General features: G+C 33.7%; 1 long non-coding RNA gene across 3 annotated transcripts; it reads right to left on the bottom strand.

Annotated features, from left to right (window-relative positions):
* Positions 1-21,229: 21,229 nt before the first annotated feature.
* LOC143224078 (uncharacterized) lies at positions 21,230-69,043 on the bottom strand. 3 transcript variants are annotated; one of them, XR_013013192.1, is made up of 4 exons: positions 68,985-69,043; positions 29,003-29,053; positions 28,568-28,601; positions 21,230-21,776 (listed from the first exon to the last, which is right to left on the bottom strand). It is a non-coding gene; the product is annotated as an uncharacterized LOC143224078 (long non-coding RNA). The 3 variants fall into 3 exon arrangements; XR_013013194.1 differs by lacking the exon at positions 68,985-69,043 and adding an exon at positions 29,841-29,920; XR_013013193.1 differs by lacking the exon at positions 68,985-69,043 and adding an exon at positions 29,824-29,910.
* Positions 69,044-72,089: the final 3,046 nt, after the last annotated feature.

Genomic DNA, 72,089 nt, shown 5'->3' with positions numbered 1-72,089 from the left:
GTTCCTCCACCTTCTTGGCCGTCAAGACTTGGGCAGAGCGTTCACTTATTTCCTTTCGAACTGACTGTCTTTTTTACTATAATTGTCCCTTTACAGTGGTGGAACTGAAAATGGCCCTTCATCGGTCTGGCAGTACATCTGTTGGACCTCATGATGTACACTATGCCATGCTGCACCATCTATCTCCTACTTCTCTTGATGTCCTTCTAATTGTCTTTAACCGGATCTGGCAGGAGAATGTTTTTTTCTGATGCCTGGCGCCATGCTATTATTTTACCCTTCTCTAAGCCAGGGAAATATCCCAAGATTCCTTCAAACTACCGTCTAATTGCTTTGACGGTCTGTAAGACCTCAGAAAGGATGGTTAATGCTCGTCTTGTTTGGCTCCTTGAATCAAAAAACCTCCTCTCGCCCACCCAGTGTGGGTTCCAACAACAGCACTCCACCACAGACCACCTAATTCGACTTGAAACATCAATCAGAGAAGCCTTTCTCAAATGCCAACATCTTGCGTCAATATTCTTCAACATTGAGAAGGCTTATGACACAACATGGAGGTATGGCGTTTTGCGACACCTCCATACATATGGGTTACGTGGCCATTTACCCATGTTTATTAAAAATTTTTAATGGACTGGAGATTCCAAGTTCGTGTGGGTTCGACACTTGCCCGTTCTTTTGAACAGGAACTTGGAGTCCCTCAGAGCTGTGGTTTGAGTGTCACACTTTTCAGTATAAAGATAAATGCCATGACTGAACAACTCCCTCTCACTGTTGCAAATGGGCTGTATGTCGACGACTTTCACATCTCGTGTCAGTCGTCGAACATGAGATATATTGAGCGGCAACTACAAACTGCCCTCAATCGTGTACTAAAGTGGACTATGGCGAACGGCTTTAATTTTTCTCTCTAAAACCGTTTGCATGCACTTTTGCCGCAAACGAGATATTCACCCTGATCCTGAACTTCATATTGGTGAGGTTTTGCTGCCAGTGGTCCCTGAGACCAAGTTCTTGGGGCTTATCTTTGACCGTAAGCTGACCTTTATACCACACTTAAAGCAGCTACGGGTCAAATGCACAAGAGCACTGAACATCCTCCGTGTCCTCTCTACTGCCAGTTGGGGAGCAGATCGATGTTCTATGTTAAAGGTATATCGTGCTCTTATTCGATCAAAACTCGACTATAGATCAATGGTCTATGGCTCTGCCAGACCCTCGGCCTTAAAGGTGCTGGACCCCATTCATCACCAAGGACTTCGACTCTGCACTGGGGCTTTCCGTACCTCTCCAGTTCAAAGCTTATACGTTGAATCTCATGAACCTTCTCTGCACCTTCGCCGTTTGCAACTGTCTTTACTATATTCTTTGAAATTTCGTTCCTTACTAAAGCATCCCTCCTGGGGATGTGTTTTCCTTCCTCAGTGGGCCGTACTTTTTTAAAACAGACGATTTTCCATTGCTCCTTTTGGTCTTTGAATCCAGGCGCAGTTGGATGAATTGGGTCTGTTCTTCGATAACATTGCAGAATCCACAGGTCAGCCCATCCCGCCATGGCTTATTACAGCCCCCAAATGTGACCTTTCTTACAGTCATCTGAAAAAGGCAGATACTCCAAATTGGAAGTACCGTCTTTCATTTAATGAACATTTTTCAAACAATCATTCCGTTCCAATTTATACAGATGGTTTCAAATCAGGTAATTCAGTGGGCTCTGCCATGGTTTGCTGCGGTTTGGTGGTTGCGCGCAGAATCCCCTCTACAGCTTCTGTGTTCACTGCTAAACTGTACGCCATATCTCTTGCCCTGGATCATATTGAAGCTGAGCAGTACTCCAACTGCACTATTTATACTGACTCGCTTATTTCTCTACTGGCCTTGGAATCGCTACACGTTGGCTCACACCGTTCTCACTGATATTCAAAACTGACTGGCCCATTTCTCATTAACATCTACTTCTATCCAGTTTTTATGGATACCAGGCCACGTTGGTATTCGCGGGGACGAGCTTGCAGACACGGCAGCTAAATCTATCTTCTCTGGCTCTATCACTACTGTGCCTATTCCGTACATGGACTATGGTCCTGTATTCAAGGCTCGGCTTCATGCCTGCTGGCATTCCACTTGGAGTGAGCAACGCGACAACAAGCTTTTCCAAATAAAACCCTTTATTGGGCTTAGTCATCTAGCTTCCGTAAGGTTCGGAAGGAGGAAGTTGTTCTAACTTGACTACACATTTGTCACAGTTTTTTAACTCATCGTTTTCTTTTATCTGGAACTGTTGCACCAGTGTATAGTTTGTGTAACACTCAAATCACTGTAAACCACATTTTATTTTCTTGCCATCGTTACGACTCTCAACGACGGCACTATTTTAAACATGTTTTTCCCAATGTTTATCTGTCACATTGTACAGTGTTATTGGTGATGGTGACACTGTCCACCTTGATGAAGTTTTTAGTTTTTTAATGACCATTAATCTTTTTAATCTTATTTAAGTGTTGGATATTTATTCATTACACCTTTTTAATTGTGGTTCCCTTTTCAAAGTTTCAATTTCTCTAGTTCAATTCGAAATTGGAAAATGGCCAGAACGTTAAATAACTCGACACCAGTACTGGAAAGGCCAACTTCAGGTGACTGACGCTGCTCTTTGAACTATTCGTTTAAACAACCCGTTAGTCGTCCTGGCGAGTTGGTATTCCAATTTTGCTGCATGTCTTTTAAACTTTTATTACTTTACCCTTTGGTACTGGCCATAATGACACAACCCGGAACCAGGACTGGAAAGACCAACTTCAAGTGACTGACGGTGGTTCTAGTACTTGTCTGTTAGTCTTCCTGGTGGGTTGTGATCGTTACCATTCTGCTACAGAAGTTCTTTACAACTTTATAGACTGGATGTCAACATTGGTTTTATGCAATTTTCTGTTTTTAATTGCTGGTTTATTTTTACCTTCGTTTACTTTTATAAATTTTACTACATTTACTTTACTTTTACCTTTTTACTGGACATTTGGCTACTCATTATTACGATTTTGCTATATGTCTTTTAAAACTTTTACTATTTCATAATGGCTGCTATGACACATAACCCGGAACCGGGACTGGAAAGGCCAACTTCAGGTGACTGACTGTGGTTCTTGAACTTACCTGTTAATCTTCCTGGCGGGTTATGATTATTACCATTTTGCTAGAGTAAGTACTTTACAACTTCTTTTACTCTGCTTTCTCTCAACATTGTAAACTAGGTGTCAACATTGGTTTTATGCTTTTTCTGTTTTTCAATGATGTTTTGTTTTACCTTCATTTCCTTTTCTGTATTTTACTACATTTAATTTTTTACCTTTTTACCGGACGTTTGGCGCAGATAGCCAAGCTGCTTTGTACTATAAAAACACTAAATAAATCAATCAATCTGTACTCTGCCTACCACGAGTATCGAAACCCAGTTTCTAGCGTTTTATGTCTGCAGACATATCGCTGTGTCACTGGGGATCTTTTTTCAGTGAAATATTCTAATTTTCTCTTTAGTTTCTGCATGTAGTTTATCACATACATGTTGATTAGACGTTCAATGTCATAAATGCGTAAAAACGTTTGAAACTTGAATTTTGTTTGTTTGTTTGTTTTACTTTAAGCACAAAACTGAACAATGGGTTATCTGTGTCATGTGTCATGCCCACCACGGGTATCGGAAACCATTTTGTTGGTTTGTAAGTTCCGCAGACATTTCGTTGTGCCATTAGGAAAAAACAAACTGAAAGGACTACATACATCTTTGAAACATTTTTCACACACATATCTGTTTATAAAAATTACTTCTACAATATCTTCTCTGGTTTTCATCTCTCTCTTTCTCTCATGGTTTCTCAATTTCCTTGTTTTTTTCCTTTGGCTTTCGGTTTTTTCATTTGATCATGTCCTAAAACTCATAATCCAGACAGTAGAAATACAGAATAGAAGACAACCAATAACTTATTTCATCACACACATTTATTCTCAACTAAATATCGATACTAGTTTTAATGAGTTCCGTCAGAAATAAAAATTGTTGATATAAATCTGATGGTAAAATTCTGATAGTGTACAAAATTCCAATTAGGTCAAATTTAATACCAATTAAACATAGCTTATTACACAAGCCTGTTTATTTGAAATACACGTAAATATACTCGAGAGCTATCTGCGTCAGCAGTGATACATTAAACACAAGGCAGTTAGTCAAAATCACCCAAAACTTTGTTTTGGACTACTCTTTACCAACCACTCGTGGCACTGATCGTCATATTATAAATATTTGTTACAAAAATTGGGACCATGTTCTGTGACTGGAAACCAAACATGAGAAACGTTCTTTAGAAGGCGATCGCCGTAACCATGCGTGTGTCTTTGTTTTCTTACTGCAAAGCCACATCGGGCTATCTGCTGAGCCCACCGAGGGAAATCAAACCCCTGATTTTAGTGTTGTAAGTAGACACACCGCTGTATTAGCAGGGGGCGCCGCCGTAACCATGAAATCGTGTGTAGTGGAAAATATCTGATCTATGTTGTTAAAAATCATCAAATGAAATAACTTCTATATTTTTCTAAAAACAAACTGTAAGTAAAATGTGTTACTAGTATCCGTAAATAAACTGAGTATCTATATAACGAGATGTGTATAAGCTGCTGTTTGTAAACCAGGGGCGTAGATCCTGGAGGAATGGGGGATATACATACCCCCTTCATTTTTGGTGGGTGGTATGGTACATACAATCATCCCCTCTACAGTTTGGTCTGCTGAATTGTTTTATTGCGTCACAGGCCTACAAATTATGTGTAAAGGTTTTTGTGAATCTCATGTTCTTACCAATCGAATTATATAATTAGGTCTATATATAGGCTTTTTTCGGCAGCCGAAATGTACATCTTTAATATAGGCATGCTTCTAAGCTTTTCGATCTAAGCGATAGTTTGTAAGTATCAGTCAGTATGCCTAAGTATACATGCAAATATCGTGGAAACAAGATTACTCTGTGACTGCATGTTTACAGCTTTCAGGTTCACGTAATCAGAGATTACCAATTTGCAAATTGAACAGTCCACATTAGTGGTTGCAAAAATCATCCCCCCATAGGGTGTAAAAAATCAACGTCCCTGATTTTAACCATTAAACCTTAGAAATACTTTTCTAAAATTTTTAGTAAGCCTAAATTATTTATAAAGTTATTTTTAACATATTAATTCACGTGATATACGAAACATTAAGCAGCTAGTAGGTACCAAAACCGATATCAACCAACTAGTGAACATTCGACTGTTTTGTTTTCTACATTGGCATTTTATATGACATTAGAAGATTATTTTATTTTGGTTTAAAAATATATATTTTAATAAGAAATAATATTTGACTCCCGTACGCAGTGAAACTTTATCAAGCTTCTGAGTTTTAAAAGAAATATTAAACATCTTAGCCTTTACTTAAGAAAGTGACAACCTTCCACTTAAATGGAGAAATGTTGATACGGAATATTGAAATCGTATCTAAAAGTTAGTTTACATTACTTTCTCAACCCATACCAGCAGTTTTTACATATATATTAGTCCCCCGCTTGTACAGCGAAGCGATAAGTCTACGGATTTACAACGCCAAAATCAGCGGTTCGATTCCCCTCGGTAGGCTCAGCAGATAGCCCGAGCCGATGTGGCTTTGCTATACAAAACACACACACACATATATTTTTCTCTATAAGTTGGTTTTCCCGTTATCACGGATAAATATAAAATCTTGTGTTTATATTGTTTATATTTCTTCTCTGTGTTTAAGGTTATATGCCACTTAATAAGTTACTAGAGTATTGGAAAACGCATATGTTTTTTTCATCCGTTTGCAGAATCATTGTTTCTGTTTTCGTTAAGTAATTATTTCAAAAACTTTACATGAACGTAAAGCTGTTGCCTCATTTAATATGTAAATATATTTTATTCTGATGCGCGTAATTTCAAATGGTTGTGGATACAATTTTATATCTATGTGATATCCAATAAAAGCATTGTTTTTTTTCAACTACAAAGGTAGCGATCTCTATAAATTGATGGATTCGGTAAAAACAGCAACCTATACATTGTGTATAAAGCGCGTGCGATATGACATCCGTAAAATCCAGAAAAAGGGATAGAGACAAAAAGCTATTCTCTAAACTAGCATAAAACTGTCTTTAAAGTCGACTAACTTTCCTTGAAGCATAGAAAACGTACTGAAAAATATCTATTGCCTTCTTCTTTTTCTCCGTCAGATGTAACATGTAAACCACAGTGTACTTACAACCATTCTGCACACCTAAACACTTTATGACATCCTGAGATCTGTCTTTTTATACGTAAGACAAGAAGTGATCCATGATAGGTTAATTCATGATAGATAAGCTGTTACAGTAGATATCTACTGTATATGTTATTATATTGGCACTAGTGTATAATGTTAAATGATAATAAGAGAAAAACACATTAAAATCGATTTTTTTTTTCAAATCTGAACTATAGATGTACAGGAATGAGTAGTGAAGATTTTCTTCCAACCCCAAATACTTTTTAGTTTCTGATCTTTTGGTAGCCAAACTATTTTAAAATTGTATGTTGTTATTAGTGAATAGAGATCTTATCTTTTAAAAACAAGTTATTTTGAGGATGTATAACTAAAGTTTAGACTAGATCAACTAATCAGCTATATTTGGAATATGTCACTCATTTATAATGAAATAAATTGAGATTAATCAATTTACCAATAAGGTTCCAAGAAACTGATATTCATCAACAGTAGTAAACGTCTCTATTTTTATTTAAAATTAACACTATTCCATGAAATGTATGATCTGTGCCCTGTAGCTTTCAAAAAACAAAACGGCCAGGTCGTGTTTATCGTAAAACTTATTTCTTTGCAGAAAATATTGTTGAATCATAGCCTGTCATCCCTTGTTACTTAAAACCTTGTGTAATGAAAATAAATAAGTTTGTTTATTTGTTTCTTTGGAATTTCGCTCAAAGCTACACAAGGGGTATCTGCGCTAACCTTCCCTAATTTAGCAGTGTAATACTAGAGGGAAGACAGCTGATCACCATCACCCACCGCCAACTCTTGGGCTACTTTTTTACCAACGAATAGTGGGATTGACCGTAATATTATAACGTCCCCACAGTTGAAAGGACGAGCATGTTTGGTGCTACGGGTATTTGAACCATCCACCCTCAGATTACGAGTCGAACGCCTTAACCCACTTGGCGATGGTGGGCCGAATAAATAAGTAAACGTCAGATTTTAACTGAACTGTACTTCACGAACTTTTATAAAGAAAAGTGGAAATTCGAATATAAAATATTAAAGTTAAATAGAAAAAAAAACAACACATCTTTATCCAACAAATGAAGTTCTGAAATAAACACTTATATGACCAAATACAAGCATCCAAAATGAATTGTTAGGTTACTAACAATTAAACATGTGAACTTTTTGGAATTTAACATTTATGTAGAATATTAATTACCTCAGTTTCACTCACCACCTACAAACAAACTAAACATGTGAAACTTTCTGAATTTTGGCAATTTCAAGCAATTTAATTTTGTTATATTTTTCTAATTGTCCGAGAGACGGTGATATAAAATAACCTTGATAATCAGATATGAACAGATCTTGCAGGCACTGATAAATATAAATTGAATTATGATTTGAATTTGAATTTATTTCGAAGTTTGTATATCATTCAGATTTCCGACACGACTCTCCAGTTTATTACGTTACATATTATAATTTATCCTGAACGAATCTCCGATTTATTGTGTTACGTACGTTATGGTCTACAACACGAATAACGAGTTTTAATCTGAATTTAGAAGTTAACTGTATACCAATATGTATTGAATTTATAACATTTAACAAAAAGATCGATACATACAATTTTCATTCTTAACACAGTTAATACTAGGCGTAAACGTAAAACATATATTTTATGTCGCAACAGGCGACACTTGCACAATACATATATAACGATAAAAGTTATATGCATTTTGAAATATGTATTAACTTGAAACAAACATTCATATTAATATAACATTACATTGGTTACTGTACGCTTGAAACGTCTTTTTCTGTTGTTATTCAAGCAAAGTACCTTACGTAATAAATAAAATTTATTAACAAATTAATTTCGTGATATATATGTCAACAACTCATATAACTTAAAAAACACAGCAGAGTATTTTGGATTTATAAACAGGTCTTGTTAAACAATATCATTCATCTTGTTTTAATTTTATAAATTGTGAAGGTATATTTCAATATTTCAAACCAAACAATTACACTTAATTCTTGTGTGTTAAAAATTCAAGTACGATTATCTCTTCCGACCAAAAAAATGTATTTTAATTACATCTCTTGTTTACAACCCATTACATTTGAAGAAATAAAAATATAATTAAATATCTACTTTACCAGTTTCTTTACCTTGCTGCCTCTTGTTGATATTACTAAACATTTAAATAAATAATAGAAATAATAAGTAAAATTTAGGCATAAAACTATTTACATAAAATAAAAACACCGAAGCTAACAATCACGCAATGTAGTCAAAGTATATTCAATTTTAATATTAGGAAAAGAAATTAAAAATTATCTTTATATTCGATATTTTGTTTGTTTGAAAAAACAGTATTAGAATGATTGTGGCTGGTGAATAAACTTTAGGTGTCTTTTATTATTGTATAATACACATTCTTACTTCAGATTAAACTTTCAGTAAGATCAAACTCGCTCGTGCACATTATAAACCAAGAATGTATAAAATATTATTTAAGATGCTTAACAATAGAGAAAGAAAAGTAATTGTAGATTTTAGTTATGAATAATGATAGTTATTTCGGTGTATTTTTTATAAACCTTAAACTTCTGAATTTCTTTTCAAAAGGAACATAAAATTTGCCATGCAAAGAAATAAACTACTAAAAGTTATTTAAAATATAATTTACAATATCAAGCTAGCTATACCACGTATCTAAACTGTTATCATCTCAGTTACGTCTTGCAATATATATATATATATACTACATGGCCAAAAGTATGTGGACACCACTTATAATTAGCGGGTTCGACTGTATTATCATGCAATCTTCGTAGACAAACAAGTTAGTTCGCCAACTTTCTGCCCTGCTAGAGCTGCCCCGGTCAGCTGTAAGTGCTGTGAAGTGGGAATGTCTAGGAGAAACAACAGCTTAGCCATGAAGCAGTAGGCCACACAAGCTCACAGAACATGACTGCTGAATGCTGAAGTGCGTAGCGTATAAACATGGTTTATCTACAGTTTCAGCACTCTCTACCGAGTTCCAAACTGCCTCTGAAAGCAACGTCAGCACAAGAAGTGTTCCTCGGGAGCTTTATGAAATGGGTTTCTATTGGCGATCAGCTGTAGACAAGCCTAAGATCATCATATGCAATACCAAGCGTCAGTTGGAGTGGTGTAAAGCACACTGCCATTGGACCTAGGAGCAGAGGAGATGCGTTCTCTGGAGTCATGGATCACGGTTCACCATCTGACAGTCTAACGGACGAATTAGGGTTTGGCGGATGCCAGGAAAACACTACCTGCCTGAATGCATAGTGCCAAGTGGAGGAAGAATAATGGTCTGGGGCTCTATTTCATGGTTTGTGCTAGGCTTTTCAGTTCCAGCGAAGGGAAGTCTTAACATTACAGCAAAAATGACATTCTAGAGAATTGTATGCCTCCAACTTTGTGGAAAGAATTTTGGTAGGCCCTTTTTGTTTCATGATAATGCCCCCATGCATAAAGCGAGTTCCATAAAGACATGGTTTCTGAGGTTGGTGTGTAAGAATTTGACTTGCCTGCACAGAGCTCTTACTTCAACCCCATCGAACACATTTGGGATGAACTGGAAAGCCGACTGCAAGCTAGGCCTTCTCACCCAACACCAATGCCCGACCTCACTAATGCTCTTGCGGCTGAATAAAAGAGAATCCCCGCAGCCATGTGCTAGAATTTAGTAAAAAGCCATCCCAGAAAAGTGTAGACAGTTATAGCATCAAAGGGGGTACCAACTCCATATTAATGCCTATGGATTTGGAATGAAATGGTCAACAAGCACATATGGATGTGATGGTCGGGTTTCCTCGTACTTTTGACTATGTAGTATGTGTGTATGTAGTAAACGTATTTTTTAAGTTCATTTTAAGTTCATGTCGCATTTATTTAGCGACGTTGTATATGTAACTTAATGTTAAATTTGACTTTTTATTGTAATTTTCTAACCTTCAAGTTATACATTGTTAAGATTTTTAAATACCTTTCACATTTATGTAAATGATACATTTCGAATTTTTGTGAAATGTGAGAAGAAATATTTATTTCTTAAAACTTTTAGATATTATATGTCATTATTTATAACGGTGTATATATATCTATATATTCTTACGTAATCAGTTTTTAATATTAAATTTTGTTAATATCATAGCACTTCACAAAATTTTGGTGTAATCCTACTCATACTATAATATTTGGTATTTGTTAGAAATCCACAAAATGTTCTCTACCTAGTCATACAATGTTTTGTTTTCCATTTTAATGCTTTGAACGAAACCTCAGTCACAGTGTGAACGTAATAAGCGGAAGTTAATAAGTTTCATTTTTTCAAAATTTCAGTATTATGGAATTGGGATGATCGTTTCTTCTTGTTATTTTTTCGCTGTACTATTAGTTTATTTAGCTAAAGACAGGATATTTATAGACATTGTGGGCTTATCTCAAGAACTACGAATATTTATTATTTTATTGCTAATCTTCTTCCAAACATGAAGTTAATCTATAAGCGAAGAACGATTCTGTTCATCTTTGTCCGTTGTTTTACTGGAGCGTTAGAAGATATGTTTCTCTATTACTCTTACACTCTTCTTTCTGTTGGTGAAGTAAATGCCATTTATTCTAGAAATTCAGTTTTTTATAATGTTTTTTTACTTCATTATTAACTTCAGTAACTTAATTGTAGGTACCTCCAGTTACGAAGTATATCGCCAGATAGTGCTAGAGTTTGGTCGATCTCAGCTATTGGGGACACAATGATGTCAATAGAGATGATGACATCATAGTTTCACGAAGTTTATTTTCAGTCTATGCTAAAGATAAACGAATTTCTGAAGCTAAAAGAATATCAGAAAGAAAAAGTCTTTAATCGATAATGGACAAGAATTTTCACCAATTATTAGAGTTCAGGGACCAGTTGGAAATGTTACGTCTAGAGTTAAATGCCATAAAAGGATCTAAGTTTCTCTTGTATCTTATAAAACAAGTATAATTAGGTGAGCTAGGGTTCTTTAATCTTATACAGTTCGAACTTAACATTGTTTAAATATTGTTGTGAGTGTAAGTATTAAATCCGTTAAAAATGTCCTCCAAAAATCAGGTCTATAACGTTAAAATCAAAACCAAACAACGTTTTTTAGATATATGCACCTTCTGTTCCAAGCATTTTGTATTCGTATTGTAAAGCCCTTTATATGGAGATAGTTGTAGTACCAGGAACGATTACAACTAAATATATGATTAAATTATTTTTTTTCTGTTTCATTAAGATCTTATTTGTATTATTTACCACACTCTACCATTTTCTTAGGTGAAAGGTCGAGTCTAATGGCTTATAATGCCAATAAATGAGCTCTGTTACGTATGGGTAACAGAACATAGGTAGCCCATTTATTTTCTGTAGCTTGACCTTAAAGAAAAATAACTTTGTTGGTTCATAATTTCTTATTCAGTTTCTGAATAAAGGATCAAAATTACTTATATTACATTATTCGTTGTTTGCTAATCCGGTTTTAAATATTTGGTTGTTTTTCTTCACATCTTTTAAATAATTGCTTAATATTAACTGATGTATGTATAAGATGTGGTTTAGGTTTGAAGTACCTATATCAATATAAATAAAACAAATGGAAATTCAAATTCTCTGTTAACACCAATACTTTCAAGTTGTTTACAAAACCTCAATAATTAATCCACTTAATGTAGTAACTTAAATTATAAACATACACTTTTCTTATGCTATAAATGGCTTAATATTAAATATTGAACGATATTGTTATGCTTGAAACTATGTATAAGTAGTTTTTATAATTACTGTGGGGTAAGCCACCAAAGAATGCCACATGCTTTTCGAGTTTGGGCATTCGAGGAAGAATTGGAAAGGATGATGTTATAGTTCCACGAAGTGTCATAAGATGAAGTGTTTTCAGGTACGCCTTGATAGGCTGCCATGACAAGTATAAATGATGTTATCAGTGTAGCACTAAAGGGCGCATTTGAAGGTAGTTTTTTTGAAGATTGATATGACGTCATAGTTCAAAGAAGTGTAATTATGATCACGATGAGATCTCCAAAAAAATTAATTTAAAACTTTAATTTAACATAAAGTTATTGTTTCATTAGATTGTCCTTATGCTGTCCAGATAACGAATAACTGGTATCATTGTTTCTATAAACGGATAAGTTATTTGTTTCTTTGGTTTTTTATTTCGCGCAAAGCTGCACGACGGTTATCCGCGCTAGCTGTCCTAATTTACTGGTGTAAGACTAAAATTAAAGCAGCTAGTCATCACCACCCACTACCGACTGTTGGACTACTTTTTTTACCAACGAATAATGAGATTAACTATAAAGTGATAACGACCCGCACGGCTGAAAGGGCAAGCATGTATAGTGTGACGGGAATTTAAACCCTACACTCTCAGATTACCAGTCGAGTGCCCTAACCACCTGGATATGCCGGGCCTTGTAAATAGAGGATGATGAGATCATTGTCTGAATGTATCAACAAAGTCTAAATAAATTACATGTAAAACTATTATTGATTTTATACAATAAAAATATTCTTAACATAATATTAGTTTTTCACATTTGTGTTTTCCCAAACCAGGTTCTGTTTTAAGTTATATAAAACAGAAATTATGTTTCTGCCTCTTTCATTTAAACTTTTTTTTCAACTGAGCATATGAACCAGTAGTTATAAATCAAATGGTTATTTAAAATATTTTCGGAACATGATTTTTTTTTCACATAAAAATTGCACAAGTCATACTACAAACCTTAACATACTATAATCATCATGCTCTTTTTTACAAATTGTGTTTATCTTAACTCGGTATGTAAGATTTTATGTTGTTTGATACCGTAGTGAACAATTTTTGTTCTTTAAAACATCAACAAAAAACTTCAGTCAGTATCCTTAGAATGTGATTGGAAATATAAAAGTCATCACGAGGACAGCCTCCTCTTAACGTGAGTTTACGCACAATAATTTAGTTAAAGATGCAAAAAAGTGGTGTTTTATAATAACTTGTATGGAATAATTTTATGTTAAACGTGTGAGATTTCATGATACAACAGATGATTATAGTGTATCTTCAAGACGGCTGGAGTGGTTATCATAACATTAATGAAGCTGAATATGGCAAAAGAAGGTCGAAACATTGTTTTGACTTTATTTTAATTAAAGTTTTAATACCCATACCAGCCGTCTTGAGAATACATTTTTACTTCATTTGGTTTTTCTTCTCGTCATCATGGAATGGTAGAGATATAGTCTGTGGGAAACAATCTATTCTTTATTTGAATTATTCAATGCCATATATTTCAAAAATCAAATTCACCGCTGGCCAAAACCTTAATGCCAATGAACATAAAGAAAAAATATGCATTTTGCGTTGTTAGACTCAACCATTTATTTGAGTAGAGCTTTGAAAGATGAAAATAAGAAAAGGGAAAATAATAATAAAAAACAACCTTTGTAGCATTTAATAGGAAAAATGTGAACACTGTGAAATTAGCCTAAATACTAGCTGGTTAAAAGTTTAAGACCATACCAAAAAAAAGTCCTAAACGGGATAGGAAATGCCAATCAAGAGGTCTCAGTAGTGAGTTGCACTGCCGTCATTGCGAATAACTTTAAACATTCGCTTTGGCATGGTCGATATAAGCGTTATTCCAACTGGTAAAGATGGTTTCACGAAGATCATGCACTGTTTGGAATTGACGTCCATTTCTATAGACTTCCCTTACCATCCACCCCCAAACATTTTCAATGGGGTTCAGTTCGGGCGAACACGCTGGATGGTCCAAAAAAATCACGTTATTCGTCATGAAAAAGTCCTGTGTCCTGCGAGCATTGTGGATTGCAGCATTGTTCTGCTGAAAAATCCAGTCATATCCACAAAAGCGAGGGCTTAATAAGAATGCTCTCTTCAACATGTCAATGTCGCCAGCTGCTGTTTGACGCCGTAGCTCTCTTGTTCCATGGAAGAAGAAATCACCCCAAATCATGATGGAACCTCCTCCACTGTGTCGTGTAGAAAATGTCTCCGATGGGATATCCTTATCGTGTCAGTAATGTTGGAAGCCATCTGGACTATCCAGGTTAAATTTCTTCTCATAACAGAACAAAACCTTCGTCCACTTTTCTACGTCACATGTTTGGTGCGTCTCAGCAAAGTTTAACCGAGCTGTTTCGTAGTGTGGAAGGATGCGTGGCCTTTAAAGACGTTTACGGTTTTTAAAGCCTTTCTCTCGTAGATGCCTTCTCATTGTTCTTGAGCTGCATTATGCGTCCGTTAGGGCCTTAATCTTGTTCGACAATTGGCTGGTGTCTTGCCGGACAACCCGTCGAATCCTCCTACTCAACGCCGACGAAAGTTTCTTGGGCCAACCACTTGAAATTCTCGTTCCGTATCCCTCAGGGTCTTTCAAAAAATTTGCAACAGCAGTTTACTACGCCCAATCTCACCAGCGTGGATCGTTGAGAGAAACATTGCTTTTGCAGCTCGACAACTCTGCCACGTTCAAACTCTGTCAACATTTTAGCTTTTGCCATGTTTTTACCCAATGTAACACAGGAGATGTCAGTGGGTGATGTTGACAACGCTAATGCTTGAACACAAATAATGTGTTTACCTATTAACGCTTCGTTTCAGTATGGTCTTAAACGTTTGACCAGCTAGTATTTAGGCTAATTTCATAGTTTTCACATTTTCCCTATTAAATGCTAAAAAAAGGTTTTTTTTCTTTTCTCATTTTTTATTTTCATCTTTTGAAGCACTACTCAAATAATTGGTTGAGTCTCACAACGCAAAATGCATATTTTTTCTTTATGTTCATTTCCCTTAAGATTTTAGCCAGCAGTGTATATTATGAACCACTATCATGTTAACACCTAAAACTTAATTCATTTTACTTGAATAACATACCTTTTGTTGCTGTTTCTGAAGCTGGATAGTGTTGAAATTACACTAACTTACTGCTGAAAAAAGTTTTTATTACAACTGATGTTTTAAAAGTATTGAAAGATGTAATATATGGTTTATAGTTTTATTCCATAACTTTTTTACATGTTCTGTTTTAAAAAGGATGATTTTTACCATACATATTTACTATATTCACATAATACATGTTTCACTATTTTTAGTATTAATTTATAGTTAATAAATTCTGAGTAAATCATTTTGTTTCATAATATCGGTGTTTAATTACCATAATAAAGTAAGAACACTTACTACTTCTTATAAATCTTTTTGACACATATATTTAAAATTTGTTTCATTGTAGAGATTAAAAAATATGTTCAAAACCACTATATCAAGTAGAAAATATAAAAATGTATATGTATGTGATTTTCCTAATGACATTGTTGACTTTGAAAACAAATGATAATAAGATCAACCTATAAAGTTACCAAATGATACTTCAGCTTTATTGACTTACAGCTTATTAAGGTGTTACTGTAACACTGGTTTAATATATATTTTATCTTTGAAAAATATGAAATAAAATAATTTATATACGAAGTTCGAGACTAGACTGCAAACTGTTTAACTGAATTTCTGTGTGTTTATGTACTTATTTTAAAATGAGGCTGGTCTCTTGATCACTATTGTAATTCCTAAGAAGATTTAAAGATTATGACTGCAGTATATTAAAGTAATAAAATTGTTCATTATTTTATATAACTGTGTAACATTTTACATCGAGTTGGAATGAACGTAAGTTATGGGGAATCTAATCCAGTAAATTTATAAGCTATGATGATTATAGTATCTGAATTTTTTATCTGTGGATTATGTAATTTCTACGTGAAAAGATAATTCATGTAGCTGAAAATCTTTGAAATAACTATTTGATATGTAACTAAAGGTCATTTCTTTCACTTGGAATACTAATAAGTTGAAATATGTATTATACAATGATTTTAAAAACTGAAAAGCTGGGACAAAAGTATTTTTGACCTCTCAAATTATTTTATTCGATAAACCACTGTCATGTAAAGTGGGATAGTTCGATAGCATTAAACTATTCATCACACACGACAGTGAAATAGCTCTGTTAGATATAAGTCCATGCTTTGGTTTCCAGTTTGCTGATGATGTTGCTCTCTTTGTCGCCAACATTCCAACCATTGTGGCGACAAATTTACAACCACGAGTAATAAAACTAGAAAATACTGTGATAATTGAATAATCAAAAACAAAAGCACGAAAAACATTTTTTTTTACTTGGAAGACTAATTAAAAAGAGTAGACACTCCCAAAGTAATACCTCAATGTCACATATGTCGCACAGAACTTGCTTTCATTTGTCATCTAGCTGGACCAAGACAATAAAATAAATATCTGGCACAGAAGACTTCTTTTAGTTACTTGGATGAAGACTGGCCATTTATCTAGAATTATACCATTAAAACACTGTAGAACATGATCGTAGATCTATATTCTCAGGCACTTATTAATGATTTATTACGCTTTTAAACAGTTTTTATTCATCTTACTACCAGAATATTTCAACTATTTTTTTATGATCCACTTAAATCTCTTTTAACCCTCTGAACACAGTCATTACTTGACTCAGTTTCATGAATTAGCAGAAATACCGCCCGACGGACGTCTGTTTGATCTAGTAATTAGTAATTTTTGTATTCTCATCTAACTGTAAGAAACTGTAAAAAAAACGAATAATTTCTTAAAAAGTATTTCTTTTGGTTTGTACTTCATAGGAAACAAGAAAGGCTCAAATTGTTCTATTTACTTGTACGCAACCCAGTGTATCAAAATGATCCAGTGTACAAAGCTCTAAATATTCATAAATTTTACTTATATAAACTGTCGTGTTTTTATACATTCAAAGTGTTACACTTTTATTAAAAAAATATTTTCAACAACTGCAGTTTCTAGTACTACATTTAAAAAATTACTTAAATGAATATTTAATCAAACTCTCACGTGCAGTCCTAATAAAAGTTGTGCTCTTGTTGTGAGGAGAGTATTTTTATTTAAAATTATGTTTTGTGATAAATAAATGGTCGTTGAACATACTACAGGTATTATTTTCTAATTGTCTCAAAATTGAATATCCAAAGTGCTACTTTTTGAAGGATTTTTCTTTGTCGTAACATTCAATAGATGGCACTATATTTTTAAGACTCAATCACCTCTATTGGCATTGACATATTGTTGAATTACAGCACATTAGATGGCATCATCATATTTATTATTTCGATCACATCCATACATTTGTAGATGACTATCATGCTGTTGCCTCGTTATAATACGGTGTTCCACAGCCAGTGATGGATTTTATAAACGTCAAGGGTATATTCAACATACAACACGTACTATATCTTTGTAAAAAAAAACTCACCAATGGAGAAATTTCTCTAAAAACTTCGGAATTCTTCCAGTTACTCCAATTACTCACTGAGCTAGTGTGCTCATCCATTTACTCTGAAGAACAATTACATGAAAGTTACAATACTTATGGTTTATATCTGTCTAGCTCCATTCAGATCTAGTGTAATATTATACTTGTTCTCTGGAGCTAGTTCTCTGAGAACTGCTTCTAACAACAGTGGACAAATTCAGAGTTTTTATTTTCTGAATTTCGCGCAAAGCTAGTCGAGGACTATCTGTGCAGCTGTCCATAATTTAGCAATGTAAGACTAGAGGGAAGGCAGCTAGTCATCACCACCCACCGCCAACTCTTAAGCTACTCTTTTAGCAACGAATAGTGGGATTGACCGTTACATTATAACGCTCTCACGGCTGAAAGGGATTTGAACCCGCGACCCTCGGATTACGAGTCGAACGCCTTAACACGCTTGGCCATGCCAAGCCAGAATTCAGTGAACTTACTTTTCTTGAAATCCAAAAGTCTCTTAGTCTATTAACTCACATCACCCAACATGTAAATCTAGTTTATCACAAACCATAACCGACTGCAAGATACAAAGATTGAATTTCGTCTCTACCATCTATAATTTATAAACTTTTATGTCGTTTGTACAGCCAGGTGGTAAGGGCGCTGGACTCAAAATTTGAGGATTGCCGGTGCGAATTCCCCCATACTAAACATGCTCGTCTTTTCATCTATGGGGGAGTCATAAGTGTGGGTCAATACTACTATTTATTTATACAAGAGTAGATTCAGATTTGGCGGTGGGTGCTGGTGACTAGCTGCCTTCCCTCTAGCCTTATAGTTCTATACACGTCCCAAGATAAACCAATACAAAAAACTCCTTTATACCTATATAATACCTATATATATATTCAAACATCTAAGCACGCCCTCTACATTCCTACACTCAATTACACAACCCCCTTCCAACATGTGGTCAGCTATTAATCAGTTACCTATTTCTTTTTTTGTATGACCAAAAACGGTCGAAACGTTGTTCGCTCCTCTACATAAAAATATTCTCAACCCAAACGAGCCCTTTTTACATATATATTTTTCTCTACAAGTGGAGTTTCTCGTCATCACTGAATAAACTAGCGTTGTTGAAAGTTCTAAAATTGGATTCGAAAAACTTAAATTAATTTGATAAGTTTTTTACCAATTTAATGTTTTTCTGATCTTAACTTAAGCATTTACCTTACTTTAAAAGAATGTCAGTATATATTTTTCGGTTCCTCATACTATCAACAAAATACGTTGTACTAAGGATGACAACTGAACGACAATGTTCCAACACAGAAGTGTAGCAGATGTTTATTTTGTGGGAACAATTTATGAGTTACGTTGATGTTGTTGAGATGGTTACATAAAAAGAGAAAAAAACCTTGAAGGCTTGAACATGCTCAAAAGAGGTTTCGTAACCGTTAACATATATATACTGGGACATGGTTGATGCAGAGATTATCATTCACCTAGTCGTAGTAAACTCAACGTTTGTGATGTGTTGTTCTGTTTTGTTAACGTAAATATCTACGAACTAGCTGTATGCCTTTTTATAGTAACTTTCATTAACTTACCATAATATTTCTCTCGCATATCTATTACATTTTGGGCTATCTTTTGAGTACGCCGCAGAATATTAAACCTCGGATTTTAAGATTCTAGGTTCGTAAACATACGACTATCACACCGAGATTCAAAGGTAGGGTACTAAAAATATATAATTCATATGACGAGTTACCTTTATAATTAAATGAATCGTTGAACTATCATCATGACGGAATCAACAGACTCTCTATGCTATGCCAACAACATGTATCGAGCCCTGGATTATTATATTACCAGCCCACTAGATTACTGCTGTACCACTGAGAAAAATTCAAGGTTTTAAAACAATATAACAACTTATAATCCTTTACAAAAAGAAATTTATTACGAGTCGCATTCATTTATTATATTTTATTATATTGCTATTTTTCTATTATTCATTTTTTATTTACGTTTTCATAGACCTTATATTCTTAAGAAGTATAATAGAATACATTTTGGTTAATGTTTACGCTATGAAGGCCAAACTCCAAGGGGAGACCAAAACCGTTATTAACTAAAGGGCCCAAGTTGGCACAACTGCATAACTTCTGACTTACATAGCTAGAAATGGAGTTTCGATAGCCGTCGTTTGCAGAGAGCAAATAACCTATAGTGTAGCTTTGTGCTTAACTAAACAACATTTCCACTACAGAAGCGAAACTGGAACCATTGTTAAATAAAATATTTCTTCTTAATCGATGGTCATAATATTTGAGATTTCTTATTTTTACGCACAAGAAAGTGTTTCATTTTCGTAATATAGTGTTTGTTTTTCCATGGGGCATGCAGGAAATTTTTCTCATAAACTCAATTTTCCCTCTACCATATGCTTGTTAAACAATTTTATACCACCAATCTTAATAAAAAGCGACTTCAATTACCTACTAAAATACTCCTCACCACCAGTAAAAAACAAACAAAAATTTTATGAAACAAAACCATGTTGTATTAAAAAGAGATAAAAAGGTTTAATTGTAGTCCATTGTGAATATTTTATGTTAAAAGAACTCATGTTTGCTCTCTGGAAACCGGGAAAGGGGAGAACACGTCCCTCATTAACCAAAACTATTAATGAAGAGGAAGTGATACACAGTAATTATTGTATAGAGAAATTTAAAACCTTTCATCTTTTTTTCACTTCATATGTTTACAAAGTCCGTCAACTCCAAGCGGACAATGATTGCAGAATTGTGAAGTAAAAAAAAGTCAGTGGTTTCAAACTAGGTATTTGTAGATCGTGATGTTTACTAGGGTCAAGGATATCAGTTTAAATTATATGTATTTCACATCTAAAATACTTTTCTGTGCCAAGTAAAGATAAGAAAGAGATGTGAGAAAGAAGTTTTTTTTCACGTGAATATATCATCATGACGGGTGTCGCTTGATAACAAACTTAATCAACATTTATATGTCAGTTTAACAGTTTATACATCAATAGCTGGTGATAAATTAGAAATAAACAATCCTGATATTTATGCTATAAACATTATTTTATACCTTTTCTATTTTGAATTCAAAACAGACAAATTAATAGGAATGGAAAGATAAAATAAAATAATTAAAAATGTTGTTTATCATCAGGTTAACAATGCTAGTACGACAAAACAGAATTCTGATGAAGAAGATTCTTTGCAGACACTAGATTTGGTGTGGAAAAGTAATGTTCTTTCAGGAAGTTTAAATCCAATAGATATATAGAGAATTAAGAATATACATGTATTAGATATATAGAGAAAAATGTTTTATTTTTTATTTGTCGGTAAACCCAAAGCTATATTCAGTATATTGTGTGTTATCTGTGGTGTACCCAGAAATATATATAAGAGATTGAATGCACACTGAATACAGAAAAATAAGTAAAACAATGTAATTACAGTTATATCTAGTATATACTTTTATTTTACTGTACACAGTTTCTTTACAACTCAAACCTTAAAGAATTATTTTGTTTATTAACACAAAATAATTTATACGTTATAATTTATTCATTACTAATTCTTCCTAAATTAAAGATAACAAGAAATACATACATAACATCATCGAAACATCAAATGTTAATAATTTAAAATTAGTAATGATTTTTTATTATAAAATAGTTTCAAGCTTTCCAATATCAGTGTTTAATAAGTTAGTCCAAGCTAATGACAATATCCTGTTGATACACGGGACTCAACTCTATATATTGTTTTGTTTGTTTGTTCTTCTTGTTCTTGTTATTCTACCAAACTTTTTAATTTAAAGGTTATTATAGTGACTTTATATATTGGTACACTCAGTACTTTTATTCATTTTAAAGTCTTTGTAGGTTCTTTTATTCTGTGTTTTCCCACAGATGTCTATCATTTGACGATGCTAGCTGTTCTTCATCTGATCGAACGTAAAGTTTCCATTGTCATCTTTTCTAGCATTCTCAGCAAAAGGGGAGTAAGTACTCTAATGTTGAAGAGACAAGTGAAAACCTCAACGTTTTATCTGTATTGTTAATTTATTCTATTAATTTTCAACCAATGATTTATTTCATTTTGTCATATACCTTGATCTTATTTTTAAAGAAATTTCGATTCATAATTATTTCTTATCCCGTTTCTTCACTTCTATTTTCTGATTGTTAGTTTTGAATCAACGGTTCCTTTCATTTTATATGCAAAAACGGCTCGTTTGGGTTGTGTTTTGAATCTTGCGTTTTAAAACAATAATCAATATTTCGTCCTCTAGATGTAATTTCTTATAAAATAATTTCGTCCAATTTTTCTAGTTTACTAAAAATATTTTCTTTACCTTTTCTGATATAAAACAGTTTACCAGAGGTGTGACATTAGGTGAGTTAATTATAAAAGTACGAAGTCAGGAGAATCAAACATAACTTTAAAGTTAACAAACAAACAAGCTAGTATTCTACATTATTCAATGTTTATTGTTACGGATAACTTCTGTGTTCGTTTTCAGAGTAAAAAATTAGATTCCTTTTTTTGAGTAATAAAGTTTTGTACTATGACTTCTGTTCCATCATTCACTGATCTCTAGATTCCTTTCTACAATTTTTTATTAATATAAGGCTGAAATTAAAGAAACTGGTTTTGAAGAAGAAATATATTTCAGTGTCATTAATTCATCCTCTTAACATATTTGATTAGGTACTTACATTAATTATATTATTGGAATATAATTTCTCTAACTTTATTCATTAATGTTGCTGTGAGTGTAATGTTCCTAGCTTAACACAAAACTGTCAAAACTGAATTAATTGTTATATTCCTGGTTCTTTTCGTGAACTATTTTATCTGTTTCGCTGTATTTCCCCACCTCCATGGTATTGCACCAGTGTATTAGAAGCGGAACAACAAGTTACTGTAAATAAAGTGTATTTGTGTAATGTTATGTGTTGTTGCTACACTGTATTACCATTAGAAACGTTACCTAGATTAATTATTGTTTGTTAACAAGGTGTTTCGCCATCTTTACTAAATCATTAGAATCAACATTATTTAAAATGATTATTATGTTCGCCTTCTTAACCTATTTTCTGTCTTGATGTAATCACGCACACTTAATGCCTTTTACTATTAATACTTGAAACTAAATTGGTTTTTATATGATGGTATCATGAAAACACCAAAGTAAATAAATTGACTGAATTGTTTATTTTGAAAATAGTATTATATTAAAAAATATATTTTCGGGCTTTCAAATGTCTTTACATATTTCATAATATTCCAGATGAACGTTTCATTTTTGGCTACAGTCATTAACTCAGAGAAATATCTAAAAGTTTCAAAGGATAATACTGCAGTAAACGTATTTGTTTAGAATTCCACGTAAAGCTGCCTATAAATTACGGGTGAGGCAGATATTCATCATCACCCATATCTCAAGCTACTGTTATGTTACCGAATATAAACACATAAATAATATTCCTATGGTATACTGTTAGACCATCAGAGACAGTTACATTTAATAAACTAATCTCTAAAACGAAAACTAATCATTCATGTGTAGCCCTTGTCATCCATACACAAAAGTATCCCATTCCAAATGCCGACTACTTTTTTAGAAAAATAAGATTGTCTAAGCTGAAGCCAACTTTTACTTTCCAAATAAAACCTGGTTGTTACATCTATCGTACCTTATGAACAGTGAACACTTAACACCTACATTAGTCTTAAGTATTGTAACCTTGTATTAAATGATAAACACTAAATATACAACGATGTGTAGTCTAACGTTAGGTTTAAGTATATAACTTTGTCTTAGCACTACTGATAGTAATAGAGCTGAGTAGTATTTTAACTCTACACGTGTGCTATTCAGATTGGTTCGACGACCCATAGGAAAGTTAATTTTTTCGATATTTCAAGAAATGCTAAAATAAATTCAACAAAACATATCATTTACACACTCGAACTACGACAGAAAAGGAGGTCTGAAAACAACCTGTACTAGTACATGCGCAAAAAATGTCATCACATCTATTTGAAATACTTTGTACGAAATTATGTATAACTTAGAAATACGGAACACTTGCACGTCTTATGATAAACAAAATGGCGTCGTTTGAAGAAGCTATTCTAAAAGTAGGGGGAGTAGTCACAACAACAGAGTTGGAATTTGAAGCATCAGCAATCTTTTCGTGCAGTATAAACTTGTAACTTTTGGCGTCAGATTATCGGAAGTGTGACGGTTTATTCTTTTTGTTAATAATCAATAAAAAACGTACAATTGCCTTACACGTTTCTAGCTGTAGTACCTGTTCTTTCGACGGATTGATTATTGGTTGATTATTTGGAATTAAACACAAAGCTACGCAATGAAATATTTGTGCTCTCTCCACCACGGATATCGAAACCCGGTTTCTAGCACTTTGAGCCTGCATGCGTACTGTTAAGCCAGTAAAGGGCATCTCTGGAGAGAAGTTATTTAAATTCGCGATTAATGAAAGGTTATTTCAGGACGTGAAAAGTTGCTTTCCTTATATGTAACTGTAAAAGAACGCTAATAAAAAACTGCAAAACACAAACTCTAAAACCGAAAATTTGCGGTTATCTCTGCATGGGCCCAAATCTGGTAAAGATCAATCTACATGTGGCGAAGTAGTGATAAAGAAATACAAAATACAAAACTAAATATTTTAAAGTACCCCAAGGGACCATCTACAACATGCAAAGGTTTTCATAGACATGCAACATATAATAATATTACTTTTATATAGATTAGATCATTTAAGTAATAATACAAATCGCAATATATTTAATATGTTAAATTGTAGGTAGAGCCGCTCTACACTCATTAGAGGAGCAACATAGTTAGGTGGTTAGGGTGATCGACTTGTAATCTGAGGGTCGTGGGTTCAAATCCAAGTCACACCAAATATGCTCGTCCATTCAGCCGTATGGGCGTTACACTATCACGATCACTCCCGATTGTCGTTGGTAAAAGAGTATCCCAAGAAGTGGCGGTGGGTTGTGATGACTAGCTGTCTTTCCTCTAGTCTTACAATGTTAAATAAGGGACGGCAAACAAACAAACACTCATTCATCGAAATTTTAAGTCAAACATACTAAACCATACATACATGAAACAATTAACAAATACTTTTTATATATTGTTAATTTCCAACGTTAGTAATTCTCAGCTATGACGTATCTCATGTCTCTCGTTACACACATTTAACTTATAATTTAAACAGTTTAGTATAATGTATCAAATTATCAGCAACTATCAATAATTTATACTCTTAAGTTCAACAGATTCTCCCTTGCACTTGTGATAACCGTTTATTTCAAAAACTTTAGTTTTTCATAGTTTAGTGCTAGTAGTAACACCTAACGAATAATGATCTGATGTTTAGACTGAGATCGTAACTTTACACTTATCTGTAGCTGCAGTAATAAAGCCTAAAAGTAACCAGTCGTAACCGATACAATAAAATATACCAAAATAGCAACTCTGGACTGTAAAAACATTTAAATAATATTTATATTCTCCAGGAGAACGCTATACATAACTTACTAGGGTTGTTGAGACCAGGATGGATATGATACACACTGACCTATGCCGTGTTTCATTGTTTAGATCTCTTTGATGAAGCCTACATCATTTTCAAAATTTGTTAAGTCTGGTATCTTGGAAATATATTTTAACATCATGCAACAACATCATGCGCGTTACCACAGTCCGTATGTTGTCGCACACTTTCCAGGTCAGACTCATGGATATGCAACAGAGATATATTTTTTTTCTTTCAGGGAAATATTTCACTTTGTATCAATTCAGAGCCTACTACTGATACCTACCATAGAGTACTACAAGAGGACACACTACAATGCCAAATAAAAAAATTGTATCAACACCAGAGCTTCATGAGCAAGATACCCAAACACCAGCATCAGAGATAATGTCCATAACACCCATTACAAACGTTGATTATTGTTAGTCAGTTGACACAAGTTAAACAGGATCATTCATTTGATCCTGAAAAGTCGCCCTTAGGCTACCCGTCTACAGGAATTTAAGGATTGCATGGGACGTTGCAATACGAAAGATACAACTCAACTACTAGGATGTATCGTAGAATGGCTGGCATGCGTATTAACACTTTTATTGATAAAGAGAGAAAAACGTTTCGACCTTCTTAGGTCACCTTTAGGTTAAGAGAGAGAGAGTTTGAAAGTGACCGTTGCCGAACACATGTCTTAGGATGACAGTATAAATGGGTACGGGATTGTAGGGATGTTGCAGGTGGATGGTAGGTTATAAATTAGTATAGGTATAAGGTGTTCTTTTGAGTTGGTTTAATTTTGGTTTTAGTTACTATATAAGAAGGGCTTCTTTGATTTTGCATTTGTTTATATTTGTTTCCCTACCTAATATCCGGGTATTTTCTATGGTAATGTTTATTTGATTTGCAGTGTTCAAATGGAAGAAGGCCTGAAGAGTAAGAAGGATGTGGAAGATTTTCCCAGTCTAGCTCTTCAGTCTTTGCAGATGTGATCCTTGCTGTATAGGCCGTTCATTATCCTGGTGTAGCACACCTTTACAATTGATCAAAGAAGTCCTTTTTTCTTTCAGTGCAATATTCAAACGGTCTAACTGTTAGCAACAGAGATTTTGTGTAGTCGTTACATTGAGTGGCAGCAACTCAAAGTGGGTCACACCAACAATATCCTTTCAAATGCTTAACAAGACTTCCCTAGGGTGGAGGTCCAATTTGGGCTGTGCTTTAGCCAGTTCACCTGTATGGAGCCATGGTCTGCGGCTCTTAATATTTTTATAATATATCCATTATTCATATCTAGTCACTAACCTGTCCAACAAACATGAGTTACGTTCACGAGAGTGGAAATGTCCACTCTTGCTCTAAGGTTGGTTTTTGTCAAATCAGGAGGACCCATTTACCAAGTTTTGACACCTTTCCAAGCTGTTGCAGGGATGGTGAACTGTTGAATGAGTTGAATTAAGCTTCTCTGCTGGTTTTGAAGCTGTTACAGCACAAGTTTCATAAAATAAAGCCAGCAACAAGTCATCATTAAACTCAACAGGACAACCTGAACGTGGCTCATCACTTATGCTGTAGTCACCTAATCTGTACTTCTGAAACCACCTTCGACATTTTCTTTTATTGAGAGACTCCGCACCATAAACAACTTGGATGTTCGTGTAGTTTTTGTTGCACTATTGCCTTTCAAACTCATAAAGCATTATATGTATAATGTGCTCCTCAGACACATCCATCTCCATGAGGATTTATTTCATTAATGATCTAAAAAAGTGGAGTTGGGTTAGTTTCTTTTATTTGTCTGAAATTATTTATTCACTTCCTATTATATATTTTAGTTATTAAAACCTTCTACAAAAATAGAAATGATGATGCACTTTGTGTATTAAATTTTCGGACATTACTTATGGGATGGTTTTCTTATGATGTATTCTACCAGAAGATAATTAATCTAAAAAGCCTCTTATATGTACCACAGAAAGCAGCATGAATGAAGAAGTTTCACACTTAAGTCACTGTTTGACTGAGATAAACCAATCCTCTACCACTCTGCCTACAGAGACCAAGTTTTAAAATAAAAAGGAAATCGACACTTAAGATAAACAACGTTGTTTGTTTATAATAGAAGGGGACACAGATAAAAGTTTCGGAATTCTAAAGATTGCATCTTAACGACTCTAACAAATTTAAAGTCCTGAAGAAAGGCTATCAAACGTAGAAAAAGAATCTAAAGATATCCGAGAGAATTTAAAAATGTATATCATATTCGAAAATTTTATTGCCTCATTGTATGCGCGAGTCTCTTCACAGATATACCTTTAAATAAAATAATTGATAATTACATATTTTCACTTTCACGTGATAATATTTTGCCAAATAACGTTGCTGAACCTTGAATGAAGACCATGTTGAAACTCACAACCAAAAATTCAAGTTTCTTATTTAACAACACCCTCTTTGAATTAATACATGCTTTAGTAGTGTGCTCATTACTGAGTCTTACATTAACTACCACTTTACCCTCATATGATCAGTGTCCCACTGATTTCTGACCTATTCACTTGAAAGGTGAAATTAATAATATACCATTTTTAGACATGGTCATTAACGATAACACTAATGGATTTTATATATAGCATACAGAAAAAGGACACACAATGTTGTCTCCTAACACAATTTGACAGATTTTCCTGTTCATGTATAAAGAAATCTGGTGAAATGCTAATGAAACAGAGTGTATAACTTGTGTTCCATGTACCTTCAATTACACTAAGACATTTCTCTCATACATGATATTCTAAAACATAACAGTTACATACAACATTTATTATAAAAACATTTCTAACTAAGGAACTCGCCAAACCACCCAGACCACCAACTGTACACAAACTTAATTTTTAATCGTGTCTTCCATAGATTTGAAAATAAAGTTTAAATTTAAGAATGCAAATTAAACTTGTAATTCAAGTTAAAATCAGATTAGTTTTCGAACCCACATTACGTTTACAAGAAATATTTTCTTATAAAGACTTTTTCCCAATTTCTCATTGTTCATGGCGTGTTTATTTATAGAAGTGTCGAGACTGTTAGGCCTCTTATATTCACAAAACCAAACGCCGCCTATTAGCTTCATCCAATGAACATATGGGAGTTTCCATGAAAACACTAAAAAGATGAATAACCCTGTTAATAATATATAGCAACATATCGATAAAGAAGGACAGAAACTTACCAAATTTCAATATCCTTTTCATCTCGACATTGATCTGGAATTATTGATTAAAGAAACTGTGTACATCAAATAGCCTTCATCCACACTGAATAACATGTAATCTTCTTATTAGTTCAGATAGCCCTCATGTAGTTTTGTTCGAAAGTAATCAACTCTTTACTTTCTACGTGTCTTATTTTAATTAAATTATATTTATTGTATCAATGTAATTTAGTCATTTACATAACTTATAAACAGATATTTCATTATAAAGATCTTTTCACAATTTTTCTTCATTCATGGCTTGTATATCATTACACGTTTGGAGACTGCGAAATTTAAAAAACAAAACAATTTTTATAAAGAAAATAAAACAAGAACCCGCTGACTTTTAACGTTTACTGAAAGAATGGTCTTCAGACGCTTTTAAAACAGGGAACATAATTGTACACTTACCTGGAGCTAGACCAACACCCAAATCTTTTGTAATCTGGGGGATACACCACACTATTGGCATAGAAGATATAAAAAATAAATTAGTTGAACTAAACATTAAACATGTTTCAGTTGAACAAATAATTTCTAACATAACCAAAAAAACCAACTAATCTAATTAAAGTAGTTACGAAAAATACCCAAGAAATGATCCAGCTAATAAATAATGGTATCAAATTATGGTATCATAAATACACAGTAGAAGAAACCAAAACACCATCTGTGGTGTAACACAGTGTTACCAATGCCAAAGGTTTGGACATGTAGCAGCAGCATGCCAAGCAACTGCGTCTGTATAGGCTGTGGAGAAAATCACCAAATATCACAGTGCACCAAACTAAACCCCAAACCTAAATGCTGTAATTGTGGGGAAGAACACACGGCTGATTACAAAGGATGCCAAAAATACAAATCTATTAAGGCACATTTATATCAACTTAAAAATCCAAACATGAACAAGCCACAAACAAACAAAATCCAAGAACAGTCAAAATCAACTACTACTCAAATATCACAAAACACAAACACACAAGCAAACTCATATGCTGCAGTAGCCAAGAAAACATCATTCAAGCAGGAAAAATCATCAAATAATGAAGATTTACCTAAAACAACTGAAGACACACACAAAACCACTACTATGAATATTGAAAACTCACTAACTAATGCCATTACTTCCACCTTTTCTGAAATATTCACAGAATACACAAATACTAATAATGAAAACAACCTAACAGATATAATCATTAAAATAGTTATGAAAAACGTCGAAAAATACCTACCACAAATGTTAACTTACATAATGAACTCTATTAAATATAGATAAATTCACAGTATTACACATCAATATCCAGAGCGCTATTGCTTCCAACATCTTTCCCCGTTAAATTTGTAATCTAATAAAATCAAATGTAAATAATATTAATTAATAAAATATGCTAAAGTACAACAGCCACCTACGTAATAGACATAAAAAAGAAAAAAAAAAGAAAAAGAAAAATATAAATGGACATTGCCCTGAAAAGGACCAGACTGATTTTAATATTAATCCATAAAATTCAGTCAATTCCAACAATGTAATGGAAGGAGGAAGAAGTCTCGGTGTTCCTGACCCTCCTGGGTATAAAAAATTGCATATATCCAAATATCAGAGAGATAGAGAAGGAAACCAATAGCGCGACATCTGTTGATAAATAGAAGCCCTATAATAAAGATTGAACGAAACATATCTTTGTATTTTCGTACCTGCAACTAATACTTCTAATGATTAACACGAATGTTTTAATTCTATTTTTAAACTAAAGGCTGAATTCAGTGAAGACGGATGATTCCTCCACTGCGATACATACACCCTGAAGCACTAAACCGACTGTACAGGAGACAGTTCCAAAACCAACGCTTTCCAAATTCACTTCTTTCTACTGCATGCGAACACAGTTGATAACCACATGCTAAGGCTAGAGAAATTAATATGAAGGATATCATACAAATCCTTGATTTTGAAGAATAATACAATTTTGAAATGTTAATGACAAAAGAAACATACGTAAAATACACAGTTACAAGGTATAGAAAAGAAGAATACTAACAATCAAATGATAAAATAGTTACAAATTACGAATGACATGAACCCAGAAAACCAATACATTAAATATCAAAAGCAATATTAGAAAATGAGATTATACGCTAGAACAAATGAGATTATACGCTAGTACAAAAGAATTCATTAAATTATAATATTAATGAGACATGATCAAGTGAAAAGTGACTACACATCTGGACGCCAACGATTATAAAATAAAAAATAATCTAGGAATTAACAGTCAGCATCCAGTCACAAATGAAGGCAAGACTTGACCAGATGCAAGACATTGAGTAAAATGTAGAGGGACCTTTTGTGTTCGTATCTATTTCATGTTAGCCAAATAATATGCTTGAAAAGAATTTAAAGGAAAAAGTGAGGTGCTTGGACACAGGTAACCGGACATGGTAAAGGATAGAAACAAGTGGAATGAATAAATACTAAATAAAGTGGAGAAAAAAGTCATCCCTAGACATAGATAAATTACAAAACCAAAATTTCCATGATCAACTCGACACGAAAATGACAGATTGGGCAGAACTCAAAGGTACTGATATCACGAATATACAAATGTTCTGGCACAGGTAAAATATGTGAAATGCGCCAGCAGTAGGCCTGCAGGTGACATTCCATGTAATATGATCCTAAAGAAGATCCTAATGGTGCTTAGTGTTATATTGCTCAATTTGATGAAAATATTGTGGACTAACAAATCATAAAAAGAACGACACTGTGAAGACATCAAAACCATTAACCTCTCTTAGACAATGACGAACAGCTGGAATACAGTGAGGAGATTCCAAACACATGGGAGACAGTGATTAAAGTGAAGAACCAAAAACCCTGAGTACCCTACCTATCAATTGACTAAAAAAGGGACAGCAGCGATAGTGATCACAGAACAGACACTTGACAGTAAACGTAATTAATAATGACAGACATGGAATCCCAAGACACCCATTATGGAAAGATGATTGTAGAGAAAGCAGGCAGAGTAGCTCTTACCATACCACAAAAAAGAAAAGACAAAACAATCAACATCACCCCAAACAAAATCAGGAGATGAAGAAACCTAACCCCAAAGTATTTTAAACCAGAGGTCGTCCACGCCAAGCAAAAACGCGTATCAGAGAAAAATGCTAGGAAACCCAAACACCTGACTTTAGGCTTGGTAAAATTCAATGGAGCTCCACTCGCCCAACAATGTGTCTTCACAACAGCCATACCAAGGAAGACAGGTCAGAAATGAAGAGGTAGACATCATAAGGATGGTAACATACTTAGCAAAAACTTTACCACGTAACTAGATACCAGAAATTGAAGAAGCATTTAATTATAAGATAGCACTCAATGGTAAAGGTATACAATGGAAGAGGCAATAGGCAATCCTAATGCACACTCTGATAAATATAGAAAGAAGGCATTAAAAAACAATTCACCAAGAACTTACTGGAAACAGTATAATATAAAGAAGGAAGTAAACAAAATTAAACAGGAGGGAACTCATACCTCTAAAAAAACGAGAAAAATTGTGGTGACACGATCAAATGATTTAAGTCCCTTATTTTTACAATATATTTCTAAGTGTTATAGACTTCCCTATCTCACTCAAACCTTCACATCGAAATATGCGGACGACATTGTCGTAAACGACACATGACCCTCGCATAACAAGAAATATCCTTACATTGTACTACAGGCCATAGTACTAAGTGCTGAAAAACCTGGTAGTTAACATTTGGTATAATAGACACAGAAGAAACACAAGCTCACCCTTTATTATATGCAACTCTAGCTCACCAGTTTTGGGCATTACTTTCAACAACAAACTTGCATGGCACACTCACTATTTTGAAATTGTTAAGAATACATATCTAAAAATAAAGTAACTAAAAAAATAGGTGGCTATGTCTAAACTATTTTAGGAAAAACATTGAAATTGCGGAACAAACACGAACCTCTGTATGACAAACAATTAAAACACTTCATAACACCTCGAAAATTTACCTCTTCTGAAGTCCTTACTTTTCCAACCAGTTATGGACGAAACTGCACGTTTTACACTTATTGTGTTCAAACTGTATTTAATGCTTTAATTTTTGTTCTTGTGATTTTTTCATTAAATAAATATTGTTTTTGTTTAATTTACCGTCATTTGTATAAATTGTAATATTTATTTGTACATTACCAACTCTGTTTATGAAATTGTTCAATTGCTAACTGTTATAAATAAAATGTATCAGCAACATTGAAGAGTGCTCGAATGGTTACTTCTTGTCCTGGAGAAAAAGGGAATTATTTAGGGTTTATGCCTTACGTTAAATTTGTGCATAAATTCATACAAACACACATATTAGTCGAAACGTTGTTCGCTCCTCTAGTGCTTTCTCTACCCATACCAGCCGTTTTAAAATATATAATGTAAATCTAAGTTTCTTGCTCATCCTGCATTAGTAGTAGATTAATGAGCTGCACTGCCTAGTTGCGAAATAACTTTAGAAATGTGAAATAGATTTACATTTAATTTGACTGTAGGTAACTAACATGATAACAGAACTTGTTTTTGTTTACATCAAATGAACACGTGTTTGTATACAGTTGTATACCTTTGTATTTATTTTATTCAAGTTTCGTTTACATTTTCACAGCTAAACACAATTTGTATTTTTGTCACTGAAGATATTTTATTCTTTTATTTATTTATAGTTTAACTTTTTGATTGAATTGAACATTTTTTGTGCTACTTTCAATTTATTACCGGTTTTCTTATTATATCGAAGAAGCTTTTTGTGTAATAAAACTTTCCTGGTCAATTACAATTCCTTTTCCAGATTCTACATATTATCAGAGGTGGAAGATTCGAATCTTGTCCAGGAATATTCTTGTCCTTTCTGTCACGTGGATATTATAATTTGACTATCAATTCAAATAATCGTTTTAAACAGTATCCCCAGATCTGGCAGTGCCTCTTCTATGTCCTGTAATTCAGTGTTAGTGAGTAGCAGAGATAGCTTAAGAGTTACTTTGCACGAAATTCAAAACAAACGAAAACAAAAAAACTTAGCGAAAACTTTCTGGACTGGTGGTTAGATGACAGTTAATTTTACAGAACTTGTTTATATTACATGGATATCATTGAGCAAAACTTTCTTATCTGAACCCGAAAGTTACGGGTAATTCGTATAAAACCTAGACTTAGTGTTTTTACTTCTTTAACAGCACAAGTGTAATGTGATAAGATGTTTTATTTGGATTCCACAAAAGTTTAAGTGTTACACATTCGAAATGATTGCGTTTCAGGTTTTATTTGCAACTAATATTATTGCCTAGTAGAGTTCAAATATTACATCTATTTAAAAAAACATTTTTAGATGTTATTAGCTCACTATAAAAAGAAATGTGTTTGTGTCCTAAAAGGTGTATACAATTTTGCATTAAATTTAGCAATCTGTCAATAATTAATAAAATCTACTATTGCACGTAATGTAGACCTAAATATCTACATGTTTTTGTTTACATTAAGAACAGGATAAAGATTGGTACATTTCCAAAAATTTCTCCATATTGTACATTGTCACTTCAAAGCAGAATCTTTAGAGCAAATTATTTATATCTACGTACAGGTTAAATCTTTTCCAGCTGTTAGTAAAATAAAATTGGAAAGCTAGTTGTTTCGTCTTGATACATATACGTAACGTGTTGGTACAATACATAGCTAACGTACATGTACAAGCTCTTATTCTACATTGTTCTTGCCTGAATATCACATCGACGTCCCCAGTCTATATGTAATAATACAAGTAAGTTGTAAAATTAATACTCAGTTGTTTCGTAATTTAAAACAAGCATTTTTGTGTTAATTTATTTTTCTAATTATTATTAAAAATTCAATAATCATAAAAACAATATCTGAACATTAATGATATTTCAAAGAGTTTGTTTGTTTCAGCGAAATCTAGGGTGAATCATTATGTTTATCTATTTATCTTTACAATCTATTTTTAAAAAGGTTGTTCATTTGTATTTGAACCTCATATTATAGGGCTTAAAGTTATGTTTTCTGTAGATATAAAACAAAACATTTAAAACTCAAGTGAGATTATAAAAACAGTTTGTGACTCACAGGCGTGAGTTGGAATATAACATTCTTAATTTGAGATAAAATCTAATAAAGTCTAAAGCCTTTAAAGCAGAAAATGTCTGAGTCCTAGATATTCTCAAACAGCATCTCACATTAAACTATAAGCGTAATCGAATATTTTTAAACTCACCCTTAACGGTGGTATAAAGAGTATATCAAAAACATGTTTTTCCATCCATATTTATAAATCAGCTGGTAATTTAATTATTGAAGTGACGATGGCTTTCAAACCTACTATTAGCTAAATATTTTGCATGCTAAATTAATTTATTTTGTCCTAAAGAATTTGTGAACTTTCTTAAACGTATTATTTTATTTAATAAATCACTTTTAAAGTGTAATGGTTAAAACACATTCCTCACAAATGGAAAAAAATAATTTTACTTTTAATAGTATACATTGTTACAGAATGATAATATAGAAAAGCCACTGCGTTCACCGAGAGAAAACGAACCTCTGATTTTAAAGATGTCAATCCATAGACTTGCCGCTGTACCAACAAAGCCATTTGTCTGCTATCAAATTAAACTTTTAACCCTACAACATCAAAGTTGCCTGTAATTGCAGCCCAGTAAACTGCCCTCTAGTGACATTTTGTGCAATTGTGAAGTAATCCTTCGTAAATTATTTTTAGGTGGTAATTTTTTTAACCATTACGTCAATTATTGTTATAGAGATAGGTCTTCCTATGGTCATTGATCAAGGGCCATGATTTGCATTAAAAATTAAATTGCGTGACTATTTTATGTAAATTTAGTATCAAATTGGAAAATATATTTCGAATTTGAGTATATGTGTGTCACATAGTATGTAGTATACTGCACTAGTTCAATTTAGATGTTTTTGTTGTCAAAATATAAAGTGAATAACTTCGTATGAACTAGGAATTCAAATTACCGATATGTACATGTTAGAATATATACTAATAACATCTTGTTTCGTTTTTTATTTGTTGAGATATCGCTCATTTACTGGATCAAACATAGTGGTCCAGCTAACCTCTTTCAATTTTTGAAAACGGTTCCTTATGTACTACACTTATATGTCACATGTAGATAACCAATCTAAAGCTCAAAATATCCTCGAAGTGTTTTTTCTCAGCTATTTTCATATATAACGTTGTGATATCTTTATTTCGAAACAAGACTTCACGGAAGTAGATTGTCATTACTCTGCGCGAAATCATGTTAGTTTTTTACTCACTTACATACTAGTGATTCAGTATTATATATCATAGTACAATTCTATTGTATCTATATACAATCATGTGAAAAAGTTGGGACACCCTATGAAAGCCTGTGTATTTTTGTAACATTTTTGGATATATAGATATTTAATCTCAATTTCAACAATACTGAGAGATTATAGGAATATAACTAAACAATTAAAACTGAAGAAACAACTTTTCAAGATCTTCTATAAATGTAATTCTACAAACATGCATATTCTAACTGAGGAAAACGTTAGTACACCCGACCCCCGAATAGCTAGAGTTAACCCCTTTGGCTGAAATAACTGCAGTGAGACGCTTCTTGTCGCCATCTATCAGTCTTTGACATCGGTCTGAAAAATGTTTGCCGAACTCCTCAATACAGAATTCTTTCAGCTGTGAGACGTTTGAAGGGTTTCTTGCATGTACAGCCCATTTCAAGTCACCCCACAGCATCTCAATGGGATTAAGATCTGGGCTTTGACTCGGTCATTTCAGGACTCTCCATTTATTAGTTTTCAGCCAGTCCTTGGTAGATTTACTGGTATGTTTTGTGTCATTGTCGTGTTACAGGGTCCAGTTCCGCTTCAGCTTTAATTTTCTTACAGATGGACTCACATGTTCCTCAAGCACCCTTTGATACACAGTAGAATTCATGGTGGATTCATGTTAGCTGTCCAGGTCCTGCTGCAGCAAAGCAGCCCCAAACCATGACACTTCCACCTGCATGCTTTACAGTTGGCATGAGGTTCGTTTCCTGGAATGCTGTATTTGGTTTACGCCAAACATGTCTTCTGTTCTAGTGTCTAAATAACTCAGTTTTGGACTCATCTGTCTAAAGAACATTATTCCAGAAGTCTTCAGTCTGGCCTTGATGTTTCTCTTAGAGAGCAAAGGTTTACTTCTTAAAAACCTCCCATGCAAGTTAAACTTGTGCAGTCTCTTTCTGATTGTAGAAGCATGCACTTTCACATCAACAGTAGCCAGAGCCTGCTGTAGGTCCCGTGATGTCATGTTAAGGTGTTTGGAGACCTCTTTTCGCATCTTGTGGTCTGCTTTCGGGATGAACTTGCTTGGACGACTAGACCTGGGCATGTTGGCAGTTGTTTTGAAAGCCCTCCAGTTGTTGACTATTTTCCGGACAGTGAAGTGGCTGATTTTAAAATCTTTTGAGATCTTTTTAAATTCCTTACCAGACTCATAAGCTGCTACCATTTTCTTTCTGAAGGCCTCAGACAGCTCTTTTGCTCTCACCATGGTGCTCACTCTCACTTCAACAGTCAGGAGCACACCAAACTAAATGTCTGAGGTTTAAATAGGGCAACCACATTCTAAATGCTGAGTAACGATCTTCTAATCACGTTCACCTGGTCTGATACACCTTTGTGTGAGTTGAGCCATTTTAAGTGGGAATAAATGTTGGGGTGTCCTAATTTTATCTCAGTTAGAATATGCATTTTTGTGGAATTACATTTACATAAGATCTTGAAATGTCTTTTCTTCAGTTTTAATTGTTTAGTTATATTCCTGTAACCTCTCAGTATTGTTAAAATTGATATTAAATATCTATATATCCAAAAATGTTACAAAAATACACAGGTTTTCATAGGGTGTCCTAACGTTTTCACATGACTGTAGGCAGAAAAGTCGTATATTTAAAACAAGCCAAAAAATAAAACGGCATTTATGCTGTCAGATATGAAAACATACTAATCAATCTTTTGGATTTCTGTGAGATCAGACAATGGAAATGGATGTTGAATTTTTCCTTAAATTGAAGTGTCGTAAATCTAACAAATTTGAAAGTCATACACTAAATGGATTTGATGATCGACTTTACATCACATTTACGAATGTTATTATACATCGTGCCTTCATGAAAACACTTCATCGCTACACTATTAATGCGGTCATGAATGGTATTACTGAAAAAAAAGGTTCATTGATTGCACATCCAATATTTAATATTAAACATTTTTGTTACTATTTATTTTTTTAAATATTTATATGCTAATAACTTGTAAAAGACTTTAAAATAAATATGAGTAAAGATAGGTTATACATCACAGAACTTGGGGAGGTTTCATTATAACAATATTTTCTTGTTTACTTCATTGTTTGCTCTTATTATCATATATAAATTGACGGTAATAATTATTGTAAACAAAAAGAGTTATAGCATTAAGTAATGTTGTCAACGTTTTTAAACAGTCAGGTCGAAATGTGTTATTACTTGATCTAATAACTGTGCAGACAACAAACTATAAATTTCAAACTTAAATTTCATTTACACAATAGAAATCTTATCGCCAAGTAACAAAATTATCTAACTACATAAAAGAAGTTCTATTTATATGGCTAACTTTAAAAAATTTTCAAACTAACGTCTGGTTCCGTCTTTGAAGTTATTATTTTATATTAATTTCAAAATTTTATAAATGTTTCGAAATTAGTTGAGACTTTTTAAAACTTACTAACATTAGTTTCAAATTAGGAAATTTATCTACAAAGTTTTAAAGAATGCAATTTATTTGACTTTTAGAATGATTTGAATCTCAACTTAACAAACCAGCTTTATGATATATTTTTTGCTCAATTTACTAGTTTAATTTTATTATAAATATTGTATATTTAAATTTTAAAAATCGAAATATTTATACTAATCCTTTTTAAAGTTATCATTATCTCGCAATCAGCAGTAACAGGTTTTTGAAAGAATATTCCTTACTTAATAATAGGAATTGCATTTCATTCTCTATATAAAATATCCGGAAATTACCTAATATTTAGCATATGTTTGATCCAATTTAAAAAATTGTAAATTTGTAAAATTTTATTCTAGTAAACTTCGAATTGTATCAGTTATTTTCTTAGCATATTTTTTCTTGAATATAAGCTGTAACAAAATTGTTGTGAAGATGATATTTTTTCTTCGTTTATTTTATTTCACGAGAAGCTAAAATCAAAGGGTACACTCACTTGAAGCCACTAACTGATAAAGTATATGCAAGGAAGCTAGTCAACATATTCTACAAATTAAAATAATCAGATGTTAAAGCTAAATTATAGTAAATAGCAACAGTAGCTTTCTCATACGTAGAAATACAGTAAGTGAAAATGCCAAATGTTTTTATATCACAACTTTAAACGTCATGTTAACTAATTTTTTGCTCCATAAATCAGTTGTTTATTGATATGTTGCTTCTATAAAAAATATTGTAGTTTTCCTTTATTCTCATTCTTAAAATGTAACAAATTCCCTTCTGTCAACAAAAAAATAAAACCACCTGATTATTAATTTTATGTTTCATGAGCTTTATTATAAACCAACCATTGATATAGCGCAATGTCTCTCAACTTACAACACGAGAAACTAGGTATTAAAACCCCTTGTGGCAGAGCACAGGTTGAATATTATGTAGCTTTGTCTTTAAGTATAAACAAACAATATCATATTTTATTACGGTGTGGCCAGGTGTTTAGAGCACTTGGCTTCTAATTTGAGAGTCGCGGGTTTGACTACCATCACAACAAAAATGTTCGCCCTTTCAGCTCAGGGGGCGTTATAATGTAATAATCAATCCGCTATTTGTTGATAAAAGAGTAACCTAGTCTTACACTTCTAAATTAGGGATGGTTAGAATTAATATACATCTTGTAGCTTCGCGCGAAATTCAAAACAAACAAACGACTAGAGATTATTTTAACTTTCATGACGTTGTCATGCTTACAGTGATCTATGATCAGAAATTATAAACATTTAGCGATAGCTTATAGTTGTTGTTTTTTTTCATCAAACAACCTGATCACCTGAGTTTAATTAATAAGTAAAATAATAATTATTATCTAAATCACTGGATATTTAATTAAACTTAAGTAGACAGCAAATTCTTCTTTCTATAGATTATTAAAACGCAGCTTGTGTGACAAGTTTAATATACATCTTTCGAGAACCGGCATGGCTAGGGGGGTTAAGGCGTGCGACTCGTAACCCGAGGGTCGCGAGTTCGCATCCCCGTTGCCCCAAACATGCTCGCCTTTTCAGCCGTGGGGGCGTTATAATGTTACAGTCAATCCCACTATTAGTTGGTAAAAGAATAGCCCAAGAGTTGGCGGTGGGTGGTGATGACTAGATGCCTTCCCTCTAGTCTTACGCTGCTAAATTAGAGACGGCTAGCGCAGATAGCCCTCGAATAACTTTGCGAGAAATTCATAAACAATATACATCTTTTGTTTCAGTTTCAATATTATGTTACTTATAGCATCAACCTGATACTATAACTTTCCTTCGACAAAGATATATAATTTATGTTGATTCTTATCAGTGTGAAATAAAATATATCAACTTAATAATGAGTATACTTACTTAAATATACTAGTGTTTCATTCTTACTTATAAGCACTAGATAGCATTGTTTCATAAGTCTGGTGTCCATGTTGTTAACAAAATTTTCGCCGTTAATATTGTGAATAAATATCTAATTTGTATAAATTCTTGGATATATTTATGTATTAATAACAAAACATTAATTTTCATTTACGACTTACTATCTTAAAATATACTCTTAAAAAAAAAAACGCAAAAGGCAAAATTTGAGACATATTGTTAACAAGTTTATTCCGGGTAGTTTTGTATGACATGTGTGAAACTTTGCACATTCACTGCTGAACATCCAAAGTCTGCAAAGGATACTCTTCAATAACGAGTATGCCCCCCGTGAGCATCAATAACTGCTTAGCATCTCCTGCCCATGGAAACGATGAGATGACGAATCACATCCTGTGGAATGGCTGTCTACTCAGCCTGCAAAGCTGCTGCAAGCTGAGGTAGAGTATGCGGTTCAGGTTGTCGCCGTCGCAGACGTCGGTCCAACTCGTCCCAAAGATGTTCGAAGGGGTTTAAATCTGGTGATATGGAGGGCCAGGAAAGAACGTTGATGTTGTGGTGTCTCAAGAAGACAGTGGTGAGTCGGGCTGTGTGAGAACGGGCGTTGTCATGTTGAAAAACGTCGTTGACGTTCACCATGATGGGTTGCACATGGGGCCAAAGAATCTCATCGACGGTTGCATACGGTCTGATCGGAAATCCTACGCAGCCCTGGTATGGTTGAGGTAGTAGAAGTCGCAGTAATGGTCCTATCCCGAAGGTGACGTAACCGGATGTAGCGATCTTGTGCGGGCGTGGTCACACGAGGTCTGCCAGATCGTGGACGATCACAAGTTGATCCATGTTGTTGGTGACGATTCCATAGCCTGTGATGGTGCTTGGGTGGACATTCACAGCTCTGGCAACATCTGATCAAGATTCGCCTGCTTCCAAGCGACCAGTGGCGTTGTTGCGTTGTGCTTCAGTCAGTCTTGGCGTAACTGTATTGCGTGTCGGTGGCTTAACACTGAGTTATGGAAACCGAGAACCCGTCACTTTTATAGGGATTTTGCACATGTTGCACTTGCAGAACATGCAGATCTCTCAAACAAATTTATTGGACACGAATGTAATGCGTTTTGGCGAAAAATCCGATGATTTCCTCCGTTTTCAAAGTGCACAACTTTTATTGTCATTTTGGTCTGACAATCAGTGCCTTAACACGTGTAACATCACATACTCTGAGCTTGTAACGTTATTACATATATTTCTCTTTAAAACAACAAAAATATCCCTTTTGCGTTTCTTTTTTTGAAGAGTATATAGTTCAATCATTCTTTTCAAATTAAAACTGTTATATTTCGGCACTTGGAATTTATTTTAAATTTAAAAAATAAATTACAAACATTGATTAGTTTTCAACGCAGAATTGTTCAATTTGAACAATATATATATATATATATACATATACATATTAACCCAAGGTTTTATAAAGATAATATAATTATATTTTATTTAAAACATGATACGTAATTTACATACATTCTTTTTAGTATTTAGACGATTTCTTAACTTTTAGATTATGATCTACATTTTATATCCTTTCTTAAGGTACCAACCAAATGAGCTGTGGACGACAATGTTATGGAATTATCTTGATAGTGTTATCATGTTTTCTCGACGCTATCACAGGAGTTTTGGTAAAATCTACCACAAACAGAACGTTTATGGACATTGTGGGCTTATCACAGATAGTTCAGATGATTCTTATTTTACCCCTGATTACCTTTAAAGATGTAAAATTCAACTTCAAATTAAGAACGAATCTGTTGATTTCTTTCCATTCTCTAATTGGTGCATTAGCAGATACTATTCTCTACTATTCCTACGCTGTTCTTCCTCTTGGAGACGTAACTGCTATATATTCTACAAATTCAGTTTTTTCTATAATATTTTCAATTTTTATATTCAGGAGATCGTTTCAGTGGTCGATTATTGTTTCTAGCTTCTTTTGTGTAATAGGAGTGATTGCCATTTGTCAACCACACTATTTACTTACAAATGATGAACAAGTTTCTATTAGTTACAAAGGAATTGCTGCTGCACTAGTGGCTTCTATTCTGGATTCATTGTATTTTAATTTGAACAATATTTTAGATAACGTTAATCATCATTTACTTACAATCTATATAACAATTAATATGATTTTCTTGTGGTTTTTTGTATTTGATATGTGAGCAACGTCTACCAGTTATAGGATTTGAAGATTGTTCTTGGACCAATTTCTACATCACTGCTCTAGGATTGGATGGTTTGTTGTGTGTGCTTGCCATAACACGTGGTTTTCAACTAGTTGAAGCTGGACCAGGCAGCATAGCAAGTTGTTCTGTAATTGTATTTGGCTATTTATTTCAACTTTTCATTGAAGATTCGCAGGTTCGAGTTAAAAGTATTGTTGGAGCTTTGCTGATCATCATGGCTATGCTTCTTTCATCTTGGAATATAATGCACAATAAAAACAATATAGAAATTCACATGACTGAAGACATTAGCCAGTCAACAAGCATTGAATTTCCACGATCTACATTTATTAATTGATAAGGGCTAACAACTACAATTCAAGGATTAATATCCTCAAGAACCAAGTTTCGGAATTTTGTAGCTAGTATTGGTTGATTTAATAGGACGGAGTCAACTCAATATATATATATTGTTATTCGAGTACAATAAACATTTTTTTCTTTATCCCTTATAAAACATTAATATTAATAAGAAATACCTTCTAAATTAATCCAAGAGTTAGAGTGTGTAATGTTCGCTGTTGAGTTAACTTCAGGTATGTTAAATCAGATAAGGTTATGTATATCAAAGTAACAAATTATTGATCGGTTTCTAATGTTTTACGGTATTATACTGTTTTTCATCAAATATTTTACTGTACGTTTTGTTCCAATAAATCGTGTTCTGTCAATGTTGTTACTAGTTCCTTTTTCTTAAATAACATTAAAGAATTTGTTTAAAATTCGTACAACAGATTTCAAGTTATATAACTTTTTATGATAAAAATTGCCATTTTGCTGGAATGCTTTAACAGTTCTCCAAAAGATTCTTTGATTTTCGATACTTATAACTTAATCCACAATACTTCTGTATTACATTTTAATTTTGAAATATTTGTCCAACCAGTACTATTTGTAGTTTAATTTCAACTCTCGTAGACATTCTGAAGAATAAAAATGTATACTCCTTACTAATTTAGAGTTTATAAAAATCAGTCATAAATTTATTTTGTGTGTAAATTAATACTTAAATAACTGATAAAATATATTCCATAAGGGGAGTGTATTAATAAAATATTCAAATATCATTTTGATGGAGAACATTTTGTAATGGTATGAATAATATGTTTCAATATCCAGTTCCAGTTTTTACAATAGATACATTAATAAAATGTAAATACACTAAACAGATGTTTATAGTTAACGTTATAATTTATGTATTAATTGTTCTAACGTTATTATCAAATAAACAATGTTTTATAATTCTCTTGATGTTTTTCAACTTGTTTGTGCATTGCTTTGTACAAAATAAAAGGCGACTGAAAGAGAGGTTTTAGCATGCTTTGGTGATATAGACGAGAGAAATCATGGAGTTGAAAGGCTTATGGGTGAATAACGAATGAGTGGATTAAGTGATAACAGTAACTATTTTATCAGTGTTTGTGCACGATATAGTTAATTCATTGGTGTGAGCATATTTAAGCACAGTAGTATACATCAATTGTGATGGATAAATATGTGTACTCTTCTCAACTTAAAGTAAAAGAGAAAGAATTTCTAAGATTTGATTCTACTAAATTACAACACGAACCTATAAGAAACGATTTTGTGATGGAGCAGCAAAATAGGTTTGTAGAATTGGAAACTGTGGATGATGACAAAGCCTTCGAAACCATTAACATAGAAGTGTTATGGAAAATACTGCGATTTTACGATTAAAGTTTTACATGTTTAACAAAGCCTAAAATGTTGGTTGATCATGTGAACGATTTGATGTACTGATGTTCTTCTTTATAGGTAAAACATATTACCTATCATAAAATAGTTAAAAACAGACGAGTATTGGAATTTGTGTTAGTAACTCATTAATGTCGAAAGCATATTGAGCGCACGATTTGGTAATAAACATATATATAGTATGAGATGAACAGAAATCAGCACACAGTAAAGAAAGTAATGTTTGAGAAAGAACTCGGTCAAATTAAAGTTAATTATTGTAGCAAGAAAAGGTATAACGATTAATATAGGCCTAACGACTTAATAAGTTAAAGAAAACTAAGAGTTGAAGAAAAACGACAAGAATAATGGTTTATTTCCTCAATAGAAGTTGCAAAATAATTAAACTAGCTTGAATGGACTTTGACAAATATACAAATAATTATCAAAAATACAAAAGAACTAAACGAAGCAGAAAAGTTTAAAATAAGAGAACACAACTGTTATAACTTAACAATAAATCAAGTGAACTATGTTTGGATAGTTTGGTGATATAATGTTTATGATATTCCTATAACACATACAATGTGAAGAATTTGTTCTTCACACCCTTAAAGTGTTCTGAATATATATTGTTTTGAAATCAAATGAAGTACGTATTGTTCATTTATCTTGAACTTATTGTCAACAAGTTACGGACACCTACTGTAGAAGAATCCTAATCCTTACAACAACACAATATATATATAATGCTACTATTAAAAAGTATAAGTAAAAATATTTTCATTCTGACTATTGAAAAAAAAATATTTGAATTTTAAAAGTCTAACAATATTCAATAATTCTTGCAGAATTTTATTCCTGCTCTCTTTGCTAATGCTGTTATCTCTCAAACATTTTTTATTGACATCAGATAAACAGCATTTATTGAGTTACGAAAGGACTGTTGTTGAAACATCTGCTTCTCTTATCATTTTAATTATTTATTATAAAATGTCAATTATTTCCTTCTTAAAATGTTTCTAACCACAGACAATTTTTTTATTATAGGTTTTTGTTTGATAATTGATCAATCTCTGCAGTAACACATTGTTTGTTTGTTGTTTGTTACTTTTTTGGAATTTCGCACAAAGCTACACGAGAGCTATCTGCGCTAGCCGTCCCTGATTTAGCAGCGTAAGACTGGAGGAAAGGCAGCTAGTCATCACCACCCACCGCCAACTCTTGGGCTACTCTTTTGCCAACGAGTAACGCCTTTACGGCTAAAAGGGCGAGCAAGTTTGGTGCAACGGGAATTCGAACCCACGACTCGATTACGAGTCCAACGCCTAACCCATCTGGCCATGCCAGTCCTATTGTTTTATGATAGCTTCAAAATGTTGTTTTCACTATGTGCTACCGTAATCCGTTAATATCCAACGAACAAGTTTAAAAATATCGCCATGCTACAAGTCTCAAAACTGCAGAATAATTTTGAACATGAACACCAAATAGAGAAAAATTGATTCAATATAACGTTCAGGATTTAGTTGTTTTCATTTTCCACGTAATTTTTAAATTATATTGTTCTATTAACCTTGAGTGGCTGACAACCTCATTGGATTTTCTACTTGTATCCATATAGGGAAATTAATCAATAATTCTAATTTACCCATCAAATAACAAACAGAACTGTGATATCAATATATGACTTTTCCAAACATAATCTTCAAGTCTTATCACATTGCAGAAGTAATTGTATCACAAACTTATATGATCTTTCACCTTCGCAAGGAATGTGAATAGACTTAGAACCAAAGTTATCATTGTCGACTTTCAATAACTCGGTAGTATCAACAAGTGGATCAAAAAGTCTCAACCCTGTGTTCCAGAAAATAATATCTTTAGACAATGAGGACGAAACTGAAATTCCTAGAATGCCTTAATGTAATTTGTTACTTAACATAACATACTTCTGTTTCGAAAACATATTCATCTGAAAAACATCGCTAAGAATTGTTCTGTTTTTCTATAGTTAAATAAAAAATAATAATTGCTTCATATTTTCCTTTAGTCATGCTAATGTGTCTAAAAATGTTCAAAATATATCTTTAATGTTTCGTATTTTAAATGGTTCGGATTAACTGTGTTTACACATATATTTTAGTATTATTTGCATATCTTTCTACAATAATTTGTCACTATTTATTTTAACTTTATTATACTGTTTTTATTGCATTGTTTATTATATAGACTGTGTTTCTATCCTGTGATGTCGAGAAAACCCACTTTTAGAAAAAAATACATACATAAAAACGGATCGTTTGGGTTGCAAAAAGCCAACACAATTTTACAAACACTTTATTCCTACCTACGTAAAACCGACTCACGCACACCACAAATATATGGCATCTCCAAACCTCATAAACCAGATTGTCCATTACGACCAATAATGTCCACATATGAATCGTTTAATTACAATCTTGGTAAATACATAGCATGGGCATTCTCCAAATATGTAACATCAGCCAGCTCATTCATCAAAGACTCTTTTAATTTCAAGTTTAATCTTAATAAACTTAATCATAAAGCCTTAATGCCCAGTTTCGATGTTATATCCCTCTTTACAGAAGTTCCAACCACTGAAGCCTGCAAGATAGCCTTAGAACTTTATATCCAAGGCCCTAACCCATCAATAAACATTCCCAACAACCAATTAGTAACTCTCATAGAATTCACCACGATAAAGACAAACTTCATGTTCAACAATCACAACTATATACAAACAAATGGCCTAAGCATGGGCAACCCAGTATCACCTGTCCTAGCCAATATTTTTATGACACAAGTTGAAACACAAGCAATTAACATAGCATTACATACACCACTAGACTGGTACAGATATGTAGGTGACACGGTTGAGGGATTTAGATCTACAGAACACAATTTTTTCAATCACATTATCTCTACACATCCCAGTGTCAACTTCACATGTGAACAGGAAGAAAGCAATCAAATATAATTTCTTAACCTCAAAATTACAAGAACCGACACACAATTCAAAACAGAAATCTACCGAAAAATCACCCATAATGGACTATACATTCCTTGGGACTCAGCACATGAAACAAACCAAAAACTCAACATACTAAGAAACCAAATAAACACAGACATAAAAGTATGCTTACCAGATAAAATTAACGATGAATTAGACAAAATAAAAAAATACTTCATCAACATCAATAAGTTTCCACCACAAACCGTTGAAAATATTATACGCACACACCTTGACAGAAAGCTAAATCAACCAACAAATGTAAATATATCTCACGAATAAAAAAATCACGAAACCATATACTGCTGCATACCATATATTCCCGACATCAGCAGACAAATAACAAACATGTGGCAAAACCTAGTAACAAAATATGACATTCCAGTTAATACCAAATTTATTCCAAAACCAGGCACAAAACTGAAGTCTATACTATGTAAAAACTACACTGACAAACACTACACCAACATTATTTATAAAATACAATGTGATAACTGCCAGGACTTCTATATTGAAGAAACAAGTAGAAAAATGGAAACCAGATTTAAAGAACATAAAAAGTCACCTTCACACGTTTTCGAACACTGGAAATCAAATAAACACAACATAACAATAGAAAACACCCAACTACTAAATAAATAAACAAACATAAGCAAACGCAAAATTAAAGAAACTTTACTTATACAACAACTTAAACCCAAAATAAACCAATACAAAGAAACACCTTTATGCCTATATCAAAAATAATATAACAAATAATAATAATAAAATAAATAATATAAAACTATGTATTCAAACATCTAAGCACGCCCTCTACATTCTGACACTCAGTTACACAACCCCTTTCAAACAAGTGGTCAGCTTTCGGTCAGTTACCTCTTTCTTTCTTTGTGGACCTGACGATGACCGAAGTAGGTCGAAACGTTGTTCGCTCTTCTACGTCAAAACTTTTTCTCAACCCAAACGAGCCGTTTCTACATATATGTGTGTTTCTATCCTATCTGTCAGCGGAAAGATTACGGACTTCTAAAAGTAAAGTTTTGTGTTTTAATATGTATGTTATGTTAATCACATATATAATTCATTATTTCTAATTAATAACTTCACACAAATTTTTTGATTAGTGTGATGGACATCAGTAATGTATCGTTCACGGTTTTCGCCATTTTCCCAATTATACAAAACTAATATTTTTTCGCGACTCTTACTGTCCACTGAAAATGTATGATTGTGTTATTGTTTAAAGTTTTATTTTCAGTATTTGTGTTTTGTATTTATTTCTGTAATTGAGGTTTTCCTTTATTTTTTGAAAAGTAAAGATATAACATGTCTGTTGAATTCACTTTAACATATAATTTCGTGCGCTTAAGGTAATTAAAGTAAAGACAAATATAATGATATATATAAAATACGCATTTCTAAGTTTCCTTTAACTTTTGTTAACTAATTATGACGTCTAAAAACAATTCATCCATATGAAGACTTTTCGTTTCATCTGGTATTTCAACATTAAGGAGAAATTATCGTTAAAGATAATGTAGTCACTCCAATTCATGATGTATGTTTTAAACATATCAAACAGTAATTTTGTTCCTTTCGTTTTGTAAATGCTTGCTACAATAGATTTCAAAATAGTTATATTTTCTGTAAATGCACAGGTAGCATATGTCATGTGTAAATAAACTGATAATCTGTGTTGTTTGTACACTTAATGAATTATAGAAAGCAAGAAGCGATTGAACGGTGAAAGTCAGTATAACAGTTTGTTTGTTTTTCTTATAGCAAAGCCACATCGGGCTATCTGCTCAGCCCACCGAGGGAATCGAACCCCTGATTTTGGCGTTGTAAATCCGGAGACATACCGCTGTACTAGAGGGGGACAGCAAACAGATATACCACAGAACCTTTCACATTGAAAGTACATTGAAGTGCTATTTTAAATATACATGGTCGTCATATTACGTATGAACAGACGTAATTAGAGGGAATGTAACAGAACATAAAATATAACTTACCAAGTCCAGTAAAAATATTCAACTTTTCGCAAACGTATAGTATCAGTTCTTTGTAGTATGAAGTTATCATTTGATTCAATTGTTCATTAGAACAGCGTATCTGAAACTTTCTCGGTTCACGACACCTTAAGGCCTCAGCAATTTTTTCGCGGCGCCCCTAGGCAAAAAGAAAAACCTAACAATTCCGTTTATTAAGTAGTTAGGTCTAAACAATTTAATACTTATTAAGTATTTATGTCCTGACAACTTAGTAGCCGTTTGAAAGAATTATTCACGTAAATTGAAAGTAAAAACAATATTTTTATTTCATTCTTAAATAACCACAATTACTAATAAGATGTGTGTGCCTTTTGAGCACTGCACAACATCTCAGATCTTGGAATCAGATTGCACATACCCACCCTCATTTCCCGTTTTACATTGATTTTCGCGCGATACTTGCTTTTTATTACAGCCACTGTCAAAAGCCCAGCTTTGCAGAGATACGACCTCGCAAATAAAATTAGGATTCGCTGAGCTCTAGCAGCTAGCAGCAGATATTCATCTTTTACTAATACCCAAAACTCAGTTAGTTCCATGCTGCCAAATTTTGTTTTTAAAGTCTTGTCACAAGACAGCTCGATAAGGTTTTATTCTTCTGCAGAGGTAAATTCAGAGGGGGGGGGGGCTTTAGTTTTGAGTAGGTCTTGAATCTATGAAAACTTCTCCAAATCTTCTGAAAAGTAATTTTCAATCTAGTTCACAGAGCTGTGTTAGTTGCTCCTCAAAAACATATTTTGGTTCGTGGGTCAAATCAACTTTATTGGATGTAACAAACCGCTGCAACAGAAGGAAACAATCTTTGTCACCATCTTCATTCATTTTTTTCCTTCATGTTATTAACTTTTCTCTGAAGGCCCGAAACTTTCTCTGCGAGTTTCAGAATATGCGTGTTGCTTCTCTGCAGGGAGAGATACAACACATTCGGTTTTACAAAATGATCACACAGGTATGCTAATTTTGACGAAAAATCAGTGTCCAAGAAGTTTTTAAGCACATTCGTGTTCTTCTTCTTCGAGACAAAATAAGAGATTCTGTCGTAATTCGAACACACGGGACAGTACAAGGGAGAGCTATCGGGAGCTACAGTAGTACAACAAAGATGTGTGTTCAGATCCCATATCCTCACAGAGTTTAAAAAAAACAAACTTGCCTTTTGTGGCCATGTTTTTATAAAGTTCACCACTTCCAACACACTTTCCAGAACTATGTTCAGTGGAGGACTTAGGTGCCAACGCACTTAGTCCAGTCTAATTTGTTTTCAAACATAAAAATGTCAAAGATCTCAAACAAGTCTTGAGCCTTTGTACGTGCAGTGATACTTTTACAAGAGAGAAGGTCTTCCACAATTTTGTCACCATCCACAAACAATATGTAGCAAATCAAATGAGTATCCTTGTCACTATTCGTCGCATCATCTAGCTGTAACCCGAATTCCTTCTCCTTCATTTTTCAATTAGTTGATCGTTGAACTATTTGGTCATATACTGGATTCTACGACTGATAGTATTGTCGGATAAAGGCACCTTTGAAAGCAATTTTCCCTCAGATTTAATAACTACAATGTTCACCATATTCACTGCAGCCGGTAAGATTAGTTCTTCTGCGATGGTGTGAGGTTTTTCTACATTTCGCTATTCTATATGCCACCTATGTAGGATGCTAGCAAAGTATTATTTGATATTGATGTTTGTTTCAAAAATCTATATTTTTATTATTTCAATTCTTTTACATTATCACGAGATTTAGGATGACTGGTCTCTAAGTGGCGTTTTAGTTTACTTGGAAGCATGCACTCTAGAGCCAAACCTTTTAGACATAATACACACTGCAGACACTCTTCATGATTGACATTTACCAAGGTAAAACCAAAATCTAGATAATTATCGTTATATTTCTGTTTCTTCACAACTTTGTCACTGGTCTGTGGTTTTCCATCCTTTTTTCTTTACTCCCACATTTCTTATTAATGTTCAAAAATCTTTCCATTTTTATACACAAGGTTTATAAATCAACAAAATAATTCTTTGAACTTTGCTGGACCTCACAGACACTTCATCACAACATCCTACATTTATTTTGATTACTGACGGACACGAAGAGTCGACAGGTATTTATATACAAAATCTAAAAAATGAGAAAGTTCGAGAAGTAAATGGCGTAGTTGAAAGTACAAGTAAACAAACACATATCTCAAACATTCGAGAACGTCATCCAAAGGATGACGTTAAGACTGTGAACTACCTCAAGCTAGTAGTTTGCACGATGTCCGAAAGATGCCGAAATCGCTATATATATGTGTAAAAACGGCTCGTTTGGGTTGAGAAAATATTTTACGTAGAGGAGCGAACGACGTTTCGACCTTCTTCGGTCATCGTCAGGTTCACCAAGAAAGAAAGAGGTAACTGACAGGAAGCTGACCACATGTTTGAAAGAAATTGTGTAACTGAGTGTCGGAATGTAGAGGGCGGTGTTAGATGTTTGAATATATAATTTTATTATTTTTAATTTAGGTATAAAGGTGTTCCTTTGTATTGATTTATTTTGGGTTTAACTTGTTGTATAAGTAAGGCTTCTTTAATTTTACGTTTGTTTATATTTGTTTCTTTATTTAGTATTTGAGTGTTTTCTATGGTAATGTTGTGTTTATTTGGATTGCAGTGTTCGAAAACGTGTGAAGGTGACTTTTTATGTTCTTTGAATCTGGTTTTCATTTTTCCACTTGTTTCTCCAATATAGAAATTCGTGGCAGTTATCAAAGTGTATTTTATAAATAATGTTGGTGTGGTGTTTGTCAGTATAGTTTTTACATAGTATAGACCTCTGTTTTGTGCCTGGTTTTTCAATAAATGTGGTATTAACTGGAATGTCATATTTTGTTACTAGTTTTTGCCAAATGTTGGTTATTTGTCTGCTGATGTCGAGAATATATGGTATGCAGCATTATATGGTTTCGTGATTTTTTGATTCGTTAGATATATTTAATTTTGTTGGTTGATTTTGCTTTTTGTCCAGGTGTGGGCGAATAATGTTTTCTACGGTTTGTGGTGGAAACTTATTGATGTTGGTGAAGTATTGTTTTATTTTGTCTAATTCATCGTTAATTTTATCTGGTGAGCACAGTTTTTATGTCTGTGTTTATTTGGTTTTTAGTATGTTGAGTTTTTGTTTTGTTTCATGTGCTGTGTCCCAAGGAATGAATAGTCCAGTATGGGTGATTTTTCGGTGGATTTATGTTTTAAATTGTATGTCGGTTCTTGTAATTTTTAGGTTAAGAAATGATATTTGATTGCTTTCTTCCTGTTCATATGTGAAGTTATTGTTGGGATGTATTGAGTTAATGGGTTAGGGTCTCGGATATAGAGTTCTAAGGCTATCTTGTAGGCTTCAGTGGTTGGAACTGAAACTATGGAACTGTCGCTATGTTTTTCTTTACAAAAAATGTAGTATTCCTAAGTAAAAACTGAAAGTTGCAGGTCAGTATTAAGTTTGTAAACGGATAAATTATTAGTAGTATTATTAGTAAGTATAAATTAAGGCCAAATAAAGATAATAATCAAAGTATAATTACAAGTGCTTACGTCGAAGCAAATAATGCATATATGTTTATATATTACCGTTACTTTTGTTTATATCTTACCATATATTACTGTCACTTGTTATTAATAAACTACGTAATGAAGAAAAAGACGAAAGTCTGGTTTTAATTCTGCCAGATTCCCTACATTTTTATCAGTAGCTGAACACGATAAATCTAGAGCACTTCACTAGAAAGCCACAAAAACCTAAAATCCGTACCGAAATTTTAACTTCAACTGAAACTCTTTGAGATCAAACTTCGTCACCACTTCCAACAAAAAACAATCACACACAGCAAAAGATCAGTTCTGTTAATCAGATAATGATCAATAGTATTAGGTGCATGACAAGATATACATGTGCTCCACACATGTAACACCAAAATAAATATAGTCTAGTGTACCGTCACTAGCAGACCCAGAAAAATTGAACTAGTACAATATTATTGCATTATAAGGCTTTTCATTGCGCCTGCTACCTTAAGTTTCCACTTCACCAAGCGCATTCTCGCGTATCGTTCACGAAATCAGTTATTGCTTTTGAGTTGATTTTTGTTTGTCGTTGATTAAAAAAAAATAACAATGCAGGTGATCATAAATGTGTCTTAGCTCTTTGTTGTAATTGTTACAGAAACATTAAAATTACGTTTCATGGATTTCCTTTAAAGATGAACAGAAAGTAGACACTTTACCACTCTAAATAAAGGTTATTCATTTCGACTACCATGGCATAGTCACGTCTATTTTCTGCTTTAGAGATATCGTAATCGCTGTCAAATTGACTATCTAAAATGTATCAATAAGCAAGATGACTATCATTTTGTAGTCATGGATATGAAATTGACTATTAGATATTGACGATTATCTATTACTAGTCAATTTGACTGACTCTTAGTCAATTTAAGCAATTAGTCACTTTGACTACCTCCCAGTCACAATGACCATGTCCCAGTCTGACCACTTCCCAGTTACCTTGACTACTTCATAGCAGCACTATTATGCTAGTCTTAAGGACTCCTCGGTGGTCAGATTTGTTTGTTTTTTGAATTTTGCACAAAGCTTCTCGAGAGTTATCTCTGCTAGCCGACCCTAATTTAGCAGTGTAAGAATAAAAAGAAAGCAGCTAGTCATCACCACCCACCGCCAACTCTTGAGCTACTCTTTTATCACGAATAGTGGGATTGACCGTCACATTATAACGCCCCCACGGCTGAAAGGACGACCATGTTTGGCGCGACCGGGATGCAAACCCGCGACCCTCAGATTGCGAGTCGCACGCCTTAACACGCATGGCAATGCCGGGCCATTTGTAATCAGGAAGACCAACACCATAGATAGCATTAACATATGAATTTACACTCTTGATGTTTCTTACAGCATTAAAGCGCAGTTTAAGCAAATGACTGTGTACATGAATTTTATTTCATAAGTGCAACAATTGGAACGTGACCAGAGCTAAACTTTGGAAGAATTTATTTATTTATTTATTTACTTTTATTTTTGAGGGGGTGAATAAATTTCTTTCACACAAAATAAATCCTACCTAAATAAATCTTATTTATCGACCACTACTATTTCTTCGCTCTTTTATTTGGCAATTGTGTTTTTATATTGTTGTATGCGTGTGCTGAACTATTCGAATATAAAATCCATTAATCAATACATTTATTATTACAATCCACAACGATCTAAGTTATGACTGAAATAAGGTTTCCCACATGGTTAACACTCGCGCTGACACTACACGTCCAGGAAATGCATTCGATTCGTCTAGTGGTCCGCAGCGCAAATCAAGTACAAATGGAAAGCAGCTCCATTAGGTGCGAGCGAGACTCTCTCTTTTCCAGAGGGGTGTACCAGGTCGAGTTTATCTGAAGGCGGGAGTTTTTTGTACAAGGAGGGCTGTAGGTGTTATTTGTGGAGAAAGGTTGATCATTCTTCAAGGTGGTCGAGGGTGGATTTAGGGGATCACATACAACAATACATACACAGGGGGGGGGGGGTGAAGACGGCACAATTGCTATGCAACCGCTCAGATAACGGAAAGAAGAAATCCAGGTAAATATTAATTGTTTATGTCTTATTTTCCTATACTACGTTTCAATAAAACAATATAAGAATACGAATGTTTAACTTTCTAGAATAGCTGAAGTGAATCCATCCGTATTTTTTGTACAACTCGTTAAGTGTAATCAAGGATGGTTGCCCGTTACATAATGTAGGTCTGTACTACTGTAGTGTAGTAGTAGTAGAGTAGGAATATTTGTATTTAGGTATACTTTGAAGCAAGTATGAAATCGAAAACATTCTCCAGTCTTGACATCACATATGCACATATTTGGAATCTTGAATGCACATCTTGTGGAAGAATCAAAAGCCCGCAATGATCCATGTTGCTGCTCTACACCGCTGCTAAAAAAATTTGTTACGGCCACCGCTACACAGATGAAAGTTGTATGCTCATTAAAAGGGACCTCGTCTGTTATTATCTGATAGATCTTTGATAATGAAAGATGACATACGATAATACGTAAATAATAAATCCTTATTTTTAAAAAAATCAGCAAAGCTACAAATGCTAAAGCGTACACACTTTATGCGACGTGTGTACTATGGCGGGATCCACTGACACAGCCAACAATGGAGTCACAAATGGGGGCGGCAAGACAGATCATTTGAAAACAGCAAAAAAGTGAAACATATATTGAGTTTAACGTGTGTTTTTGTAATTTAATATTACAAACTATCTAAAAATCTCTTTAGGGACAAAATGTATTTACATTTTTAAACTCTACACTTTGAAATCGAATGGTGCGAGATAGGAACCAGCGCCAGGCCGTACACTATGAATAGAAGGCCTGTGATCCTTCAAAATATTCCCCAACCCCTTTCCCTTCTTTGCTCTCAAGGAACTTTCTCTGACTTTGGGTTCCTCCCATAATCCATACCACATCTATACCGGTGAGAGAAATGTAGGATCCGGGGGATATTACATCGAGTCATGAGCAACCGAGTTGTGTAGATAAAATAATAAAAATTGCATACCCTTACGAAAATCGGGAGATACTATAGATCACGGATCAACATGCGTATGCGTCTGCAGAGATTTCCTTGTGTTCACTCTACAGTCCAAAATTCCTTTTGGATTTCTGTCCAATTTGGTAAATAAAATAGTCAGGTTGAGGTCTGGCCAATGAATATATTTGGTCACCTCCGAGGAGGGTGGCAAGAATTTGAATTTTGAAGTACGTGTTTATTCGCTAGATTGAGGGCAAGTCCGACGATACACCATCGGTTCGCGGGCGACCGACATTTGCTAGCTATTATTGTTGAAATTTATCATTAAATGTAGTTAAATAAATGATAAATTTTACGTTCCAGAATGATAACCCGTGACATTTGAATGCATGTCTTGCATGATATTTATTAATAGACATTGTGAAATTTGGAAAACCTTGGAGATAAACATGGCAGAAGAGTCAGACGTTTTCAATATTTTCCCTTGCCTTAAATGTAATTATAAGGTTAGGCATTTTAGCAAGCTTGTTTCACATTTTTCTTCGGTTCATGAGCATGAGCCTGGATTGGTTGTCCCATGTGGGGTTAATGGATATGAAATACCATTCAAAAGCATCAGATGTTTGAAAAGACATATAAATGAAAAGCATGGATTGTTTGCTACTACCAGTATGCATGATAATGAAGCTGGTGGTGAATGTGCCGAGTACTTTATTGAAAAGAGATATAAAAACTCTTACAATGATGAGGCAGTTGATGGTAATAAGGAGATGGTTGTCACAGAGAAGCGAAAAACCTCAACTAAAACAATTCTGCAGCTGCGTGAAATTGAAAAAAAATACTTACAAAACTACAAGTAATTTTTTATTAATTTGTTCTGTTCTATTATGGCTGCCAAAGATAAACATTTCTTCCAAACCATAAAAACAACATTTATCAGTGAGGGGATTTCTATAAATAGTATAGTTGCAGTGATGAAAGCTTGCAAGAAAGAAGGTCTAGACTTTTATTCCATGATTGAAAATTTCACTGACAACAATAATTTCCAGTTTTACATTGAAGATAATTTGTCATTTGTAAAACCTGTTGAGTATGACCTGGGAATTGCTGGTGATGGGAAACATGACACAATGCAGTATGTTTCTTTATTAGATACTCTGAAGTGTTTGCTTAAACATGATGATATTTTTAGCCAGGTTGTTTATTCTCGCCAGTCAGCTAATGATTGTCTTAGAGATGTCGTTGATGGTGAACATTTCAAAAACCATCCATTCTGGCAAGAAACTCCCCTTACCCTTCAAATCATTCTCTATTTTGATGAGTTTACAGCTGTGAACCAGGCTGGAATACGAGCTCATGCTTACAAATATGCTGCTTTCTACTATCAGTTACGCAATATTGAACCTGCTTTGAGATCTCAGCTTCATTGTATATTCTTAGCAATCTTGGTAAAGAGCCAAAATGTAATAAAAACATGAGTTAAGTACAGTGATGAGACTTTTGATAGAAGAATTAACTGTTCTTGAAAACATTGGTATTGACATTGTCAAACCAGAGGAAATATTCAAATTAAGATGTGCACCTCTTGTTGTTACAGATAATTTTGGAAGTCATGCTATTGGAGGGTTTCTTGAATCATTTTCTGCTCTCAGATCATGTAGATTCTGCATGGTAATTCTGGATGATTTAAAAAAGTTGACTAATATTTCAAAATGTCCAGAGAGATTATTGCATCCTATAATTACCAAGTTGCAATGGTCGAAACTGAGCCGACTTAGTCAAGTTCATATGGGTTTAAAAAAAATCGCTCCTGAACGTTCTGTAGCAATTTTATGTGGAAAATGTTCTACCACCTTATATATTACATGACCTTTTTGAATCTGGTTTGGTGTCAGAAATTTTAGTTTTACTCATAAATCAGTATGTCTTGTCTGGATACTTCAGCCTTCAGTACCTTGCGGCCAGAGTGAAGGAGTTCCACTGCAAAGGAACTGATAAAATTAATAGGCCTGAGCTTGTTATTTTGAGAGGGTCTACGAGGTCTGTTAAAAAATATGCGGACTGTTTGAATTGCGCGGCTCGAGTTGGTTCCAAGGAAATCCACTTGGTGTCGCTAGGTTCGAACAGATCAGCTGATTCCGATGCCATTTCCCGATTGCAGATATCTTCATTTGTGTATTAGCTACGCGGTTTTAAGTGAAGTGCGATTTTTTCGTTTGGCGGATTTCAGAATGAATGACCTGAAGGAGCAACGACTTGCTGTAAAACTTTGTGTTAAACTTGGAAAATCTGCGACTGAAACTTTTGCTATGCTTAACACGGCTTACGGTGATGTTGTTATAAGGCGTACGGCATGTTTCAAGTGGCATGAACGTTTTAAGGATGGTCGATATTCCATTGAAGATGATGAGCGTTCTGGACGTCCTTCCACGTCAACTGACGACCCACACGTCGACAAAATCAACATCTTGGTGCGGGCAAATCGACGTCTGACTGTCAGGGAGCTTGCTGAAGAGTGTGGGATATCAGTTGGATCTTGTTACGAGATTTTGACCGAAAAATTGAAGATGCACCGCGTTGCTGCGAAATTTGTGCCTCAGAACTCGTGAGTTTTGGGCCAAACACTCGATCACTGTTCTTCCCCACCCCCCTACTCACCTGACCTTGCTCCTTGCGATGTTTTCTTGTTCCCCAAACTCAAAAGACCCTTGAAAGGAAGAAGATTTGAGACGATTCCCGAGATTAAGGCAAATGCGACGAAGGAGCAGGAGGACATTACAAAAGAAGCGTACCAGGACTGTTTGAACAAATGGAAACACCGTTGGGATAAGTGTGTGCGTTGGGGAGGAGAGTACTTTGAAGGGGTCCCAGACCTGTAACTTCTAAATAAAGTACATTTTGTTTTATGAAGTCAGTCCTCGTATTTTTTGAACAGCCCTCGTATACACATTAAGCAAAAAGCTGTGCAAATTTGGTATCTCTTAAGGATTTTTCCATTACTGGTGGGTGATACAGTGCCAGAAGGCAACAACAAATGGGAAGTTATGTTGGCTCTGTTGGATATGGTAGAATTGATAATGTGTCCATCAGTGCCATATGCAAACATTAAATTCTTAAATGATGTGATACAACAGTTCCATTCTCTTTATGAAAAAGAATTTCCAAATACAACTCTCAAGCCAAAGGGACATTTTACTTTGCATTACCCATAGATGACCCGCTAATTTTGGTCCACTGAAGAATGTGTGGACCATGAGATTTTATGCCAAACAGTTTTTGTTGATGTTGGACAACGTACAAAAAACAGGAGAAATCTAGCCAAAACAATGTCAATGAGACACCAGTATAAACTGTTCACATTTGAAAAGCAATGGATTTCTTGGAATAGATGTCTTTGACCTGACTAATCCTGTCAGATTGCCTGAAAATTCACTCGGAAAAGAGCCACACCTTGTCAGTACATTTGTTGGGGAAGGCGATTTTGTCACTAAAGCATCAGGCTGTAAAGTCAACTGCCTCACGTACAACACAGGGACAATGGTTGTCAGTAACTATGAATTCGACAGTATTCAATTTTCTTCAGTGATCTGTTGCTTTGTTCTTTGGGGAAAACCTATATTGTATTGTCAAAGATACAAAACTGTTGATCATCACAGGCATCTTCATGCTTACAATGTAGAGCCAATGAGAATCTATGAACTCCTGAGCATTTCAGATCTTTATGATCATTACCCATTGCCTTGTTATGTGAACAAAGGTGAAAATATGATCATTCTACATCACTACATTCGTGGCGACTGATTGATGACAATTTTTAAACAGAACTCGGTAATCAGTGGTAAATTTTAACCTCTTTTATGTAACTTGGTGTGTACCTTCCAGTGACAAATTTCATCAATAGATTTGACATATTATATGTAAATTTGTTTCTGCCTATTTGTGACGAATTTCATCAACATTTTTAACAGAAAGAACTTGTGTCATATTAATATGTATCATGCATATTTACGCCAAAATCACGACTATCATCACCATCTGTTTAGGTCAGACTACTTATATTTGCTTTTACCTTTTAAAGACTACTATTTGTTAGGGAAAAAAATACTTATTTAGCTAATTTATACCAGTCCTGCTGGTGTTAAATTTATGGAACTTTAATATATCTTTTCGTGTATTGCAGTTGTTCTTCAATGACTTTTCTGCATGTGTATACATGTAAATCATTTTTGATCAATACCATACTTTTAGATTCTAGAGAGATGGCTTTATCCTACCACATTACCTACAATGAAAAAAAATTGTGGTGTCAGTAAACGATCTGGGATTGTTGCCCAGTAAGATTTTTAACAACCTAAATCTGCATGTAGATGCTACTGACTTGTATGCTGAAGTGTACAGTCATGTGAAAAAGTTAGGGCACCCTATGAAAGCCTGTATATTTTTGTAACATTTTTGGATATGTAAATATTTAATATCAATTTTAACAATACTGAGAAATTATAGGAATATGACTAAACAATTAAAATTGAAGAAAAGACTTTTCAAGATCTTCTGTAAATGAAATTCTACAAAAATGCATATTCTAACTGAGATAAAATTGGGACACCCCAACATTTATTCCCACTTAAAATGGCTCAACTCACACAAAGGTGTATCAGACCAGGTGAACGTGATTAGAAGATCGTTACTCAGCATTTTGAATGAGGCTTGCCCTATTTAAACCTCAGACATTTAGTTTGGTGTGTACCTGACTGTTGAAGTGAGAGTGAGCACCATGGTGAAAACAAAAGAGCTGTCTGAGGCCTTCAGAAAGAAAATTGTAGCAGCTTGTAAGCCTGGTAAGGGATTTATAAAGATCCCAAAATATTTTGAAATCAGCCATTCCACTGTCTGGAAAATAGTCAACAAGTGGAAGGCTTTCAAAACAACTGCCAACATGCCCAGGTCTGGTCGTCTAAGCAAGTTCACCCCGAGAAAGAATGTAAACAAAGACCAGGACTTTTGGAATAATGTTTTTTGGACAGATGAGTCCAAAATTGAGTTATTTAGACACTAAAACAGAGGACATATTTGGCGTAAACCAAATACAGCATTCCAGGAAAAGAACCTCACACCAACTGTGAAGTATAAAGGTGGAAGTGTCATGGTTTGGGGCTGCTTTGCTGCAGCAGGACCTGGACAGCTAACATGAATCCACCATGAATTCTACTGTGTATCAAAGGGTGCTTGAGGAACATGTGAGTCCATCTGTAAGAAAATTAAAGCTGAAGCGGAATTGGACCCTGCAACACGACAATGACCCAAAACATACCAGTAAATTTACCAAGGACTGGTTGAAAACTAAGAAATGGAGAGTCCTGGAATGGCCTAGTCAAAGCCCAGATCTTAATCCCATTGAGATTTTGTGGGGTGACTTTAAACGGGCTGTAATGTAAGAAACCCCTCAAACATCTCACAGCTAACAGAATTCTGCATCGAGGAGTTGGGCAAACTTTCTTCAGACCGATGTCAGAGACTGGTAGATGGCTACAAAAAGCGTCTCACTGCAGTTTTTTTCAGCCAAAGGGAGTATCACTAGCTATTAAGAGGTAGGGTGTCCAAACTTTTTCCTCAGTTAGAATATCTATTTTTGTAGAATTACACTTACAGAAGATTTTGAGAAGTATTTTCTTCAGTTTAAATGTTTAATTATATTTCTATAATCCTTCTCTATTGTTGAAATTGAGATTAAATATATATATATATCCAAAAATGTTACAAAAATACACAGGCTTTCATAGGGTATCCTAACTTTTTCACATGACTGTACATGGAAGACTAGCAGGACTGGTTGGATGTTCAATGGTCTGACATTTCAAAACCACAAGCAAAGTTGCGTGTTTCTCTGGTTTCTAATGCTGGGGTCTCTGACGGAGAGATAGCTGTTGTGGTAATTCGTTTGTAAGAATGCGCAACCCATTTAAATTTGAGTGATTATAATCATTTATGTAGTCATTGGAAATCACTCTGCAGAAACTTTATTCCGAAGAAAAGAAGTAAAATTGTTCAATATACATTATTCAACATAGCACAATTACTGTTGTTAATTATTTTGATTACAAATTTAGACCCGTTAAAAATTTATTTTAACCAGAATCCACCGAACCCTGAAGTGTTTTCAAGCAAGCAGAGTGGATTTTCACCCTGTCCCAGCACTAAACAAATTCAGTCCATATCATCATGATAGGATATGTCCTAATGAATGTCAAACAGATCTTTCAGCATGTTGGAGAAATAGTTTCATCTTTTACTTGAGACAAATAGGCCTTAATTAGTATTTCATTGCAATCAGTCAACCCCAATTTGTAAGTGTTTTGAACTATTTGATATTTTCTATGGTCAGCATCTTAGCATTCAAGCCTTGGTCAGTACCTTTCAAGCTGGAAAATTTATCAATTCTGCCTAGATCTCCTGCTTTGCTGTTGTCGCAAGGGAAGCCTGTTGAGAAAGAAGGTTGCTTCCATTTACTGGATGCAGTCTACACTGAGGTTTCTAACTATACCTTGTAAGTGCTGTGCAGTGAATACCATGTGTATCATTTCTGATTACAAGCGTATAATTATATCTCTTCAGATGTCTTCATCTGTACTTGATAGCCTGCCTAACCTCTATTTTCCAGATATCCTACTTCAAGGCAGTATGACCAAGTAGTGGATGAAATATTTAAGCGCTACCCACAACTGTCAGATGCCCCAAATCTAACACCTCAAGGAGTCAAGGGTCAACATGACTCATCTTCCATGGTCGTTGAATAGTCATCATGTCAACCGCTCCTTGGACGAATAGGGTCACATTGACTTTGTCATGACTACTGTGTAGTGGTTTGCAGGTAGGCAATGAGACTATTGTCAGGTAGTCAGCATTGGTCAGAATGACTACCTAAGGAAAGACATAACGACTATCATAGAGCAGTCAAATTTATTATCTGCCAGGTATCCCTGCCACCATCACCTGACTATTTTTCGACTACACAATAGTAAAAATGACTCATATTTAATAGTCATATTTTGTAGTCATCGATTTTAGCGACTACTTGGAGAGTCTTTTTTGACACCGCTTGACTACCTGATTTATTATTCAAAAGTCGTCGCCTTGACTTGTTCTTATTTTGAGTGTAGTTACAACAATTCTGATACAGAGGTAAAAACTAAACTTCTTGATTGTAAAATCAAACCAAGAATAAAACCTGGCTTCATTTCTTACCTCCAGTCTCTACCCAATACAAATGATAATGAGGTGTTGCCGAGGGAACGTAGCTTGAGGGTAAAAACAACAAAAGAAAGAACTTATAAATGATATCATCTGTTCATCATCTGCTTTATGTTATCAAAATGGATCCGATACATGATCATAGTTATATGGTTCAAAATCATAAAAATGTAGTCATTGAAGTTGAAGTGGCCACTGCAATGTAGAAAAAAGGTGTTAGTTAAAAAAAGAAAGAAGTGAAGATTATATTGTTGTAGAAAGAAAAAAGAAATTCATGCTCTGTTCGTTAAGTTGGTGTGGAGTATGTTTTTATCTTTATTTTCGTCACATGAGGACGATGAATACATGGTTCTTAACCTTTTTCAAACAATTACAGCAGAGGTTATCTTCGTTCTTCGTTCGATAAAGATAATACAGAGACATATAAATAGGTTAAGGTTAAGGTTATCTTGAATGCGCAGCATAAACTTTAAATAAGAAGTGAAATACAGTTTGTCTAAAACGCTAAATAATTTTCAAAACAATTATATAGATTGATGTTTAACTGTGAATTATTATAAGTTTGTGTTGTACTTTTTCAGAACTTCTCAAAGACAACACATTAACTCATTATATAAACAAGCAAATAAATTAGGTAATTAACAATCAATTCCTTCACCACAACCAGTAATCAATACCTAACCCGGCATGACCAGGTGGTTAAGGTACTCGCCTCATAATCTGAGTATCGTGAGTTCGAATCCCCGTCACACCAAATATGCTTGCACTTTCAGCCGTGGAGGAGTTATTATGTGACGGTCAATCCCACTATTCGTCAGTAAAAGAGTAGCCCAAGGTTTAGCGGTGGGCGGTGATGACTAGCTGCCTTTCCTCTAACCTTACACTGCTAAATTTGGGAGGGACGACTAAATGATTCCGTATCACTTTTGTGTTACACATATTTTGCATCGCATTTCCAAGACAGTAGTTTAAGAAATCATAAGATCGACATAAATTTCAGAGCCTTAAAATATTTCTTAAAAAGGAGTGTAAAAACAGTTAAATAAACAAAATTATTTACAACAGATTTTACAAAAATTACAGTTTACAATTATAAAAACAGGAAAATTGAAATGTATATTAATAATAGGATAAAATGATTATAAGGACTGTGTATTACATAGTAGTTTGCGTTCTATTAGACAACACCTAATCAGAAGTAAAAGTTCATTCTTGTAGTTTGATTGTAATAAATCTCTGTATTCATTTTACTATAAACTGTTGTTTTTTCTTTCAGCTCTTCTTACATAATAGCTGGAAGAGTTGTTACTCTACATATACAAAGAAACATAACTTTATTTATTTGACGGTGAGTTAGATTGTAGGGAGAGAAACATACCCTCTGAATTTTAGTAGGTCTTAGAGCATGTGGTTAAAGTACAGCACTACATTCGGGAATTGTAGTGACTTCGTTATTTGCCGTAGTGATTTCCGTTCAACGCAAAGATTTTAGGACTTACAGATAGTACACTGTTAGAAAACAATAAAATGACCATCTCACCAAAATAAGGTATGATTAGATAATTTTAGGAGATCGGATTACATGGACCATCATCACCTGACCCTTATGATGATAATAAAGTTGTATCAAATCTATAAAGCAAACAAGTTTATAAAGTCTTGTTGAACACCCAGTTACCTCACACAGTCATTGGAGTCTTGTTTTAAAAGAATATTTGAACCAAATTAAGAAATATGTAATTATAATAATATACTAAATTACATGTTGCAATTAATGTGGTTCTTTTGAGTGAAATGTATTTATTTTAAACTTCGAAGTAGACAGTAATTTTTTTCTTTTAATCTTTCAAATTATTGTTTTTAAATAATACTTTAACTTTTGAATTAATTATTTCATTTATTATCTGTGTTCAGTTTTATTAAAGCTGAGTTTCTTCCTGCAAGAAATATTAAAATTTGGAGAAGAAGTTTACTATTTGGTTTGATTTACGTAGCAAGGGACTGTCAGTACATTTCGTATCTGCAAGAAAGACGCAGTATTAAACAAGGTCTTTTCGCATAAATATCACAGTTTCCCGTGACTAGTTTCTAATGCTCTATTTTTTGTTACAAGTTGAAAATTCTGATAACTGATATTTACCATAAATCTCATGTTACCAAACTTTTTCACATATATTTCCCCACGTGGTTATCAATTTGAGGTTGTGGATGCCCATGTTTAGCTTGGGGGCATTTATTTGTTCATGCATTTTAAATTACATTATAAATTCATATGTAGGATAAAAAGATAGTTTTTCAATCAAAATTTAGGATTTTATACTTTAAACTTCAGTTTTAAATATGGAGATTTTTGAAGTACAATCCAAATGAAATTTCTGTTGCTTCTTTATTTATTTTCGTTAATCCAAATTTTCAATTAACACAAGTGATAATTTGTCTACATTCCAGACTACTACATTTAAACGAACCCGTTTAGAACTAACACATCCTGGCTGTTTAACAAACTAATGTGTTATCAAACCGCATGAGAACTAATAATGCATTTGATGAAAAGTTTTCATTTTATATAAATGCAACTGTTTTTCTAAAGTACAGGAGTTTTCTACTATGGGTTAAAATAATTAGCATTGAACTCTAGAGTTATTTTGATCAACCTTAACCTGTTTTATTAGAACCGAGTAATATTTTGGAGCCATGAGAAACCAAAAACAGCTGACCTAGTCGAAACTTGAGCTAAATATCTTTAAAATAATTTTTCTAAACCTAAAGATATTTAGTTTTAAAACAATGCCTGTATGGATCTCACATGGGTATAAAGTTGTGTCCACAAAGTACTGGAAATAGTTACAACATAAAACATATTTACATATTGGAATGATACAACAGACTTACGTCATTATAAAATTTGTAATCAATCAGTCCATTAAAACTAAAAGAATGATTTTACAAAATGACGAAAAAAATATACGTTTTACAATACTATAGTAATTTATTAAGTAGCATAACCTTAAACAAAAAGATAAAGATATTTCCAGGATAGCCAGTGACATAAAAGCAGTTGTTCCTGCATGACCAAGTGTGTTAAGGCGTGCGACTCGTAATCTGAGGGGCGCGGTTTCGCATCCTCGTCGCTCCAAACATGCTCGCCCTTCCAATCGTGGGGGCGTTATAATATGACGGTCAATCCTACTATTCGTTGGTAAAAGAGTAGCCCAAGAGTTGGCGGTGGGTGGTGATGACTAGCCGCCTTCCCTCTAGTCTTACACTACTAAATTAGGGACGGCTAGCACAGATAGCCCTCGAGTAGCTTTGTGCGAAATTCAAAAACAAACATAAAAGCACTTTCTACACTTATATGCCATACTACACATTAAGTTTTCAAATAACCTCACCATTATTTTAAAACAACTATTATTTAACATTAATTATAGAAATAAAACAGTTTCTAGTATCAAAAGTACAACAAAAATACCAGTAACTTACTATACAAAACTAAAATCAATAAAAAAATGTAACGATGAAACTGGAAAAAGACTAATACATCACATGTGTTTCGAGGTATCAATGTGACAATCTTAGAAGCATAATATTTTGCAAAATATAACCCTTTTTATACAATCATCACACCACTAACTTGTATGTTAAATAATTTCTCGCTATCTGCTGATAAAATCAGGTCCATCAGTCTTATTTATTAATTTAAATTTACTTATTTATATTTAATTTTCTCAACAGATTTATATATATTATAACTAATTAAATTTGCATATTGTGCTAAAATAACAGTTTCTTCTCATTGAGTTGCTGTTCAATTTAGGCCCGGCATGGCCTAGCTCGTAAGGCGTGCGACTCGTAATCCGAGGGTCGCGGGTTCGAGCCCGCGTCGTGCTAAACATGCTCGCCCTCCCAGCCGTGGGGGTGTATAATGTGACGGTCAATCCCACTATTCGTTGGTGAAAGAGAAGCCCAAGAGTTGGCGGTGGGTGGTGATGACTAGCTGCCTTCCCTCTAGTCTTACACTGCTAAATTAGGGACGGCTAGCACAGATAGCCCTCGAGTAGCTTTGTGCGAAATTCCCAAACAAACAAGAGCTGTTCAATTTAAATGCTGTGTTCTGATAAACATGAAATAGTAATGTTATTGTTTTTACCATTTCTTTGTGTTCATTGACGCTGAATTTTAGATTTATTCTAGTCTATTCTGTATAGGCTATTTCACCTTCACAATATTTTATGCATACCAATTTTTTCATTAAATCAGTATTATCTCTAACTGTATTAATAATATTACTAACTTTGTTTATTTGTTGGTATACCGGAAAAAATATTAATTTTTTTAAAATCTGTTTTTGACAGCATAAGTCTGGGAAATATGATGTTGTTTGTAATTACTCATGAAACAACGCAATCGGACAAATAAGGTTGAATTGAAAACTACCATTCATCGCAAATCTTTCATTGTAATCATTCCATCACATCAAAAATCTTGTCAAACTAAATCTCAAAAACTATTTTTTTTACTTTTATGTGAATACGGACAGCTAGCACAGATAGCCCTAGTCCAGCTTTGCGCGAAATTCAAAACAAACCAAACTTATGTAAAAGGAAACTATAATTATGTTGCAAATAGGATGATATTAACAATTAGTTATCATTAATTGAGCTCACAGTTGTAGAGAGAGGTTTTAGTCCTACCTTTGTTGACAGAGCTGTTAAGAAACTAATAAACGAAAATAAAAATATTAAGTTTGCTGGGAAAAGTAAAAAAAAAAAGTTAGTTGCTATAATTTATAGCAGAAATTTTAAAAAATGAATGAATTTTCCGGTATACAAACTAATAAAGAAAGCTAGCAAAATTCTTATTATAGTTGAAGATAAAATTAATTTAATGAAAACATTTCTTATATGTAAGATATCATATGAATGTGAAATCGCTTCCATAGAATAGACTAGAAAAAATAAAATTTATAAATAGGAAACACAAAATAACAGTTTAAAACAATAATATCACTATTTCACCTTTAGCAGAACACATCAGTGAATTGTTTGTTTGTTTGTTTGTTTTTTGGAATTTCGCACAAATCTACTTGAGGGCTATCTGTGCTAGCCGTCCCTAATTTAGCAGTTTAAGACTAGATTGAAGGCATCTAGTCATAACCACCCACCGCCAACTCTTGGGCTACTCTTTTACCAACGAATAGCGGGATTGACCGTCACATTATAACGCCCCCACAGCTGGGAGGGCGAGCATATTTGGCGCGACGCGGATGCGAACCCGCGACCCTCAGATTACGAGTCGCCCGCCTTAACGCTCTTGGCCAGGCGGGGCCATCACATCAGTGAAACTAAACACATAAATCAATGGAAAGAAAAACTGTTATTTTAGCCCAAACTGGAAATTTAATAAGTATGAAAATATGTGAATCTATTGAAATAGTGAAATATTAGAAAGTGAATTTAAATTATTCAATAATGATGATAAAAATGAGATTTTTTAATACGCAAGTTATTGTTCTCGGAAAGGATTGCGAAAACTAATATATTGAGAAAATTAACAACCGACGCACACCTGATCTAACTGAAACACTTAGATGTTAAAAAAGGTTTATATTAAATATTTCTATTAAAATAGTTTACAAAATGTAAATTCAATTCAACTGATAAAAGATCACATAATTGTAGAATAAAACAACTAAGTATGGATTATTTTCAACTTACTTGTGTGATGAGAGACAGACTGGATGAATTGTACGACAACTTTGTATGCAAGGCACACCAATTCAGAAGTGGAGGTTGTACGTGTAGCTTTATTATATATTGCAGCACATAATTGTACAAGTACCATGGTACAGATGGTCTAGCTTTTTAGGTTGAGTTAATTAACCACTGAAAATGTTTCCTCATGTGTGTATATACGGAGAAGAATAAATCTAGTTTAAAGTTGAAATCAGCAAGTACAGCAGGGTTCAATAGAATATTTACGAACGTATAGAGAGATCTTTTATGTTCTCTAAACGTAAAAATCATTCGTAAATTGGGGACTACATTATTTTGTTTTCATTATACTTTTAAACTTTTCAATAACACGCACTTTTTAAATTCCTTTCTGCGCGTTTCTCAAAAAATGTACTGAGACTACATTCAAAGTTCGTTTGAACCAGTTCAATTTTAAAGTATTTCAATAACACTAGTGTTATCAAATATGTTATAATTCAAATTTTATTGATACTTGAGGTATGTTCCTTTATTTCAAAAGAATCATTGAAAGCAATAATAAAACTTATCTTTTCTTTTCACTGTAAAGAGATTCGAACATATACAATGTATAACTACATTAACATATCTGAAGTACTATACATACGTATCTACACATTAGTGCATCTTTACTTGCCGTATTGATACATATAATTCAAAATGACAAAACGATATAATGAAGAAATGGTTAATGATCATTCCAAGCTAAACCGTTCAGTTTAATTAAAATTAAGTAAGAATAACATAATTTTTACCCTAATGAAAACTGTAGAATAAAATGTAAATTACATTTGATTAGAATAGAACTCTGTGTTTAAATTGTGAATGTTTCAAAAAAGAATAGAAAGACACTATACAATACGAACTCATTTATGAACTGCTCCACATAGTTCTTAAAATCATACAAAATGAGGTAGCAAGTACTCTTGGAGTTTAGTGGAATTTTAGTAATTTCACACAAAAATTTGTGAAGTTAAACTCAAATACTTTCTGAGAGCCATTATAGCAGAAGTTGTTCTCGACATGTTTGACTAAAATGTAACTACAAAATGAAAGTAAATGTGCTGGAAGAAGAGTTTATTGAAAATAATAAAGATTATAACTTCATAGATCAAAAATTAATCCTAATATTAGCCATTAGATGCTTAATAGGACTGAAACTAACTTACGAAGTCTGAGATAAATAAATGAAAGAAACTAAAGTTATATTAATTGACAAATGAACAGTAAATATCTAATTTAGTAAACTTAAAACGATTAAGATAAAGAAATTATCATTACTTCAACAGAAACAATTAATTAAATATGATAAATTATTAGATAACATAACAAGTGAGGAGTTATACAACATCTTTCCCTCCCTTCTAAATACAATCATCTATTTACATTTATTCTTCTATTAAATATGTGCTTATTGGCAGCCTTGATATCGCAACTGACGAATATTTACAACTATTAGTGTTAAAAATTGTAATTGCTCACTAATGTTTATATTAAATAGATAAAAAGAACAATAAATCTTGAAAATAATCTGTTTGGAAAATGGCAAATAGATTTAAATGCGTAATACATAAATGAATAACATAGGTGTATAAATGTAGTATAGAGAAGAAGGGATTTGTTATGAAGAGGGTAAAAGTTACTGAGCACAGAGAGTATTTAATTTCAAAGATAAGAGAGAACAAGTTTTTCCAGTTTAGAACAACCTTTCAATATGATAGTTAGTTCAAGCATTAAATCACGTGTATCGAATTGTTTTCTAATTAAGCATGAGTTGTTCCACTAAAGAATAAGTTAGGAGCAAACATTGTAAAGATTTTAAAACATATTTAAAATATCAAAAGCCTTATAGAGCTCAAACCGATATTGGAACATCATTTACTGATAATATGTTTCAATGTTATCTCAAGGAGAAGTACATTCACTTCTTTACTGCAAATAACGAAACAAAAAAAATCTATAGAAGAGAGATTTAAGTGCGCTCTCAAGTCTAGAATGTGGCGCTATTTTACTCGTTGTGGAACTTGTAAACTTATCACAGTATTGAAACATATTGTCAGTGCTTATAATCACTGGTATCATTGCAGCATTCAAGTAAGACCAGAGACTGTTTAATACTAATTAGTCTATGGTGTTGGAAACGCTTTATAAACCTCCCACTAAAGTAACATTTAAGTTCAAAATAGACAATCAAGTACATATTAGCAAAGTGAAGCATCAATGTAATAAAGGTCATATGCCTGGATGGACTGAAGAAATACTTCAGACTGACCAGAGAATAGAGATAAATATGCCAGTGTATACATTGTACAAGACTATCTTGGAGAAAAATTCAATAGAATATTTCGCGATTCTGAATTACAAAGGGCTTTAAAATCTCCGAGTGACGTCTTTACTGTAGAAAAGATATTAAGTGAAAGGGGAAGTAGTAAACACAAATAATACTTTGTAAAATGAAAATTATGTCCTGATAAATGTTATACCTAGATCTCTCAAACCGATTTGAATCGCTACTATCATAAGATGACATTAATGCCTCTACGACTTGTTCGTAAACATGGATCACCTGCCAAGTAACAGTTCTAGGACTGCCATTTCTAACTTAGTCATTGCCATCCACTTATAAATCTTTGGATAGTCTTTTTACCAACGAATAGTAAGATTGATCATCACGTGTAATTTTTGTTTTGTTTTGGAATTTCGCACAAAGCTACTCGAGGGCTATCTGTGTTAGCCGTCTCTAATTTAACAGTGTAAGACCAGAGAGAAGGCAGCTAGTCATCACCACCCACCGCCAACTTTTGGGCTACTCTTTTACCAACGAATAGTGGGATTGACCGTCACATTTTACACCCCCACGGCTGAGAGGGCGAGCATGTTTACCGCGAACCCGCGACCCTCGGATTACGAGTCGCACGCCTTACGCGCTTGGCCATGCCAGGCCTCATGTGATAATGCCTCCACGACTTGCAGACTGCCCGTCAAATGCCTAACTTGTCTGGATTTTATTTACTCTTTCTTTACACAGATATTGTGGAAACTATTATTGTTAGTGATGCATATGTACAA

Source organism: Tachypleus tridentatus, chromosome 8, assembly GCF_004210375.1.
Source record: "Tachypleus tridentatus isolate NWPU-2018 chromosome 8, ASM421037v1, whole genome shotgun sequence".
Lineage (NCBI taxonomy): Eukaryota > Metazoa > Arthropoda > Merostomata > Xiphosura > Limulidae > Tachypleus > Tachypleus tridentatus.
The sequence above is the reverse complement of the archived record's forward strand: the minus strand, read 5'-3'. Positions and strand labels throughout refer to the sequence as shown.